Raw genomic sequence first — 72,089 nt, 5'->3', positions numbered from 1 at the left:
AAGTGTGTGCAGTCCATGCATCATGCACTCTCTTGGGTATTATGAAGTAGGTGGGGCTGAGGGGCTGGAGTTGGGACCCAATGCAGTTGGTGTTATGGCTAACTCCAGGAATCTCTACTAGGGTAATCAGAGAAAGACACCTGCTTGAACATTGTGAGCAGACTGCAGACTCAGAACAAAAGCTATAATAGGAATGGACTGTGGAGGTATTATTTTTTCTTCATCAATCAAGTACACAATCTCAACAAGATTGCCAACATATGGAAGCCCCCATGAAAAGGCCCATTCTTCAGTATAGTGGTAAGAACATATTGTCATAGGTATTAAGCTGCTGAGAATTTTCAATTTCCTAATATAAGGTATTATAGACACTGGCAATCACAAAATTAAACAAATAAAGAAAAATAGAATGGTATTATACTTACTTCAAAATAGAACCTCAGCATTTCCTGGAGAACTGACAAAGTATTTCCCAGTAGCTTCAAGGCATGTGTTCAATTATAATGAAAGCTCCTTTTTTTAATAAAACTCTTCATAGTTCCTCATAAAAATGAAAGTTTATTAACACAGCAAAAATTGTTTTGTTTCCAAAACAATTGTTTTTAGAAAATGCTTAAATGATCCATGAACGCTTTAAAAGGCATTTCTTCTTTGGAGAAAAAAAAATAATAACAAGATGTAATGAGAAGTCTTTCATTTTGAATAGATCCAGCTTCAATCTTAATTTTTCTATTCACTACCTTTGAATGCTTGGATATTTTACTTAAACTTCACCTGTAAAACGGGAGAAAATGTGGTATTGGAAGTATTGAATTCAACAATAAATGCATGGAAATCATCTGTTACAGTGTATATACTTACACCAAACAATAGCTCAAGTTCAAATACACACTACAATTCTATCACTCTGCTACATCCACTACAACTCATTAAAAAAAAAGAGAGAGAGATCAATAAAATGGCTAATATCCCTCTTCAGTGTGGTTCTGTTTGTGTCTTATATTCTTACTCTCTGTCAAATGAAACTCATTTTCTTTGCTCATCCTAAATGGACAATGGAGATAAAACAATCTCCGTCCCCATGGCTCAGAATAATTTGGTTCAAAGAGAGATCAAGAAAAGTCATGGTGCATCATACATGAGACCAAATTTCCTTGTTTCTATGTCAGAAAACATTGGGAGTAAAATTGAAAATGAATGATAAAAAATAGGAAAGGGCTCATCTCTGTAAGAAATAAGTCTTTCGTGGATTTGTCAGATTCCTGGCATCGAATTGTGTTGATGAGCACCATATCTATTGAATCATAGAGTCTACAAATAAAGCATCAATTTTTCATTATCTTGACTGGGTACATGTCTTGCTCTTCACTACTCTCAAGAAAATTCTCTCAAATAAGATACCAACAAATTTTATCCAAAAATATACAAATGCAGAAAATACTATTCGATGAGAGATCTAAGCTTCAACATATTCAGGAGGGCTGCTTTTTGTCAGTTTACAGATAGGCTTCTTCTTTCTTTCCTTCATTAACAGACTTCTTACAAAGGCAATTTAAATTTATGACCTCAGCTGTCTCGTGCATTTCTTTCTTAACTTTTAGATGAGGCTTCATTTCCATCCACTATAGAAACTCTTTCTTACAAGGATTTTTGTGCTTTGCCAGTTGTCTAAGCCAGTGATTTCCCAGTTTGACAAGCTCCTTCTGACACTTTCTTTTTCTGGCACTCATGATGTTGTTCTTTTTTGTTCCCTTCATACACTTTAAATTATTCCTTCTCAATCTCTGCCAAACTTGCTTCTTTATTTCCTTGCCCTTTCTCATGGCGTGCTCTCATATTCATTCGCTATACCTTTGTCTCTAAATTTCAACATATCTGAATCCCTCTCTCTCTCTCTCTCTCTCTCTGAATCTTTTCTCTTTAAGAAATAGTAGTTCTGTTAAGTTGGAAAAAGAGACTTTTCTTTCCCTGTTTCTATCTATCTTGTCCAAAGGATTGCAGGGGCCCCCTTTATTAAAAGACATGGGGTTCATAGCTATTAAACTAGAGACCATACCCATAAAAATCACATTCTACTGTTTTGAACCATCTACTTCCTTATTCCTTGTTTGTTCAGTCTTCAAATATTGAATGCCTATTCTTTGCAAGACATTGTATTAGATGTTCAATAAATTGCAATCTCTTAGATTCCAAAAGTCTTAAGTCACTCCCTTATTGTTGTACATATAATAATAATTGTATTGTGTTAAAATTATTTACATAAATGTGTAATTTCTTCTCGATATTCTGCCTTTAGGGTAAGAGTATGCCTTATCTATCTTTATATTCCCTATAACAACTTGTTGCCCATAGTTAATAAAAAATACTTGATGAATAAATTACAAAAATATAATATATATAATATATATAACATAATATATATTATATACATATCTATATATAATAGAATATTGTACTCAGCTGTAAAAAAAGAAGGAAATATTTTCTTTTAGAATAACATGAATGGACTTGGAGGGCAATATGCTAAGTGAAATAAGTCAGACAGAGAAAGACAAATACCATATGATTTCGCTTATATGTGGAATCTAAAACAAACAAACAAGTTCATAGATACAAAGAACAGATTGGTTGTTGCTGGAGGTGGGGGGCAGGGGTGGAATGTATGAAGCTGGTCAAAAGGTACAGACTTTCAGTTACAAAATAAGTCCTGGGGTTGTAATGTACAACATGGTGAGTATAGTTAATTATAATGTTTGTATATTCAGAAGTTGATAATAGATCTTAAAAGTTCTTATTACAAGAAAAATAAGTTGTAACTATGTGTGGTAATGGATGTTAATTTAGACATGTTGTAGTGATCATTTTGCAATATATACAAATATGGAATCATTAAGTTGTACATCTGAAACTAATATAATGTTATATATCAATTATATTTCAATTAAAATTATCACTTTAGATGAACTCAAATGGCTACATTCAAATGTTTATATGAAGGCTAAACAGGTACCCAAGTAACCTATCTTTGACCTGACCTACATAGACCCCAGGTTTAAAAAGGAGAGAGTGTCTTGGTCCTCTAATTAACAACAGAGCCCAATTGCTAAAGTCAGGGGAGCGGAAAATTCACAGGAGATAAAATTCCCCAGTTCAAATCTTGGATCTGAGTCACACTGATTTTTATGGATTGCACTTTTTATTTAACATCCTTGTTCTTCAATGTCATCATTTATAGTATGAGAAAAAAAAAAGCCTGTTTCCTACTTGTTGCTGTTACATGATGTTTACATAGGACAACCTAGATCAAATATCTTTTTAAACTGTAAAACATCAAAAATGTATAATGCCTAAATATAACAGGTTCTAAATATATGTTTAATTAATTAATTAATAATGGAATCAAGAATTGATCTTCTCTGCCTCAAATTCCCCCAACCCCCACCTAGTGAAGCAGCTTTTATGGAACTGCTAACTAGATACAGAGCATGTTGAGAGGGCCTTTATAGTTTTGAGTTTTTTTTAAATAATTAAAATTTTAAAATGTTTGTTGATTAGAATGTTATTCAATATATTTAGCTATATATTCACGGTGGGAAGTGATGTCATACTGAAGAAAAGATGATTTAGAGCTGTAGTAGATGTTGTAAGTTGCCTACCCAATACCTATTTTCATGTCTTATCAAACAACTTCTGGACAGGGTTGATGAGGCCAGCTGCATGATGACACCCAAGCCCCCTTGCAGACAGGGAAGGTCAGTGATGCAGAAGCAGAAAGTTCTTCAAAGGTATTTACTCAACTGGCAAACACTCTGTTCTTCCCAATTCTTCTTTCTTCCTTCTTGAAACATGAATATAAGTCTAGACCTCCAGTGAATATAAAAGTCTGGAGCTCATAAAGAGACCTTAAATATGAAAACCTAGGTGTTAAGGAAAGCAAAGTAGGAAGACAGAGAAATCCGGGTATCTGATACTACCATGTTGGCCATGAACTGACACATCTGACTTTGATATTTTGTGACAGAAAAATAAGGCCTTATTTGGCTTAAGCCACTGTTATTTCAGATCTCTGTTACTAACACCAGAACACACACCCTAACTCCTATAAGAGCCTCTCTTTTTTCAAAGTTTTGTTTGTTAACATTTACAGAAAGAAGAAAGAAATGTCAAATTAATTATTTTGATAATATAATTAATATATTTTAATAAAACATACATCTAGAACACATCGGCAAGTAAAAAGTAAAGAAACAGCAATACAAACTATCGCCATCACAATATTAAGTATAACACTTCCCAAGCTAGAATTTAAATTTTGCTTAAAATATCACAACACTTTTCAAGTTCTATATTTTGTTCATGGCTTCTATAGTTTTAAATACTTAATTTTATAATCATTTACCCCCTCTAACTAGTCAAGATTATCTCTGCATTAATAGCATTGGCTTTCACTAAAGTGTTAGTGAATCTTATATCTAGAAATCTTTAGAAAAAAAATACTTGTCAAAATTCATTGACAGTTATTAAAATATTTAATAATGATGGTCATTAATAATTTGTGGGATAAAGCACCTGACTACCACTACTTTTACTCTAAAGAGGGAAGCTGGCAAAGGACACAGGACTTCTTCTATGATGTATTTGACACTTTTTTTTTAAAGATTTATTTATTTCTTAGAGAGAGAGGGAGAGAGAGCAAGAAGGGACAGGGCAAAGGGAAAGGGAGAGAGAGATTCTTAAGAAGACTCCAAACTGAGCATGGAAACTGACGTGGGACTTGATCTCAGGACCCTGAGATCACAATCTGAGCCAAAACCAAGAGTCTGACTCTCAACCAAGTGACACTTGTATCTGACACTTTTAAGAATTTGTTCTTTGGTCACAGAATGTGTGAACTTAAGAAAAACACTAATTTGGATTATGCTTAGGGAAATTTGTGTTTATTTACACAAGACTGGGGAGAATGCTTACTTGATAAAGCTTTTTCTTCATAGTTATCTCAAAGTAAATCAGTATTGCAATGTTATGGACTTTATTGCTTTCCCCCAAAATTCAATATGTTGATTGAACTTCAATATGTTGAAGCCTTAATCCACAGTATGACTGTATTTGAAAGTAGGGCCTTTAGGAAGGTAATTAAGGTTAAATGAGATCATAAAGGTGGGGCCCTAGTCAACCTAAGGACTGGTGTTCTTCTAAGAAGAAGGATAGATGCTAGAGCTCTCTCTGCCTCTACATGAGCACAGAGGAGAGGCCAGGAGAGAACACAGCAAGAAGGTGGCTATTTACAGTCAAGGAAAATAGCCCTCACCAGAAATCAAATTCACTAGCACCTGGATGTGGATTTCTACCCTCCTGAAATGTGAGAAAATAAATGTCTATTGTTTAAGCCACCTAGGATATAGTATTCTGTTATGACAACCTGAGTAGAAAGATACATATAAAAATAGCATACAGTATACAGGGGAACTTATTGAACTTAGGAGTAAATGCTATTTTTAAAGTCAACATTTATGTATTATTTGTTTATTAATTGTTATTATTTTCTCATTCTAACCAATATGTTCCTTGTAGAAAATCTGGGGAAATAAGAGCTATAAAAAAATAGAGCCAGGCTAGTTTACCTGCCAATAACCTTCTTAAATTCCTAATAAAGTCTTCTAGGCACAGGAGAAAGATGACATGCTGTTTTAAAAACTTACCAACCTGATCTCTGGATCTGAAAGAAAATTCCATCCACTATTTAACCTGTTGAACTGAAGTGTGCAAATGGTGTTCCATCTACTTCTATGGTACCAGTTGCAAAATGTTTCCCTGTTCAGGTGAGACCATTTATCCTGCTCTCCTTCTGTTTGTAAGAGGAACCACCTTCAGAATGTTACCCTCTAAGTTCCCCTTGTTCAGTCCTCCCCATGGGAAATGCAAGCTCTGCTCTTCTAACAGCCTTAGGTCTTATGGAGGTGGCACCAACAGGGGAAGGCTTGAGTTTGTCTTCTCTGCAGGGAACTGGATAGGTATGTCAAAAACAGGGTAAAATAATAGCAAGCCCACGTGGCTGCAAACCAAGTCCAAATTCTCTGCCAATTTCATTACAAAAGAAGTGAGTTTTAATTTCAATATGCTTGGATTCAATGTTAAATTTCCATCAATTTAGAAATCAGACAGGAAAAAAATGTTCCTATGTAACAGTCTCCTTAAAAGAGCTAAGAAGACCTGTCAAAGGTATGGTGTGTTTTGTAACAGTCAGGAAACTGGGTTATTGTCACTGTTCTGTGGTTTCTCACCATGTTTTCCAATTGGCATCTCCCTATTCAGAAAATACAAGGCAAAAACAATGCATCTAGAAATTGGGATAGGATTTGTATGTTGCTGGCAGGCAGTAGATTGCATCTTAGAAGGAGTAATAGGGGAGGAAATGGTTACAATTCATCCAAGAAGATTTTCTGGGTGAAAATCCTTTAGATGCTATTTATAAGACTAAGTAATAAGATAACCTGCTCTTGATCTGAGAAAGGAACATGATTAGCTCCCAACCAGAAGTGGCTGGAACCCAGGGCAGGATGCCCATGATTTATTTTGCCAAATGCTGAGCCTGGGTAGATATCTCTCTTTCAAAAATGAGTGAAATAATTTCTTCAAAAAATTGGGCAATTGTAATAAAATAGAAAATGTGCAGTAATTGGACTAATGATTTAAGGATCATGAAAAAATATACTGCAGAACAAAGTAAAGGAAATACTTTCATCAAGATTTGTGAATAATCTCTGAAAATTACTTACAAAGGGAACTATTTTTATGTTTTTAATTAATTAATTAATTTTGGAATTCAGTGAAGCCAATTTCTACCAGAATACATCCTCTGAAATAAGAACACCAAATCATAAAAGATGAAAAAAGAATATGGTGGAATTAAAGGGTGATGGTTGGCATGTGAAATATTTTATTTCCATGTAAATTAAGACACAGAGAAAATTCTAAGTATGGAAAATAGATAATGGAAATCAACTTAAAATTTGTAGATATTCTTTTGGGAAAAAACAAGATCAGTTAAAAAGAAGAAAAAATCAGTGATACATTTCCTTTCAAGATCCTGAGGTTAAAGGGCCTAAATGTAGAGCTTGAAAATGTTAATATAAAACAAATAAAAGGACACACATCCATCCATATACTGGGGACTACTAGAATTACACAATTAAAGAAAAAAAAAGTCCTACAACTCTTCAGGAAGCAATAGCCACTGACAGAAAGAATTGAGTAGTCTTAGACTTTTTTTCATAATTAAATGTTAGAGGACAAAGGAACAAGTCTTCAAAATTTTGAAGAAAATGTAAGGTTTCTAAAGAATGTTGTGTAAGCCAAGTTGTCATTCATATTGGAAAACAATAGAAACATTTTCAAATAACATGAAAATATTATGCAAAGACTCAAAAATACATGGTAAAAATGACTTTAAAAGTCACTTAATGATTTGCCTGAATTGGTGGAGAGACAAATCAAAATCAGAAATAGCATAATGGTATAGAAACAACCTAAGTATCCACTGGAGGATGGATTTATAAAGAAATGTGTATATATAGAAATATATTTGTATGTTTATATATATTTAAAATATATATTTCATGCACACATGTATATATTTATAAAGAAATGTACATATATAGAAATGTGTATATAGAGAAATATATTTGTATGTTTATATATTTATAATATATATGTCTCTATATACACATATATATACATACACACACACAATAGAGTATTATTCAGCCTTAAAAAGGAAGGAAATCCTGTCATTTGTGACAACATGGATAATCTTGAAGCATATCATGCTAAGTGAAATAAGCCAGACAGAAAAAGACAAATACTGCATGGTATCATTTATATGTGGAATTTTAAAAAAGTAAAAATAAAAAGTTAAACTTATAGAAATAGAGAGTAGAAAGTGGTCGCCAGAATCTGAGGAGTGGGAGAAATGGGGAGAATTTGGTGAAAGGGTACAAATGTTTAGTTATAAAATGAATAAATTCTGGGGTGCCCAGGTGACTCAGTCCATTAAGCATCTGACTCTTGATTTCTGCTCAGGTGGTGATCTCAGGATTGTGGGTTGATCTCCACATCAGAGTCTGCTTGCCCCTCTCCCTCTGCTCCTCCCCCATTCCTGTGCTTTCTCTCTCTCTCTCTCTCTCAAATAAATAAAATCTTCTAAAAAAAGATGTATAAATTCTGAGGATCTAATGCAGAACATAGAGACTATAGTCAAAACACTGAATTATATAATTGAAATGTGCTAAGAGACTATAACTTAAATGTTCTCACCACACACACAAAAAAGGAGGTAAATATGTCAGGTGATGGATGTGTTAATAAACTTTATAGGGGAGAATGTTTTCAAAATATATACATAAATCAGATTATCATATTGTACACTTTAAGTATTTTACAATTTATTTGCCCATTATACCTCAATAAAACTGGAAAGAAAAATAAAACACCATAATGGAAAACTTGTGGTTTTAAAAAACTTGGGGATCTTCCCTTGCTTCATATATACCCCAAATTCTACAATAAATCAAGGTCATATATTTTTTTTGATGAGAAGTACTCCTTTTTTAGTTTTTTATTTTCATAAATTTTCACTTTTACTGAAGTACAGTTGATAAATAAGATTGTACATATTTCAAGTTTACAACATGATGATATATATACATTGTGAAATAATTAACCACAATTCAGTTAATTAGTACATTCATCACCCCACAGTTACCTTTTTTAATGGAGAAAATGCTTAAGATCTACTTTCTTAGCAAATTTCCAGCACATAATACAGAGTACTCTTCTTTTTCGCATTTTTAAAATTTTATTATGCTATGTTAATCACCATACATCACATCATTAGTTTTTGATGTAGTGTTCCATGATTCATTGTTTGCATATAACACCCAGTGCTCCATTGAATCTGTGCCCTCCTTAATACCCATCAACAGGTTAACCCATCCACCCTCCCAACCCTCCCCTCCAGAACCCTCAGTTTGTTTCTCAGAGTCCATAGTCTCTCATGGTTCATCTCCCCCTCCAGGTCCCCCCCTTCATTTTTCCCTTCCTACTATCTTCCTTTTTTTAACATATATATAATTTTTTTTTGTAATTTAAGTTACTGTATTTCCTTACAAGAGGAACGTTTGAACAAATTTTACAGGTAGTCATCAACCCTTGTTCAAATTGGGTACACATCAAATCTAGCATTATGGGAGTTTTGTTTATTTGGAAGTGAACTTTTAACTATCGATATAAATGCCAAGACACTACACAAAACATCCACAGAAAACTTTTTCATCGTTTTTTTGAATTGTTCACAAACATTTCCTACATAATCCAACATGTAACAGAGAAATGGTACATCTTTTTCCTTCAATTTGCATACAATGGAAAAAACAAGAATATATATATATATATATATTACAAAGTTTAACTAATAGATACAAGCAGGCTGACAGTTTGTCTATAGGTGAGAAATCATCTAATAAAAATAATAAGAATTTATTTAGCATCAGTCACTTCCTTTACCAATATTATTCTGATTAATAAAACTTACTGCCATTAAGCTTCTGGCATATACTTATACCATTACTCAATTTGTAGTATTGCTCCCCACCTTGGTTCTCCATTCACAAGTACTAACATATAATATATTATTTGTTTCAGAGGTACAGGTCTGTGATTCAACAGTCTTACACAATTCACAGTGCTCACCATAGCACTCCCTCCCCAATGTCTATCATACACTCCCCAATGTCTATCACCCAACCACCCCATCCCTCCCACACGCCACCACTCCAGCAACCCTCAGTTTGTTTCCTGAGACTAAGAATTCCTCATATCAGTGAGATCATACGATACATGTCTTTCTCTGATTGACTTATTTCCCTCAGTATAATACCCTCCAGTTCCATCCGTGTCATTGCAAATGGAAAGATTTCATATGTTTTGCAGAGTGCTCCTCCCTTGGGGAAAACCTTGGCCCTTTTTGCTTTTGTCTTTCAATGATGTGAGTGACTATTCCTTAATAAACAAGCTTTACCCTTGATGTGCTTCATATCATTTAAAAAATATGGATTTTCCACATGAAGTATCATGTCATCTGTGAAGAGAGAGAGAGTTTGACTTCTTTGCCAATTTGAATACATTTTATTTCTTTTTGTTGTCTGATTGCTGTTGCTAGGACTTCTAGTACTATGTTGAAAAAAGTGGCAAGAGTGGGCATCCTTGAAGTGTTCCTGATCTTAAGGGAAAGGCTCTCAGCTTTTCCCCATTGAGGATGATATTCACTGTGGGTTTTTCATAAATGGATTTTAGGAACTTGAGGAATATTCCCTCTACCCCTATACTATAAAGCGTTTTAATCAGAAAAGATGCTGTATTTTCTCAAATGCTTTTTCTGCATCAATTGTGAGGACCATGTGATTCTTCTCTCTCTTCTTATTAATGTGTTCTATCACATTGTTTGATTTGCGAATGTTGAATCACACTTGCATCCCAGGGATAAATCCCACTTGGTCATGGTGGATGATCCTTTTAATGTATTGTTGGATCCTATTAGTCTAGGACTTCGTTGAGAATTTTGGAATCCATATTCATCAGGGCTATAAGTCTGAAATTCTCCTTTTAGATGGGGTCTTTGCCTGGTTTGGGGATTAAGGTAATGCTGGCCTCATAGGATGAGTCTGGAAGCTTTCCTTCTGTTTCTATTTTTTGAAACAGCTTCAGGAGAGTAGGTATTAATTCTTTGGTAGGTATTTCTTCTCTGAATGTTTGGTAGAATTCCCCAGGGAATCCAACAGGCCTTGGACTCTTGTTTTTTTGGGAGGTTTTTGATTACTGCTTCAATCTCCATACTGGTTATTGGCCTATTCAGGTTGTCGATTCTTCCTGTTTCAGTCTTGGCAGTGTATAGGTTTCCAGGAAGACATCCATTTCTTCCAGATTGCTCAATTTATTGGCATATAGTTGTTGATAATAATTTCTAATAATTGTTTCTATTTCCTTGGTGTTAGTCGTGATCTCTCACCTTTCATTCATAATTTTATTAATTTGGGTCCTTTCTCTTTTCTTTTGGATAAGTCTGGCCAGTGGCTTATCAATCTTATTAATTCTTTCAAAGAACCAGCTTCTAGTTTCATTGATCTGATCTACTGTGTTTCTGGTTTCTAATTCATTGCTCTGCTCTAATCTTAATTATTTATGTTCTAAAGCATGGCTTAGGCATCGTTTGTTGCTTTTCCTCTAGTTCTTTAAGGTGTAATGTTAGTTGGTGAATTTGGGATTTTTCTGTTTTTGAGTGAGCCTTGGATAGCATGTATTTCCCCCTTAGGATAGCCTTTGCAGTATCCCATAGGTTTTGGACAGATGTGGATACTTTATGTGGAAAATCCAAAAGACTCCACCCCCAAATTACTAGAACTCATACAGCAATTCCATGATGTGGCAGGATACAAAATCAATGCACAGAAATCAGTTGCTTGCATATACACTAACAATGCAACAATAGAAAGAGAAAATAGAGAAATGATTCCATTTACAATAGCACCAAAACCATAAGATACCTCAGAATAAACCTAACCAAAGAGGTAAAGATCTATACTCTAGGAGCTAGAGAACACTCATGAAAGAAATTGAAGAAGACACAAAAAGAAGGAAAAACATTCCATGTTCACGGATCAGAAGAATAAACATTGTTAATATGTCTATGCTACCCAGAGCAATCTATACCTTCAACACCAACCTGATCAAAATTCCAATGACAGTTTTCAAAGTGCTGGAACAGACAATCCTAAAATTTGTATGGAATCAGAAAAGACCCCAAATCACCAAGGAAATGTTGAAAAAGAAAAACAAAACTGGGGGCATCACATTGCCTGATTTCAAGCTATATTACAAAGCATTGATCACCAAGACAGCATAGTACTGGCAGAAAAACAAGCATATAGACCAATGGAACAGAATAGAGAGCCCAGATATGGATCTTCGACTCTGCAATCAAATCATCTTTGACAAAGCAGGAAAAAATATGCAATAGAAAAAAGACAATCTCGTCAATAAATGGTGCTGGGAAAATTGGACAGCCACATGCAGAAGAATGAAACTCAACCATTCTCTAACACCATACACAAAGATAAACTCAAAATGGATGGAAGACCTCAATGTGAGGCAGGAATCCATCAAAAGTCCTAGAGGAGAATAGAGGCAGTAACTTCTTCGACATTGGCCACAGTAGCTTCTTTCAAGATACATCTCCAAAGGCTAGTGAAACAAAAGCAAAAATGAACTTTCAGGACTTCATCAAGATAAAAAGCTTCTGCACAGCAAAGGAAACAGTCAACAAAACAAAGAGGTAACCCACAGAATGGGAGAAGATATTTGAAAATGACACTACAGATAAAGGGCTGGTAGCCAAGATCTATAAAGAACTTCTCAAACTCAACACCCCCCCAAAAAATAATCAAGTCAAAAAATGGGCAGAAGGCATGAACAGACACTTCTCCAAAGAAGACATACAAATGGTTAACAGACACATGAAAAAATGTTCATCATCATTAGCCATAGAGAAATTCAAATCAAAACCACATTGAGATACCACCTTGCACCAGTTAGAATGGCAAAAATTGACAAGGCAAGAAACAACAAATTTTGGAGAGGTTGTGGAGAAAGGGGAACCCTCTTACACTGTTGGTGGGAATGCAAGTTGGTACAGCCACTTTGGAAAACAGTGTGGATGTGCCTCAAAAAATTAAAAATAGAGCTACCCTATGGCCCAGCAATTGCACTACTGGGTATTCACCCCAAAGACACAGATGTAGTGAAAAGAAGAGCCATATGCACCCCAATGTTCATAGCAGCAATGTCCGTGGAAAGAGCCAAGACACCCTTCAACAGATGAATGGATAAAGATGTGGCCCATATATACAATGGAATATTACTCAGCCATCAGAAAGGAGGAATACCCAACTTTTACATCAACATGGATGGGACTGGAGGAGATTATGCTAAGTGAAGCAAGTCAAGCAGAGAAAGTCAATTATCATATGGTTTCACTTATTTGTGGAACATCAGGAATAGCAGGGAGGACACTACGAGAAGGAAGGGAAAAAGGAAGGGGGGTAAGTCGGAGGGAGAGATGAACCATGAGAGACTATGGACTATGGGAAACAAACTGAGGGTTCTAGAGGGGAGGAAGGTAGGGGGATGGGTTAGCCTGGTGATGGGTATTAAGGATGGCAGGTACTGCATGGAGCACTGGGTGTTATACAAAAACAATGAATTGTGGATCACTACATCAAAAACTAATGATGTGCTGTATTGTGACTAACATAACAATTAAATAAAATAAAATTAAAAATTATTGATACTGTCTTTTCCATCATTTAATTGTGGCCAAATGTTTGGGAGACAGTGCCAGAAGTGTCTTATTTTTGCTTTTCTCTCTCACTAAAGCAGGTAGCTTTGAGCTACATATGGTCATTTTCATTATCAAGGAAATGGGAAAATAATTTCCTGTGACTATGGAACATATTTGAATTAATTAAGTCATAAAAAAATCTGAAGATAAATAATCCATGCAGGGACAAATTCTCTTATGTCGTTCACTGTTTTACTGTATGGAGCAATAACAGTAGTCTGTTATTATAGAATATTATTGATTATTATTATAGAATATTATTGAATATAATATTGATTGCCTACTGAAAGCCACATATTATTCTCTACTTTAGGTCTACATCTGTGAGCAAAATATGTGTAATATTTGCATGAGGGAGTTTATAGTCCAGTATGTGAGACAGATGATACACTGGCAATTGTAATAAGAGTACAACTTAGGGGTAAGCACAAATGTCTTCAGAGCACCAGTCTTTTATTGCTAATCCTGTGTTGAATTTTTTTCTTTCTCTTAGGGAGCCAGATTTCTGCCATGGAAAATGATGCAAGGAACAGTTATCAGGAACATTGTGAAAGGTGAATGATGGTCATCTCTACATATTAAAATTATGATACATTTTTTTCTCTCTTCTTCCTTTAAATCTGTTTCCCAAAATATTCAAGCTGAAATCAGAAAATCAGAAAGTGATACATATAAACATTTGTCTATCTCATGTTATGAAGATTAAAGAATATTAAATAAGGCAAGGTTAGAGCTGTCATTTCCATCCACCCTTTTTACTTTGATGTCTTTTCCAAGTTCCTGGGTTACGTATGCATTGCTTTAAAATGAGGGGAAATATTTTATTTATTATAGCCTAAGGAAGGAAATTTGAGATGAAAATATTAATATTTTATTTGTAAATTTTTAATGTTTTTTAATTGCAAATACATATGTATGTCTAATTTTTATACTTTCAATACTTTAACATAAGAATTTTCCAATTTTTAGTACGAGCATTGAAATGTCATTTCAAGTTTGTCAAAAGATTTCTCTGTATGGATATGCCATTATTTACTTTACTGTTGCTCCAGACATATGGCTGTGATAGCATTTTCCCTCTTACAAACAGCAGTCCCATGAGCAGTTTGTACCAAATATTTGCCTGGATCTCAGAATATATCTTTATGATGAACTCCGAGACCTAGGTATATGGGATTCATGGACATAAGCTTTTAACCTTTTTGAGATATAGTCAAATAGATGCCTATGAATGTTTTGCATCCTTACAATCCTCGGGCTCATGTGCAGATTCTGCTCTAGACGGGAAATAACTCAACCTCTTCCCATCTCACTTTCTTGCCTATAAGGTCTGGCTAATACCACTGCAGAGTCTCGAGTAAAGAATAAATGAGAGGATGCATTCATGGGATTCCACAGGGCACTCGGCACTGAGCAGATGATTGACAATTATCACTTTCTCTCCCCCTTGCTGGGAAGAGAGCTATGTCTGCCTCATTCCTGCTTTTCTACCCCAGTCCTCTCCAGGATCCACTTTTCATGAGGCAATCAGAATGCCCCTCAAACTCTGTGTTTTGTAGCTCAGTCTTTCCTTTTACATTTCTTATTCCCAGCTACATTGCTTGTGTCCCACCTATATTAGAAGGCGCTTATCTTATTTCTCCATTCTATAAATAACAGACTACTGATAAGAATAATAATGGAAAGTCAGGTTGCAGCAGAGCAGAATCAGGGGGAAATAAAGGTAACATTGAGTGAACTTCAACAGGGAAGAAAGGATGCTTAGTGGATAAATGATTCTATACCCAGAGGTAATGAATTCCAGCAAGCAATAACTACACAAGAAAAAAAAAAAGGTCAGCGTGAATACAGAGGAGTGAAAAGAAATCCTGGAATAGCAAGAGAGCCAAACAGGGTGCAAAAAGACAGGTCTTGAGCTAAGAGAGTAAAAACAAAAACGAATCAGGGCGTACATGCACTAGGGGATCAAAGGTAGAGAGAGCAGGGGTGAGGAAGATGGAGTCCCTTATGAATGCCTTTCAGGCACAAAAGGAAGACCAACTCTGTGAAAGAGCCAGTGACACCAGCAGAGAGCTGTGTTGATAAGGTATTGATGTGTGAGTCTCAGAGAAACCAGATGGGTTTTTAATCGCCTGCAGATGGACACAAAGAACAAGAGCAAGTATTAAAAATCAATATCTAAAAACAACCACAAACTTGTGTGAAGCTGCTGATTGTGTTTAGCACCTAGTGGGAAGGGCTGAACTCTAAGCAAACAACTGTTTAAAAAAAATAGAATTCTAAAAGTGAGTCCAACTTTGAGGTGTGTCCAACCCTGAGTGGTCTGTGGTCCCTAGTTGTCCCCGTGAGTGGTAAATCTAAGTCCATATGGTTGACTTCTTCTCTTCCTTGGAGTGAACTAAAGAAAAAAAAAAATTCAACCAACTAAATTTGAAGATCTAATTGACTTTATTAAGTAAATCATGAACCAAGCAGCATCTCATACAGCAAGTAGAGAGATGCTCTGAGGTGTTGTTGGAAATGAAAGGTTTTTATAGGCAGAAGGGTGGGGCAAGGACATTATTAGCAAGAGAAGAGAAAGGATTGTTTGAGACCAAATCATCTTTTTGAGGGGAAGTCAAGGGCAGAGTTTATAACATGCAGATGACCTCACAAGTGCTGATCAGGAAATTTTAGATTGACATTTAAAAAGTCACATTCTTGGGATAGGTTAATACTGTAATTAAGTCTTAGTCTGTTGTTGTGGGGGCAGGGGACAAATGACTCCATTTGGGGCTTGTAGTTTCTTTTTTAACAAGGTGAAGTCCCTCAAGAATTTTCAGTGTGTTCTTCTCCTTCCAATGGTGGCTACTTAATGGATGTTCTTGAAACATAGCTTGGAGAATATCACCCCCTCATTCCAAAACCTTCAGTGGCTTGCCACTATCTACAGAGCAGAGCCCAATTCCTGGTCTGGCACCAAGATCTCCGCCACACAGCACTAACTGACCTTTCCATCTGAACTGCATATATTCCTAGTAAAGTGTCTTAGACTCTGGAGTCTACAGTCCTTTCAGTTGTATGTAGGCAAATGCCACTGTTTTCTGTCGCTTTAATACATTGAGAAGCAGCATCCAAAGGCCAAGCTGAGGGCTTCACAAGCTTATGTTATAGAGATAAGATGACTTCTCAGGCTTACTTCATGTGAATGATCCATTAAGAGCCATGGCAATGATCCAAATTGTAAGTGCATGCCTGTATTAACTCATATGATTCACCCAGCAACTCCATAAGATAAAAATCGGTTTCCTCATTTTACAGATGAGGTAGAAATCAGTATTCTCATTTTACTACAGAAGAATTAAGTAATGTGCTGAAAGCATGTCCAGTGAATTCTGAGTCATTCATCTTGCAAAGCCTTTCATGACTATGTGTTACTCTGGTCCCCAATCATTTTGTTCTGGAAATGTTCTTGAACCAAAGTGTTAGTTCTCCCCTAGTATTTTATACTGGTACTTTGACCATTTAGGCATGACTTCATTCATGTTGAGTCTTTAAGATCGATATTATCATATTCTGTTTTGAAATACTGAATTCTGTTTTAAAATATCTCATGCAGTTCACTTCATGCTGTAAGGTCCTCTGAACATGTTTTCTCTGAAAAATAGAACTTGGTCAAAGTTTTCTCCTTGGACTTTGGAGTCAGACAGAACCTAACTTCAAACTCAACTGTGCCATTTTCTAGGCTGTATATACTTGAGCAAGTCATGAAAATGATCTGTGCCTTGGTTTCCTTATCTGTAAAAAGAGAATGGCAATATTTTCCCTGTCAACCCCCTGGCGTTGTTGGAAGGATCAAATTAGATGATAAATGGGAGTGTGACTCATAATATATAAAGTGCTACACAAATATTCAGAATGATTATGACTTTATTTTGCCATTGTCATTTTTGTGCCTCATATCCAGGCACATACAAAAATTGTCCATAATCCTTGATTGGCCCTTTGAGCCACTTAGTTATTACTAAAATAACATCAGGTCTTACAATTTTTTTTCCTTTGGATATTGAAAATCATTTCTGAAATGCCTCAATCCTAGGCTGAATTAAAGCTCAGGGATTTCCTTATCTGATCCAAAGGCAAATCATTATTCTAGGACTCACACATGACTTTATATTTTTCTTCACCCTTAGTGTTTCTATCTTTATAAATTTGTGGAAAAGAAGAATGTCAATAAAAAAAGACAAACCAATGCCTTACAAAGTGATTCATTTCCAGATCTAACAGAGCCATCCAGTAATACAGAAAGAATACATTTTCACTAATTTATTGCTTTGCCAATTAAAAAATAAATTGGTCAGATCTCATTATAGCCTCTCCAGAAAGCACAGGAAAAGTTTTAATTTTTTAAAGGCTGACATTGTTGCATTTCATCTCAGAAAATTAGATAACACCAGACTTTTAAAAGTTTTATTAAAGAGTCTCCAGACCAGTTTCAGTCTCTTTTTTCCTCAAAATTCAAGGAAATGGGGGGGGCAGGGAGGGGCAACTTACTTTCTTGACTGATTTATATGGGTCAAGAAGATGACTTGGTTCTCAGGGAGGGATATTAAGAATAAATCTATAATCCAACACTGATAACAACAGTGTTCATTTGTCAGTCCTTTATATGACATGATTTGAATTTATTTTCACATCCACCACTATGAGGTAGATGACATTAATCCCATTCATTCAGGTGAATAAACTGAGGGTCAGAGAGTTGACATGCTGAAGGATCCAGGATTAAAAACCTAAAACCTGAGCAAATACTTCAAATATCAGAGTAAAGCTGTATAATGAAATCCTTTTACACACAGTATCTTACCTCTTTGACAATAGTTTGAGATAAAACCAATGCCTTCCTTTTGAAAATTAAAGACATTGAGGCTGTAAGAATTAGGCAGCTTCCCTTTATTACCCAGCCATTGAGGGTCAAAGCCAGGGGGTAAATTCATGACTAGAATTCTTGAGAAGAGCATGTCAGTGTGGCCAGAGCAGGATATTGTAGCCAGTTCCTTAGAGCCCAGGGCTTTCCTGGGGGCCCCCCAGTGAGGAAGGGACTCACAGTGGCAGCCGAACTCCCCAGGCTGCCTGTTCTGAACACCTTCGACTGAATGCTCCTGAACACAGAGGGGCCATGTGGCAACCCTACAAACCTCAGACAAGTTCATGCACTTCACCCCTGGGAGGTCCTGTGTGCACCCTCTCCGCAAAATGGAAGAGCGTTTTCACATGGAGCAAGATAGGAGTGTAGCCTCAGGGGAGCAGAGCTGGAAGAGCCATTCACAGAAGCCACATGGTGCAGAGGACCATCTTGTTTGGTGCTGAGGAGAGAATAATCACAGGACCCCACCCCTTAGATACTCTTCCCAGAGTTTCAGCTTACCTCCTATCACGGTGTATCCAAGAAATGAACCCACTTCCCCAGGAAGAGCACCTGCTTTGAAGGTGGAGTGTGGCTGGAGGCCAGAGGCCTTCTCTTTGCCACTGGTCTCAGGGACGCTGGGGACCTGGGTCTGCCCTATGTGCCAATTAAATGACAAGAGCCCTGGCTATGGAGGAATCATGGTGCAGTGCTCGGTTCTGGAATAAAATTAGCAAGCTTCATTTTCATGAACTATTTACTTGATTTCTATTTGCCCTTTGGGTTCTGAAGAGGACCTTTTCCACCTAGGTAGCCCCAACTATACACATTACATACATGTGTCCTGAACTCGTCCTCACTCCTCTTCCAGCCTGAGGGCAGAAGGGTTGAACTTTGCAATAACTAACCTGATTATCAGTGTTGTGCAATCACATAGGGGACCATGTTTCTGCTTTCCCCTCAGCCTCTGTCTCTTCCTTTCTCTGTCTCTGTTTCTGTCTCCCAGTCTTCTTTCTTAAACTGCAATGTGTATTGAAAAGTATGGGTACTGGGTTTAGGTTAAGAACAAGCTAATTTTTAAAATTTATATCGGGGGCACCTGGGTGGCTCAGTGGGTTAAGCTCCTGCCTTCAGCTAAGGTCCTGATCTCAGGGGTCCTGCGATTGAGCCTCCCCAGCAGGTTCCCTGCTCAGCAGGGGTCTGCTTCTCCCTCTCCCACTGCCCCTCCCCCTGCTCTTGCTCTCTCTCTCTCAAATAAATAAATAAAATCTTTAAAAAATAATAAAATTTTTATCGATAATGTTTTCACATTTTTCTACAAAATTTGCACATATTATATTAGCTTAATTTCTAGATACTTTATAATTTGTGCTGCTATTGAAAATGGCATTGCTTTCCTAATTAGTTAATTTGGCATATAGGGGCATTGGCTCCAGCAATGTTGTTAAACTCTCCAATTGTGTTTAGTAGATGGTCTATAAATTCTTTTGACTTTCTACATTGGCAACCTACTAGTCTGTTAAAATTGAGATCAAATTCTTGCTCCTGTGTGTGCTGATTTGGGATTTTTATAAATTATTTAATCTGGGGTAGACTCATATTCCTCATTTTTAAAATGTGGTGGCATGAATCTCACAGGTAAACTGTGAAGATTAATGGAGACAATGGACCCCAGGTGCTTGGTTCATTTCAAGACTTTGAAAAAAGGATCTTTTAACACTTTAATTTTTATGTTTCTGGAAAAAAAGTTATACATATACATGCATACGTTTATATATATGGTGTTCAAACAGAATTAAAAAGGATTAATAAAATAATTTTTGAGGATTTTTCTGCTCAGATTTAAATATTATGACTTCAGCCTTAGACTGAAAAAGAAACCAACTGAGTTTAGATGACAAAGCAGGAACCAACAGGTATTAGAGATGGCCTTAAAACCATTAAAGATGGCTCAACCCACCAGGTAGGTTCAAAATGGACAAGTCTTCCCCAAATGCATGGCTGCCTAGCAAATGTACTGATGTCTATGTAATGTGTGACTCAGCACAACACTAATATGTTCTCAAATGCACTGAGTATAGTGCTGGACTCTCTACAAATGCATAATAGTCACCAAACACACATCTATAAACAAATACATGTCTGTCCATTGAATGCATGATTTCCTTGGAAATAGTCAGCCATTCCCAATGTATACAATAGTCAGAATTGTGCAGATTTCTCTGCTTTTACACTCTGCCTAGGAGTGGAGTACATAGACTGGATGCCATGCATAGCATTAAATGATTGGTGAGACATGCTTACTAATCCTTAAACTCTCCTGCATGATTCCCAATTGTCTTCAACTTACAGATGAGGAAAGGAAGGCTCAGAAATGTTTGGAAACTTATCAAAGATCCCCAGGGTAACAGCTGACAATTTTGTCTAGTAAGCCCATGTCTGACTGTAGCTGGCACATCCTGCATTGAGTGCCTGGATGATTACATTCTAGATATGAGAAAGATCAGGACAAAGGCCTTGGTCAGAAGCAGCAGATGTATTGTAGAATCAGAAAGCAGTTCAGCTCAGCAGGCACAGAGGATCCATGAGAAGGAACCAGTGAGGGACACAAATGGAAAAATAGGTTGGGGTTCTTGGAAGTTAGATTAAGGATTTTTGAAGATGAGGAGACCCACACATTTTCTTTTCTCAGGTAGCCAGATCATAGTATCAGAGGTATTTGGGTTCCAGTCCTGACTACTACCCATTCGCTGTGTGTTTCCAAATGAAATTCTTAATTTTTCTGCACCTTAATTTCCTTATCTTAAAATGAGGCTAATAATGGCATCTGTTGATGAGAGGATGAGATAATTAAACACTATTATTACCATTATTATTAGAGAACCTATTTCAATACAGCAACTTTATATATAGGACAGTGCATGGGATATGGATTGAGAAGCATTCAATAAAAGTTATGTCACTTAAATTCTGATTGTGGTTATTCACAGATAACCAATCTCTTTGGCCTCAACCGACCCTTATGTAAGATGGAGGTGAACATAAACCATGTCATGTCTGCTGCACAGGCTTGTCAGGATCAGATAAAATTACAGGGAACAAAAAGTACTTTCTAAGATAGAAGTTTTCACCCTCTGGCATTAATCTTCACATAATGAGTTACCTGGAATTCTTCCTACAGGTGCCAACCTTCCTCATTTTCCTGAAACTGAGGAGTTTCCCTGGACCCAGGGCTTTCATTGCTAAAACTCTGATAGTCCTGAGCAAACTGGGACAGTTGGTCACCTTATTCTTCTCCAAGGATCAGAGGAACTAAAAGGCTATTTAAGAAGGAGTTGCTACTGACAGACCTGTGGGAGGTGTGTCAGTAGAACCTGTGGGAGAAATTGGCTTTACCAAAGCACATATTCACAACTGTGACCTGTTTAATCCTAACCATGGTGTCGTTTAGTTATAGAACCTGGCTAAGATCTGTCTGCACCATCAGCAGACTCTGGACGCCTGAGATCATCAGGAGCTCCTAGGTTCACATGGAGGATTGACAAAGCTTGCCCTGATCAGTGAGTTCCTTGAGGTCTTCTTTCTCTAGAGATCCCTTGATGATCCTACAATTTCTCTTTCTATTTTTTTAAAGATTTTATTTATTTATTTGAGAGAGAGAGAGACAGAGAGTGAGAGAGAGAGAACATGAGCAGGGTGAAGGGCAGGAGGAGAAGCAGACTTCCTGGTGAGAAGGAAGCCCGACTCGGGGCTCGATCCCAGGACTCCAAGACCATGACCTGAGCCAAAGACAGACACTCAACTGACAGAGCCACCCAGGTGCCCCAATTTCTTTTTCTGTGGCTCATGAATGACAGGCCCATAGAGGTGCTTTAAAAAAAGAGTGTGCCAAGGCTAACAGCATCTTCAAAGCCTTGTATATTTGATTCAAGGCACAAATCTCTAATTTTCTGTTTTGTGTCTCATTTTTGCTTCTCTTTGTAGCCTCCACAGCGTGATGGTGTTCTCAATTCTGTACTCCCTCTTCCCTGATCTTCAGCTAGGAGCACTGGACAGCCATTCAGACCCTCCTACATTGTCCCCTACTCAGAACTACCCTTTCAACATGGAGTCTGAATGATCTCAACCTGTTGAATGTCATTTCTTTAAAAAATTACTAAAGCCCAGACATCTGTTTATAAACTTTTGTTTTTATTGCTTCTATGTATTCTAGCTCTGTGGTTCTCAAACTTCAGAGTGCATAAAAAGTGCACAAAGAGTGCATAAGAACTACCCTGCCAGAAGCTGGTACAACCACTCTGGAAAACAGTATGGAGGTTCCTCAAAAAGTTGAAAACAGAGCCAACCTATGACCCACCAATTGCACTACTGGGTATTTACCCCAACGATACAAATGTAGTGATCCGAGGGGGTACCTGCACCCCAATGTTTATAGCAACAATGTCCACAATAGCCAAACGATGGAAAGAGAATAGATGTCCATCAACAGATGAATGGATAAAGAGGATGTGGTATATATGTACAATGGAATATTATGCAACCATCAAAAAAATGAAATCTTCCCATTTACAATGACATGGATGGAACTAGAGGGTATTATGCTAAGTGAAATAAGTCAATCAGAGAAAGACAAATATCATATGATCTCACTGATATGAGGAATTTGAGAAACAAGACAGAGGACCAGAGGGGAAGGGCGGAAAAATGAAACAAGATGAAACTAGAGCGGGGGACAAACCATAAGAGACCCTTAATCTCAGGAAAAAAAACTGAGGGTTTCTGGAGTGGAAGGGGGTGGGAGGGAAGGGATGGCTGGGTGATAGACATTGGGGAGGGTATGTGCTTTGGTGAACACTGTGAATTGTGTAAGACTGATGAATCACAGACCTATAGCCTGAAACGAATAATACATTATATTAATAATAAAAAAAAACTACCCTGCTTGATAAATATACAAAACTATGTACTCAGCTTTAGAAAGGCAATTTAAGGGGTTTTCAGAGGTAATTCTTTTTTTCATTATTATTGTTATGTTATGTTAATCACGATACATCATTAGTTTTTGATGTAGTGTTCCATGATTCATTGTCTGAATATAAAACCCAGTGCTCCAAGCAGAACGTGCCCACTTTAACACCCATCACCAGGCTAATGCATCCTCCCACCCCCCTCCCCTCTAGAACCCTCAGTTTGTTATTCAGAGTCCATCATCTCTCGTGGTTCATCTCCCCCTCCGATTTCTCCCCCTTCATTTTCTCCTCCTGCTATCTTCTTCTTCTTCTTCTTTTTTTTTTTAACATATAATGTATTATTTGTTTCAGAGGTACAGGTCTTTGATTCAACAGTCTTGCACAATTCACAGCACTCACCATAGCACATACCCTCCCAATGTCTATCACCCAACCACCCATCCATCCTAAGCCCCACCACTCCAACAACCCTCAGTTTGTTTCCTGAGATTAAGAATAATTCATATCAGTGAGGTCATATGATACATGTCTTTCTCTGATTGACTTATTTCGCTCAGCATAACAGTCTCCAGTTCCATCCACATCGTTGCAAATGGCAAGATTTCATTCGTTTTGATGGCTGAATAATATTCCATTGTGTGTGTGTGCATATATATATATATATATATATATATATATATATATATATCACATCTTCTTTATCCATTCATCTGTCGATGGACATCGTGGCTCTTTCCACAGTTTGGCTATTGTGGACATTGCTGGAATAAACATGAAGGTGAACATACCCCTTCGGATCTCTACATTTGTATCTTTGGGGTAAATATCCAGTAGTGGAATTGCTGGATCTTAGGGTAGCTCTATTTTCAACTTTTTGAAGAATGTCCATAATGTTTTCCAGAGTGGCTGCACCAGCTTGCATTCCCAACAATAGTGTAGGAGGGTTGCTCTTTCTCTGCATCCCTGCCAACATCTGTCATTTCCTGACTTGTTAATTTTAGCCATTCTGACTGGTGTGAGGTGAAATCTCATTGAGGTTTTGATTTGGACATCCATGATGCCAAGCGATGTTGAGCACTTTTTCATGTCTCTGCTGGCCATTTGGATGTCTTCTTTGGAAAAATGTCTGTTCATGTCTTCTGCCCATTTCTTGACTGGATCATTTGTTCTTTGGGTGTTGATTTTGATAAGTTCTTTATAGATTTTGGATACTAGCCCTTTATCTGATATGTCATTTGCAAATATCTTCTCCCATTCTGTCAGTTGTCTTTTGGTTTTGTGGACTGTTTCTTTTGCTGTGCAAAAGCTTTTTATTTTGATGAAGTCCCAAAAGTTCATTTTTGCCCTTGCTTCCCTTGCCTTTGGTGATGTTTCTAGGAAGAAGTTGCTGTGGCTGAGGTCGAAGAGGTTGCTACCTGTGTTCTCCTTTAGGATTTTGATGGACTCCTGTCTCACGTTTAGGTCTTTCAACTATTTTGAGTTTATTTTTGTGTGTGGTGTACAGAAATGGTCTAGTTTCAGTCTTCTGCATGTGGTTGTCCAATTTTCCCAACACCATTTGTTGAAGAGACTGTCTTTTTTCCATTGGACATTCTTTCCTGCTTTGTCAAAGATTCGTTGACCATAGAGTTGAGGGTCCATTTCTGGGCTCTCGATTCTGTTCCATTGATCTATGTGTCTGTTTTTGTGCCAGTACCATACTGTCTTGATGATGACAGCTTTGTAATAGAGCTGGAAGTCCGGAATTGTGATGCCACCAGCTTGGCTTTTCTTTTTCAATATTCCTCTGGCTATTCGGGGTCTCTTCTGGTTCCATACAAATTTTAGGATTATTTGTTCCATTTCTTTGAAAAAAGTGGATGGTATTTTGATGGGGATTGCATTGAATGTGTAGATTGCTCTAGGTAGCATTGACATCTTCACAATATTTGTTCTTCCAATCCATGAGCATGGAACGTTTTTCCATTTCTTTGTGTCTTCCTCAATTTCTTTCATGAGTATTTTATAGTTTTCTGAGTACAGATTCTTTGCCTCTTTGGATAGATTTATTCCTAGGTATCTTATGGTGTTGGGTGCAATTGTAAATGGGATCAAATCCTTAATTTCTCTTTCTTGTTGTTGGAGTATAGGAATGCCACTGATTTCTGTGCATTGATTTTATATCCTGCCACTTTACTGAATTCTTGTATGAGTTCTAGCAGTTTTGGGGTGGAGTCTTTTGGGTTTTCCACATAAAGTAGCATATCATCTGCAAAGATTGAGAGTTTGACTTCTTCTTTGCTGATTCACATGCCTTTTATTTCTTTTTGTTGTCTGATTGCTGTGGCTAGGACTTCTAATCCTATGTTGAATAGCAGTGATGGATAGTGGACATCCCTGCCTTGGTTCCTGACCTTAGAGGGAAAGCTCTCAGTTTTTCCTCATTAAGAATGATATTTGCTGTGGGTTTTTCATAGATGGCTTTTATTATATTGAGGTATGTACCCTCTAACCCTATACTCTGAGGAATTTTGATCAAGAAAGGATGCTCTACTTTGTCAAATGCTTTTTCTGCATCTATTGAGAGGATCATATGGTTCCTGTTCTTTCTTTTATTGGTGTACTGTATCACATTGATTGATTTGCAGATGTTGAACCAACCTTGCAGCCCAGGGATAAATCCCACTTGGTCATGGTGAATAATCCTTTTAATGTACTGTTGGATCCTATTCGCTAGTATTTTGTTGAGAATTTTTGCATCCATGTTCATCAAGGATATTGGTCTGTAATTCTCCTTTTTAATGGGATCTTTGTCTGGTTTAGGGATCAAGGTAATGGTGTCCTCATAAAACGAATTTGGAGGTTTTCCTTCCATTCTGTTTTTTAGAACAGCTTCAGAAGAATAGGTATTAATTCTTCTTGAAATATTTGGTAGAATTCCCCTGGGAAGCCATCTGGCCCTTGGCTTTTGTTTGTTGGGAGATTTTGATGACTGCTTCAATTTCCTTCGTGGTTATAGGTCTGTTCAGGTTTTTATTTCTTCATGGTTCAATTTTGGTAGTTGATACATCTCTAGGAATGCATCCATTTCTTCCAGGTTATCTAATTTGCTGGCATATAGTTGTTCATAATATGTTCTTATAATTGTATTATTTTGGTGTTGGTTGTGATCTTTCCTCTTTCATTCACGATTTTGTGGATTTGGGTCATTTCTCTTTTCTTTTGATAAGTCTGGCCCGGGGTTTATCAATCTTGTTAATTCTTTCAAAGAACCAGCTCCTAGTTTTGTTGATCTGTTTTACTGTTTTTTTTTTTTTTTTTTTTTTTTTTTTTGGTTTCTAGTTCATTGATTTCTGCTCCGATCTTTATTATTTCTCTTCTCCTGATGGGATTAGGCTTTATTTGCTGTTCTTTCTCCAGCTCCTTTAGGTGTCGGGTTAGGTTGTGTATTTGAGACCTTTCTTGTTTCTTGAGAAAGGCTTGTATTGCTATATATTTTCCTCTTAAGACTGCCTTTGCTGCATCTCAAAGATTTTGAACAGTGTGTTTTCATTTTCATTTGTTTTCATGAATTTTTTTAATTCTTCTTTAATTTCCTGGTTGACCCAATCATTCTTTAGCAGGATGCTCTTTAGCCTCCATGTATTTGAGTTCTTTCTGACTTTCCTCTTGTGATTGAGTTCTAGTTTCAAAGCATTGTGGTCAGAAAATATGCAGGGAATGATTCCAAACTTTTGGTACCAGTTGAGACCGGATTTGTGACCTACGATGTGATCAGTTCTGGAGAATGTTCCATGGGCACTAGAGAAGAATGTGTATTCTGTTGCTTTGGGATGGAATGTCCTGAATATATCTGTGAAGTCCATTTGGTCCAGTGTGTCATTTGAAGTCTTTATTTCCTTGTTGATCTTTTGCTTAGATGATCTGTCCATTTCAGTGAGGGGGGTGTAAAGTCCCCCACTATTGTTGTATTGTTGTCGATGTGTTTTTTTGCTTTTGTTTTTAATTGGCTTATATCATTGGCTGCTCCCATGTTAGGGGCATAGATATTTACAATTGTTAGATCTTCTTGTTGGATAGACCCTTTAAGCATGATATAGTGTCCTTCCTCATCTCTTATTACAGTCTTTGGTTAAAATCTAATTTGTTTGATATAAGGATTGCCATCCCAGCTTTCTTTTCGTGTCCATTAGCATGGTAAATTGTTTTCCACTCCCTCACTTTCAATGTGGGGGTGTCTTTGGGTCTAAAATGAGTCTCTTGCAGACAGCATATCGATGGGTCTTATTTTTTTATCCAATCTGATACCCTGTGTCTTTTGATTGGGGCATTAACCCATTTCCATTCAGGGTAACTATGGAAAGATATGAATTTAGTGCCATTGTATTGCCTGTCAGCTGACTGTTACTGTATATTGTCTGTGTTCCTGTCTGATCTATGTTACTTTTAGGCTCTCTCTTTGCTTAGAGGACACCTTTCAATATTTTTTGTAGGGCTGGTTTTGTGTTTGCAAATTCTTTTAGATTTTTGTCCTCAAGCTTTTTATCTCTCCTTCTATTTTCAATGACAGCCTAGCTGGATATAGTATTCTCGGCTGCATATTTTTCTCATTTTAATGCTCTGAATATGTCATGCCAGTCCTTTCTGGCCTGCCAGATCTCTGTGGATAGGTCTGTTGCCAATCTAATGTTTCTACCATTTTAGGTTACAAATGTCTTGTACTGAGCTCCTTTCAGTATTTTCTCTTTGTCTCTAAGACTTGTAAGTTTTACTATTAGATGTTGGGGTGTTGACGTATTTTTATTAATTTTGAGAGGGGTTCTCTGTGCCTCCTGGATTTTGATGCCTGTTTCCTTCCCCAAATTAGGGAAGTCCTCTGCCATAATTTGCTCCAATATACCTTCTGGCCCTCTCGTTCTTCTTCTTCTGGGATCCCAATTATTCTAATATTGTTTCATCTTATGATATCGCTTATCTCTCGAATTCTGCCTTCGTGATCCAGTAGTTGTTTATCTCTCCTTTTCTCAGCCTCTTTATTTTCTATCATTTGGTCTTCTGTGTCACTAATTTTCTCTTCTGCCTTTTTCCTAGCAGTTAGAGATTCCATTTTTTATTGCACCTCATTAATAACCTTTTTGATTTCGACTTCTTTAGATTTTGCTTTTTTTGTTGCATTTAAGCATTCCCTCTTACTCGACAAAAGCTGATGTCAGTCATGTTTCTCTTTAGGTAACTTTCATCATCTTAGTATCCTCATGTTTTTACATTTCATAGTGCTGCTCCAAATGAGAGTCATTTGCTGTTTTCCTTCATTAGACTTAGTGATTAGTGGCCTCTTTTAACGTGAAATGCCATGTCATTCTGCTCTTGTAAACTATCTTCTGTTATTCCTTGAATAATTTCCTCTCCTCTGTTTTCAGTGATTTCTCATTCTGAAATTCCTTTATTCCTCTATTAATTAAAAAAGTAGGGTGAACACCCAAAGGAGAAGGTATTGAGAGATCCCGAGTCCAGTTCTGTAGGGTACAGATCTAGAAATGGGACTGCTGGATTATATGGTAGTTCTGTTTTTCATTTTTGAGGAAACTCCCTGCTGTTTTCTATAATGGCTGCAGCATTTTACATTCCCAACAACAGCATGCCATTAGTGTTGCAAGTGGAATTTGTCTTTACCTTCTTGCTTCTGCATCAGAGACGTACATGTCTGCCTTATCTGCTTTAACTTGTCTCAAGTCAAAATCACACTGTTTATATATGTTTAGGTACTGCGTATTCATATTTTCTTGACATATCATCATATGTATTTTCCCATGTCATTAGGATTTTTCAAAACATGGTATTTAATAACTGTTCAATTCTACTCATGATTTTTCCTAATATGATAGATTCTTTCCATTTTTCATCCTATTACAAATCTTCATTTTGGGCAGAAAATATGTGTGCAAATATCTGATTTTCAAATAACTTTTAAAATAAAAAAGTGAATACCAATCATTTTATACAACAATGGTTTTGTAATTTTGATTCCTGTACTTGTTCTTGAGAGCACTACTTAATTTTTTTTTTCAAAAATGGGTCAGAGAGTCATCTTCTTATGAGATTGATTTTTTGTGTTTCCTTCATAAAAGACTACTTGTTAAGATAAAGGATTCTTGGGTCATGGTCATTTTCCCTAAAAATTCACCAGCTCTTGGTCTGCTGTTTTCTCTTCTCTATTGTTGAGATGGTAAGTCTGAGACATCGATTTAATTTCTCTGGAAGTAACCTACATTTATTTGCCTTGGAGGGTTATGGAATTTTTCTTGATTTTTTAAATTATTTTTTAATCTGATCAGAAAGTGGTCTCTTCAATGTGTTTCCTTAGAATGTAATGAGCTCTTAGCTTTCTATTCTCAGGTATTATTTCTCCTAGGGAACTTTAATTTCTTTCTGATCTTAAGACAGCTTCTAATGTTTCACTAATATTCTCTTTTTACTCAGGTTTCTATTCTCTTTTCTCCAAACTTCTAATTTTCCTTGCCATGATTTTCATCCTTTTGTCCTTTTGTTTTATTCTGGGAGATCATTTTCAGTTTTTACTGCTCTACAATAATTTGACATTAATGCAATGCCAGTTCTGTTAATTATTATATCCAAGGTAGGATTTAATTTTGCACTGGGTTTTGCCATCACCTTTTAGCTCATACAGATCTCTTTCCACTGTGTTTTATTATCTGTTCTTCTTGCTGTTTTCTTTCAGGGTCCAGCTTTCTCTGATACTCAAAACAGAGAAAGTACCTGAAAAACCACCAAGTCTCCCCTCCTTCACCTCTTTTAACCACAGCTTCTGAAGATGTGTACACAGTAATAACCCTGTGAGCTTCAAAGTCAGAGGAGTACAGACTTTAATTATGTGCAAATTTCATGTGGAGCCACCTTGGGGACTAGATTTCCATTATAATTAGTGATATTTGGGCGATATGAATTCAGATTCAGATCAGCTGCTTAGTCCAAGAGGACTGGTGTTGAGGAAGTTTTGCTAATGATAATGTCTCATATGAGTGTTAAATGAGTTTTATAAGTTGAGCCAAAGAAATGAGAGATTATTAAGCATTAGGGGAAAAAAACAAACAAATAGGATTTAAGAGTTGAGAAGAGAACAGGCAGGTAAACAAATAGAAGAAAAGGAACAGTGTTTGCCAGGCCACTTTGGTGGGGGAAAAAATGAGTAAAACTGTCTCATTGCATTTCTGTCTACTGGCAAGGTGGGAGCTGAGCTTGGCTGGTGACTGAGGAGACAGCTGGTGGCCAGCAAGGCTTTGGTCTTCTCTGGCATGGAATTATCATGTCATTCCTCACCATGAGCACTGATTTACATATGCCCTCTTCCTTTTTCCTTCAGCGATTCATTTAGTTGTTCAAGACATTTTTTTGGCCCAATGATTATTTTAGTATGAAAGAAATATAGTACAGCTTCCCCTCTCTGTCCAAAAAACAGAGCATTCTTGTGAAACCTTTCATAAGCTAAAATTGCATCAAGCAAAGAAACAATTACCACTAATTTATTTTAAAACATTTTTTGAGTGTTCCCAGATACCCCCAAATCACCTCTTATAAGCTTTTCTGATACCTTATGGCATATCTTGCTAATGGATGCACACAACAAATAGAGAGAAAGCTCAGATGCTCACAGACAGCCTCAGAGCTCTGGCAGCTTGATGCTGAGATGCTGAGTGTGTTCCAGGGGAAGGAGCTGAGGTGGGGGACATTCTCTCTGTCCTGTGGGGTGCACACTGCCTCTCTATGGGCTCATTTCACTCTGCAACAAACACCAAACACTATTTTTGCTTCCAAACACCGAACACTATTTTTGCTTCTTGCCTTTTTCATAAAAAAGAAAGTCCTTTGAGTTTCTTTTGCTTAGCAAAAGCAGGTACTAATGTAGGTCTTTCGTAAAAATGAAGTGGCCTAACGCTGACTTTAAAAGTGGAACATACCTGTATTGTCCCAGGGAGAATTGTGATCGATCTTTATCTGAAATATTGATTTTCAGACCATATTGCCAGAGACTGTCCACATGGTTTGATGAATGGATGGTCATTTCATGTGTGTATGTGATAGAAGTGGAGTTTAATATAGAAGGTGATCTAATAAAATCTCTACTGGTTTGAGTCCTTGTCTCTCCAAATATAGTCTATTATTAGTTGCTTTCAAGACATAAAATGGTGCTACTTTAGAGTCTTATTCTCACCTAACCTCACAGCATCACTTGACCTTGTGGACTGTGCCTTTTATATAAAATCTCAGCTCTTATCCTCTGTGGTGTTCTTAGGGATTCCATACAGCCTTTTCTATTTCTTCTGTGCCTTCTTGCTTTGTTTCCTTTCCTCTATTTCACCAGTTGTTTCTCAATATTGTTTTGTGCACACTATTTTGTTCACTCTTAGCAGACTTAGATCCTGCCCACCCCCCCACTTTTAGCTATACTCAAGCAATTCACTAATGTGTATTTCAAAGTGCAGAACCCCCTTCCCAAATCATGACCTTCATATCTAAATGTTTACTTGACATTTCTTTTTGCATTTGTTAAATGTGTCTCGATCGTATGGTCCAAAATGAACTACTTCATTATTTCCCAACAAACGTGGACCTCTTTTATGGTTCTTTATTTCCTTATAAAACTAAACCATCTATTGAATTAAGAAAGCCAGAAATCTAGGAGTTCTCCTGACACCACCTTCTGTCTCTAAGTCTCATAGATAATCCATCACCAGATACTGTCAAATTTTCCTCCTCAGTACTGCACAAAGCACCCCACTAGCCCAAGTTAAATAGATGTTATTACCAACAGCATCCTAACTTGCTTACCACCATCCATCCATCCCTAGAAATCCAGCTGCAACTATGTGACCATTTAAAAACTTAGATATGCTCACATTCCCTGGCTAGGTAGAGACTTTCAGACATCTATCTCCTAAGATAGGAGATAAAGGCAGGTAGAGACTTTCCTAGGAAGACTTTCCTGGCCCCTCAATGAGGCCAACTTCTCCACGCCCATAGCAGTGCTTTGCCCAGGTGAAATTTTATGCTTGTTTATGAAAATATTTCATGTTTTACAACCTGATTCCATGAGTACAAGAACCATTTTGCTCACCCAACATTTGTCCTGGCATGTGGCTCATAAAAGGATCTCAAAAATGCTTATTAGAAGAATAATGAATGAATAATAATATGAGTGAATTACATTTAGCACATACTGCCTCAAATCTTCAGTGCACATTCACATCTGATACTGATTTCCATGTATTAATCCTAAGAGTATCTCAGCTCAAAGTAATTACTCTCACCTTTTGGCTGGTGAAGCTTAGTAGTATATTGCATTGTCATGAAGACTAGTAAAAACATGCTTGGTTTTTCTAGGCCCTGAATCTCTCTCTGTAAAAGGAGGAAGCCTGTGTGTTTCTCTGCACTTCTTGCTAAGGAACTAACATTTCTAAAAATGCCTATCATTTTAGGCACGCTGCTAGACACTTTTATATAGGTTCTATTTTAATGGCTCTATGACCTTTCCAAATAGGTATTATAAGTCTCATTTTATAAATACAGCAATTAAGAGTCAGAAATTTTAAGAGACTGACCAAGGGCACATGACCCTCTTGAGGCGATGTAAAATTATTCTCCATTAACTAGAGCTTTTGATGTTAAGCTATTAGGTACACAGGCTACAACAGGCTCATGTTTATTCTGCAAGATCCTATTTGTCGACTTATAATCTATTTTACCTCCACTGAGATCAACCCTCATAGCCAAGTAGTAATTCCTGTTCCTAAAACCAAAATCACAGCCTTATTTGAGACGAGTTGACAGATTTCTCATTCTGACAGAGGGTCCCTCCTCTTTCCCTCTGCTTTTTCTCAGTTCCTTCAGTATAAAATGGAAAAAGAAAAATAAATCCTTAGGTATTGATTGTGCTGTGATCTAATGTATTTCTCATGCTACCTAGTTTATGAAAATAGACAGAAAACTCAATTGGTATCATTAAAAGACTTCTTAAAAATTGTGATATCTGCCCTAAAAAGGAAAGCACAGAAAACAGTACAGTTGTTTTGACAAGGGAACAAGAATATAATGGAGTTTTACTATAATAATTATGTATATATCAAGATGTTATAGAACCCCATCCATCCAAGATTGGTGCTGGTGGCTATTCCACCACCTCGTGACTTCAGAACAGGTCTCCTCAAATGAGGCACCAAATATTTAAATGACTGGTCTCTTAAACACAGATCTAGGAGGATGAAACTCTACTGCATTATGCCTGCTGGTCATATAGAATCAGAAACATAGAACATAGTAACAAATCCCTTTAGCAAGTGATTTTTTGGGGGGGTCAATTATGTGGTGAATGAGTTTAACCTTTGACATCGAATTGAGCTTATTTTGCCCCCATGACCTCACATGGACAAAGTGTGTGACATTGTTCAGTCATTGGAAATCAAGGGATCATATTCCCCAAATTCTCAGGGATTGGAGGGGTGGCCATCCTAATGTAAAGGGTCTAGTTCTCTCATCCCTTTCCTTGATGTGCAATTAGCTGTCTGTAAAGTCTTAGATAATAATAATAACATTAATGGTATATTGATATTAATGCATTGCTGATAACAGTTACCCTATGTTGTGGGCTGTGCTTTATCTTGTTTAATCTTCAATACAGCCATGAGCCTGACAGCAATATTTCCAGTTTTCAGAAGAGGAAACTGATGTTAGGAAAAGACTGACAGGACCATGGTCATAGACACTGTGTGTGGGAGCCGGGACTTATACCATATCTGATTATAAAGCTTGGGATTTCAATTTCCTCATCTTCAAAATGAGGGTAGATAAGGTAATTTGTGCTTGGGTATTTAAAAATACTTCCAATGTAGGATGAGATGGACTATAGTTCTGCCTCAAATCTATGTAAAGCACTCTGTGGGAAGTTCATTTGTCCCCATTACACACCTCTCTCTGGGGCCTTATGTCTGGGGCAGTAGAAAAAGAACATGGACAGCCAGGAGCTGAGAGGGTCAAGGAAGAACTTCCTTAAGTTCTTATCCAGCAATAAGCAAACTTCTTTCCAGGGATATGTGTCCTGTTTGTTATCCTGAGGTTTGTTTAGAGGCACCCAGACTTATAGCTCTTCCCTCTCCCCACTAAGCATTTATCAGATACTTAGTTCATTAAGCTCCATTTCTACTGAGTAGCTGGGAAGAGAAAAAAGTCCCCTGCAGCCATTTAGCATGCATTTGTAGGAAAAATTCTGTGTGCCCCATGCTACTAGATTATATCACCTGCAATCCAAGAGTTGAGAGCTTAGAATCACAGGAATAGCACATAGTAAGTGCCTTTCCTTTTCCTTATTTGCCTATCATTCTATAAGATTTACTTCCAAACACTCTAGAATTTGAGTATCTTGACCTTCTCAACACAAGTGAACTTTAGTTTCACCTTCCTGTCAAAGACCCACTCCAATGATTACACCTCAAGCTATGTCCCAGAATCACTCCACTTCTGAAATTTCGAACTTAAAATCTTCATTCAGTCTTCATGCCTTACAACTTCCTCACTTTCTTATACCCACCATTTCTGTTCCTTGACTCAAATAGTCTTTTAGACTTTCCATACCTCTACTTTGTTCAGTCTGTAAGGCTCTTCTAAGCTTAGTTTCCTGACCAAGTTGGACTTGTTTTTGGACATCTAAATCAGTCTTTTTTTTTTTTTAAACAATCTCAGTTCCATGACATTCTATCTTCTGCCACACCTACCCAGCAGTATCCCAGGTCTGTGTTTTTTTCCATGTTGTTTCTTCTTAAAATTCAGAGATTAAAAGAAACACTAAGAAAACCAGAGCACATGATGGAGAACTTGACAATGGTCATCATACTCTAACCTAGCCAGCTTCTGTCTCACCAAGCTCTACTCCCAGAGCTTCCAAATCTTCATCATTGTCTAGAATCTTGACTCAATTAATAACCACCCCCCCCATGTAAAATGGTCCTACCCTTAGTTCATTGAGGTTATAAAGCTATAAATGACCTCATTCTCATCCTCATTTACACACTCAGGTACACAATTACCTGCCTTTCTATACATCTTTACTCCCTTCTCTCAGGCTCAAGCATGGATGTCCCTCTGCTGTGCATCACTGACCCCTCTATATTGGCTCTCCCTCTCATTTACCTTTTCTCCTCCAGGATCTTCCTTCATCACTGATGCCTACAGCTAGGCTGTTTGTGTCATCTACTGATTACCTCTAGATAATCTAAGTAATCCTCATAGTCAGAATCTTAATTTCTTCCTGCTCCTCCTAGGTTAGTGCTTTTATTGTCCACAGAATACAGTTTTCTCATCCAGATTCTACACTGGACCCCCAAACTACGAGATAATGTGTCAGATGTCCACAAGAACTTACTCACATATTCTTTTCCACTAGCAAAGCCTTACTTGGTTGATGGGTTTCTTTAGCTCTGCTTGTGTTCAAACAACCAAAGAATAAGATGCCAATATCTCTTTCTTACAGATACATGTGTTGTCAGTTGACTACTGCAGTGTAACAAAAAAACCGACATTTGGTGACTTAATTAAATATTTATTTAGCTCACAATTCTTCAGGTAGCAGTTTTGAATAGACTCAGCTAGGCAGTTCCTCTGGTATTGTCAGAGCTCCCTCATTCATCTGTGGTCACCTATGGACAAGCTAAAGGTTTTGCTGTTTATTTGGGATTTCCCACATCTCACTGAGACAACTGGGTTGACTCAGCCTGCTCTGTATGTCTCATTCTCCAATGGACTAGCTTAAAGTAGCTTAAGGTAATTCACACGATGTCTGGGAAAGCACCAAGTGACAACTTGGAAGAGTGCAAAGCCTTTTGAGACCTGGCGCAATGTCATTCCCTCAGATTATATTGGCCAAAACTAATCACAAAGCCACTCCAGATTCAAACGTCAGGGGATAGCTTTCACTTCTTGTTGGGAGCTGCTGAGTCACTTTTAAAAGGTGCAGCAGAGATAAATCAGGCCATTTTTGCAATAACTGAAGCACATTTCCCAATTTCTACTAGTAGTTTCTTCGAACAATCCTTACTTAGTTTTCATCAGGTAAACACAGTGAGAGGAAAGAAAATGCCACATTGTTCTCAAAGGACAAGTCATGGGTCTAATGCAATCTCCTTACAATCCTACTATTCCTTTCAGATGAGCTGAGGGGGAAGTTGTTGATCTTAGCAAGGTGATTCTACACCTTTCTATAACTTCTCCAGCTTTAGATTTGTCTTCAGCTTTTGATTCCAAAAATGTGTACTGAGCATCTATTATGTGCCAGATGCCCTTCTAGGTACTTGGGTTATGTGAGTGAATAAAACATATCAATCTACTGCTCCTATGGAGATTCCCCCATTCCATTTGGTGGGGGGGGTGGAGGCTAAAGAGTGAAAAATACATGTGATAAATAAGCAAATTATAGTTTGCTTAAAAGTGATAAATATTACAGAGGAAAGGAAAAACTAGAGCAAGCTAAGGGGCATGGTAAAATGAATCAGGGGAATCGGAGGAGGAGACAAACCATGAGAGACTATGGACTCTGAGAAACAAACTGAGGGTTCTAGAGGGGAGGGGGTAGGGGGATGGTTTAGCCTGGTGATGGGTATTAAAGAGGGCACGTACTGCATGGAGCACTGGGTGTTATACGCAAACAATGAATCATGGAACACTACATCAAAAACTAATGTTGTAATGTATGGTGATTAACATAACATAATAAAATAAAATTAAAAGCATGGGAAAATAATTTAGACTTCCCCAGTAAGAATGATGTTGACTAAATGTTTTTCTGCATATGTTTTTTTATCAGTTTTAGAAAGTTCCCTACTACTCCTTGTGGCTCAGAGGTTTTTTGTTGGTTGTTTTTCAATGGATAGGTGTTGAATTTATTAAATAATGTTTTTCTGAATTTATAACAATGGTTATATAGTATTTCTTCTTTATGTTGTCAGTATTATGAATTCCATAACTTGATTTTCAAATGTTACATAAACTTCACATTCTTTGAATAAAACTGCTTGCTTATTATATATTATTTTTTCTATGTCAAAATTAGATTTGCTAGTATTTTGTTAGGTATCCATCTTTGTTCATGATTGTTATTAATCTGTGCTTTTCATTTTTATAATATGTTTGTAAGGTTTTCATATTAAAGTTATATTGCCCTCAAAAGCATTATGCCAATAAATTAGATGACTAAAAAAAAAAGAAAACATATCAACCCACTGCTCCTATGGAGATTCCCCCCATTCCATTTGGGGGTGTGGAGGCTAAAGAGTGAAAAATACATGTGATAAATAAGCAAATTATAGTTTGCTTAAAAGTGATAAATATTACAGAGAAAAGGAAAACTAGAGCAAGGTAAGGGGCATGGTAGTGGGACAGAAGAAGTCTAGATTAGGTTCACTGAGATGGCAAGATTTGTCCAAAATTGGAGGAAGTGAGAGAGTGAGTCATGGAGATACTTGGGTATCTGGAGTATTCTATGAAGACAGAAGTCTGGGGGTCAGAGCAGCAGGAGATTGCATGGCGTGTTTGAGGGACAACAAAATGTCTTGTGTGGTTGGAATGCAGTAAGGAAGAGAAAGAGTCATAAGAAATGAAGTCAGGAACAGGAATGAAAAAAACGGGGGCTAGATCTTATAAGACAGAGATTAGCAAACTATGGCCCGTGGGCCCAATCAGGCCCACCTCCTGCTTTTGTAAGTAAAATTGTATTCGAATCCAGCCACATCTATTTGTTTGCATACTGTCTATGGTGCATTCATACTACAATGGGAGAGTTGAGTAGTTGGGATAGAGACCACATGGCCCACATTATAGCCCTTACAGAAAGAATGTCAATCCCTGATATATGGCCTTCTAAGCCATTAAGTAGCTTTGCCTTTTACTTTGATAGAAATCGAAAGCCATTGCAAGGGAATTATAATCTGAATTGGATTTTTCTAAAGATCACCCTAGTTTCTAGTCAGAATGGACTCTAGGCAAGTAAGATCAAATAGTGAGATGCCATTGAGGAGCTATCATCACAATCCAGGTAAATGATCATGATTTGGATCAGGGTGGAAACAATGATAAAGTGAAAAGGAGTCAGAATTTGGATATATTTGACACGTATAGTAGCCTACAGGTTTTCTAGACAGGGAGAGCTAAAATTTTGCAAAAGCAAGAATAGAATAGGAGCACATCTGTAAGGTCTGAGCTGTACACTGGGACAAATACTGGGACCCAGGAAAAGGGGCTCACCCAAGCTCCCTTGGATGCACTGGAACAAACAAGGAGCAGTCCTGTGATTTCTAGCCCAGCTGTCCATTTACCCACTAGTCCCAACATACTTTCTTGGCCTTTTCTCTTTCCCCACATCTGTTTGGCATCTCGAACATAGGACCACTGGCTGTTCTTCCTCCAGAGCCTTTGGTTCCTTTACATCAGATTCAACTCTGTGTTCCATTAACTCAGGGCCTTGCTTTCTGCCTATAGAAATTTACTATCTGGAACAAAACATGCATATGCCATCAGGAGACCTGGCTATAATTCCTGGGTTCTATGACTTTGGCAAAGCTATTTAAACTCTTTGCACCTCAATTTTCTAACCAATAAAGCAGGGTCCTAATTGTATCTATTCCACTCTGTTGTTGTGATAATTAGCCATAATCCTTTCTATTTAGTGATGTCATAGCAATTAGTATCTGGCACATAGTAGAATCATTACAAATCCATGGATGATTTTCCCAAAATCATTTTTCTTTTCCAGGGGATGTATTCTCCAATCTGTATGGGGAGGGTGTTTTTCTGTTCTCTACAGCCATCCTGGTGTCAGGGATGTCCTCAGTTCACCCTGGCTGGTGGATTATTTCTTGCAAATTCCAAACTTTTGCAGATGTGCTATGCAAAAGGATCAAGTAATATCACAGGCCTGGCTGGGAGACTGCAGGGAGGACATCCTGACTCGAGTTATTCATGAAGTGCTGCATAATCAGGGTCTGCAGACAGAGATACCAAGCCCTGAGAGCTGGTTCAATTAAAGAGCCATGCAGTGAGACAGGCCCACTGGGGAGGGCTGGAGAAGATGAGCAGTTTCCGGAAGTAGATTCTTGGGGGGCTGGAGTCACTACTGACGGGTTGGATTGGAAGTTGTGGCAGGAGCAGAAAGTTTTTAATGGGAGGGAAAATGACTTGCTGAGTTCTCTTTGATTGAAAATGAAATCTTTTCCAAGCTTTCCAATGGCACAGCCTAGACAGTAAAACAAACTGTGGTGTGAGCCTAATTGCATAGCCCTGCTTTTCCCTTGTCTCCTTCAAGAAGCTCTGGAGATGTGAACGGGTCAGTAGAGTGTGACTTTAATTTTTATGACTTTACCACTATATGCTTTTCCTGTTTTCAAGGCAGTGCATGCTCGGAGAAAATTCAGAATCAGAGAAGTAAAAAAAGATTCTCTTTCCATCTCCCGACCCATATATCTCCACTGTTAGCATTTTGGTGCTCTTACTCCAGTTTATTTCAGACAGATAATAAGTAGACACCAAATTTGTACTTAAAGTTCCTGAGGTTTTCCACAATCACATTTCTGCCAAAAGTCACATATGTCACAGAATTCTTCTCCTAAGAAATTTAGCCACCTGTTACCTTTTATTGGGTTTTTTGCACCTCCCCAGTGATGACTTTTTTTTTGTTTTCCAAAGAAATAAAGTCATTACTTTTCAAAAGTTGCTGCCTTGCCCAATAAGTTAACAAAAGCAAAACTTTGTGATCAGGAATGTTAGCTAAGTTTAATAAACTCTGCAAAACAGATGATTCTAAGTCATTCTTCAGTAACATCGCATATTAACATGGATGTGATCTTGGGGTTCACATATCCACAAATATCTACTATCATTTATACACATTTTTAAACACACATGCACAGGTATGCATAAATAAAATTGGTAATAGATACATACTTTTATATCTTTTTTCCCATTTGCCACCACAGCAGAACAATTTTCTTGATAAAATTAAGTTTTATCAAGTTTAAAAACTAAAGTTTTTAAAACTGCATAATGGTAATCGTGTCATTAGGCCATTACTCATTTACACAACAATGCATTGTTAGATATTTTGAACACTTCAGATTTGGACTACTGTAAATAGCGTTAGAATGCACATTGCTGCAAATAAATGTTCATTGTATCTTTCATATTTCCTTAGGATAGATTCCTAGCAATGAGATTAATAGCTCAAAAGGTACAAATATTTTAAAACATTTTCCCTCTCTCCATGTATGTGTGTTGTGTATACACATATATGTACATACATTCCTCTCTCTATATATATTTATAAATATATAAAATATATGTTTATCTGTTTATCCATCCAGGAAACAAATTACTTCCCAGAAGTATTGTACAAATATCCCTCCTCTATCCTGGAGCCCACTCTGGGCATGTTCTTGGTCCCCTTCTCCATCAACATTAGTAGAGGACAATAGGCTTTTAAAACAGTTACAAAGGGGCGCCTGGGTGACTCAGTCATTAAGCGTCTGCCTTCAGCTGGGGTCATGATCCCGGGGTCCCTGCTCTGCGGGAAGCCGGCTTCTCCCTCTCCCACTCCCCCTGCTTGTGTTCCCTCTCTCACTGTGTCTTTCTCTGTCAAATAAATAAAAAATCTTAAAAAAAAAAAAGCTACAAAAACAAACAAAAAAACAGCTATGACAATTTAACATAGAAACCTCTTTTTCATATTTCTTCAGTTTTCATTTGTGTTACACTGGTAAAGTTTAATACGATCCTTCTATATATTAGCTATTTTTTTCTTCTGTAGTGTTCTGTTCAAGTTCTTCGGACATTGATTTTCTTGAGGTTAAGTGCTTTTCTAATTGATTTTTATGGGCTGTTTGGACACTAATGATATTTTCTTTTTGCACTTTTATGGCAAATACTTTATGAGGTTGTTTTGTTTTAATTTTGCACACAGCATCTTTGACATTTAAAGTATGCATTTATTCAAATCCTTTATGTCTCCTTAGTAATTTTCTTGAGGGTTCCTAAGACTCTCATTCCCAGATCACTTAAATTCTTACCTGTATGTGAAAATACTTTCTTGCTGTATTTGGCCATATGGTGATGAGTTGAAGGGCTAAGGTGGGGGAGGCTAGAATGGTAGGCAGGAGCCTACGCAGGAGAAGATATTGAAAAATTATGAAAGAAGTACAAATGGCCAAGACGTTTCACTTCTTTGAGTCACTAGTAAGAGATTCTACATTTTGTTTTGTTTTAAGTAACAATCATTGCTTTAAACTAGCTCTTTATCATTTCACTCTTGAATTATTGCAATGGCCCCCAATTTTGCCTCCTCACTTCCAGTCTTTTCCAACACCAATCCCAACTTCTAAAATACAAATCTGATGTTTTCACTTTCCAGTTGAACTCCCTCCCATCAGCGTTCATGTACAGTCTCCTAGCAGGTCATCCTGCACCCTCTGCCTCCCACTCCAGCCTCCCCTCTGCCTCTCTGTCCTTCACATTTGGCACTGACCTATCACTGTGGTCCATTAGACTTGCTGTCTCTGCTCATGGTGTTCCCTCTACTTGAAATCCTTTCCTTTATTCTCTTATATTCAAGCCACGTAGCATCTCCCCCCAAAAAGCAGCTCCTTGTATCTACACTCTGCTGTATAATCCTCTTCTTTCTGTTTGTGGCATCCTAGGCTGAACAGTATCATAAATGTAAACAAAAACAATTCAGGACAAGAGATTAAGAAGGAAAGGACAAAGTAAGAGCCTGAGTCATTCCCTCTGGGTTCTGTCAAAACAAAAACAAAAACAAAACAACAGAAACAAAAAACAAAAAGAAAACAACACAAAAACAACACAAACCTTGGCAATGAAGATGAAGGTTGAGCAGATTTTTAAATATTAACATTTATTTTAGGAGGCACAGGGCAGAAAGGCATTTACATGTATGTCTTGCCCCTACCAGAATGTGAGTTCCTGGAGGGCTGTGACAGTATCAAATACCCATTGTGGTCCTGACATCTACATGAGGCTTGGCACATCAAAGTCCTCAACCAGTGTTTTGATTCATTGCTCTGATTTCCAAACGGTGGCAGGTTTCCCATTTATCCAGCAAACCACTCTGCAGCAATTCCAGGCCACTATAAAGGGTAATGTGATCATCTCTGATCATCTTTTACACTCAGGTTATTATTGACCAATTCATGAAAATGTGCTGATTAACAAGCCACCAAACTGAAAGAGATAGCTCTTCATAAGACACTTTTTAAAGAGTGGGTTTTATAGCCTAGTAGCCTAGAAGCATGTGCCTGGAATATCTGAGAGAGATAGTCTTTTGAAAGTGTGGATGATGGAACAACAAGGGGGAGAAAAATGATTTTTTGTTTTGTTTTGTTTTGTTTTGTTTGTGTGTGTAGGTTTTTTTTTTTTTAATAGAAGAGTGTTGGAAGAACATGAACAGAGTCACAGCAAGTGAGGCAATTACAGAGGTAGATGGTGACCAGAGGGTGGAAGAAGTCTTATATCTCACAAGGAGGATAGTGGACTCCATCCTGTTGATGAGAGGGACCTGCTGGCTGAAGGCTTTTGAGTTTGGGAATGTTACACATTTTCTTTATAAAGAAATGACTCTGGCATAGCATAGGCAGGAGAAAAAAACCTGTGAAGGCCAGAGGTAAGAAGAGTCATGGTAGGCTTAAATGTCAGTGAGGCGATCTGCAGGTGACAATTCTTGAATGATGTGTAGAACACCAGATGAGGAAGATGACGTGTGTGAAGATTGAACACACAAGTTGTGCTTCCAAGTCAGGTAGTCATTAAGCAAAACAATTGACAGTGGGATTTTAGATCAATCACTTGTTCACTCAATAACTATTTGTTGAGTGTGGATTATATACAAGGTACTCTTCTGGCCTGAAAAGAGTAGAAGAACTAAGGTATTGCCTTTATTCTGGAGGAAATTTTGGTTAGTTATGAAGATAAATAAAAGCTCAGCTAACAGTGACCATTTAGCCACAGTGTACTGTGTGTTGTGTTTTTTAATGAATTTTCATTAGTTCTTGCAACATCCCCATGAACTGGTGATGTTATTTCTCTCTGGGCTTCATGCCTCCACACTAGTAAAGTGGGGGTAATAATAGCACCAATTCATAGAGATGATGTGATCCTCAGGAAGTAAGAGTGGGTCTGCTCAATACCATATTCCAAACTCTCACTCATTTCCCAATACTGCCTCCCAGGCAATTGTGGCACCAAGAGATGGAAGTGTTAAAGAGCTACATAAATCAAGTACATTGGGAACTTAAAGAGAAAACAAGGCAAAAATATGACCAGGATCTTAGAGGTTGGGTTTTAGAAGGACTCCAATGCCTGAGAGAAGGTAGAGTACTTTCTGAGCCTGAAAAAAAATGAACTGGCACAAAATGTCAATTCAAAACAAGTATCCTATCCTCAAACCAGAGTGTTTGCCTTCAAATCTTCAAAAACCAGGATGAAAGAAAGTAGTTAGGAATTTTCAAGGCAATTGCCTTGGACATTGAGAAAGCAGTCATATTTTGACCTTCAACTGTGAGATAAGACGGAAAGTAAAGTCTTTGATTTAAAATATTTAGGAAAAACCAAAATCAGCACCATCACCAAAACAAAACAAAACAAAACAAAAACCAAAAACAATTAAAAAAAAAAAAAAAAAAAAAACGCTGACTCTTAAAGGCACCAGGCATCAAATCACAAGTCTATAAACTTCACACAGTGGAATTTTCCAGTAATGAATTCCATAAACTCTTAAATTGGTGAGACTTCTCCCTCTTCTTCTCCACCCACCTTATTAAACACAAGGTTGGAGTTTTACGGGCTTTGCAGTAAATGTGAGTCCTCACAGCACTCATGGTATTGGCAAAAACGTTTCAGTTGTCATTATTTCACATTTAATAGATGAAAGTGAGCAGGAGAGGGGAAGCTAGGGAAGGATTTGATTTACGGTTGTCCTTGTACCAAAGTGTCCTTGACAATCTGTTTTAGGATGCTCCTCAAATCGTCACAGAAACATCTGCCAAATGCTCTACTGCAGGGCAAAAACTCAGTGGGTTTTATGTGCTGCCGGATCAATGGCCTATTTCTTCAAACTCTAACGTAGGTTCAGAGTTTTCTGGAAACTTAAGAAAGAAAAAATAAGAAGCTCATTTGATGGCTGGTTGCATAAAAGTCAACACCTGCTACTTAGATTTTTTTTTTTTTAATGCCTGGTTAAGGGAAAATGTCAAGGGCTTTCCAAATTTGCATCAATTTGAATAAAACCATTGTTATACAGCTTGCAAAAAGTCAAAACACTTTGGGAGAAGTTAGAACAATTTTTTTTTTCTTGCAGAGATTGGCATAAAAGCAAAACCTCAAAGATCTTAATCTGAAGTAATCTTGCAAGAATTGCTCAGGCCCATATTTACCAATTAAACTTATGTTCCAGAAGATAAAGCTTTTGCTGAATTAGAGTATATAATTTGATAGATAAGGGAATCTCTTCCCTGCATAAATATTTTATCAGGAAGTAAAAATATACAAGTTGATACTCCCAGTAAAGCCATGAATATCAAGGAAAAGTGATCTTCTAACTTGTGTTTCAAGGGAAATAATTTTGATTGAGAATCCAAGTTCCATGATATGTTTTTTCTAGTAAAGAGAATGCTATATATATACAAACAAAAACATTTTTTAGATTAACAAAATAATTGCAGATGGATTTTGTGTGCCAAGTTAAAAAATAAATGTGACATGCATTTTTCCTCTAAAACATAAAAAATTGAACCTGAAAATAATTCTCAAGTATATCTAATTGCCATTAGCTTGATAATTAGGGCTCAAGCGGATTTATGTGGTCTTGGGTACTCAGAGATAAGTATCATGGTGTGTGGGAAAGGTTTCCATAAGTAGACTTCACACTCTTGTTTTTTATGAAGTGTTGGATAATGTAGAGAGCATTAAATGAGTACTTACATTGATAACGATGATTAGTAAGCAGTAATGAGATTTTTCCAAGATGTACATGAGTCATTTAGGCAAGATCTAACTGAGAAAACTGAATTTCAACTTTCTCATCTTGGGTCATTAAATTTGCCTACAAATCAATCCTGCTACTTAATATATGAGAGCTATTAATATGAATGAGTTGACTCTTAAATTAAGTTCCTCATCAAAATGAGTAAGAGATTAAAATGGTTTCCAAACTTTTTGGTGGACTACTTGGTTATCCATCCTTAAGGAGATAAGACTTTAATAAAATCTTCTGAAACCATGTCTGAGCCACAGTGCTTGGCTGTGGAACTCCCACCTGTAACACTAGAGAAGCTAAATGCTCAATCTTGGGGCCACAGAACCTTCTTTGGAAGGAAGATGATAAGAATGGAAGAAATTACTTCATTCCTTCCACCTTGATTTTTTTCTTCTTTCTTGCCTGTGCAATAATTCAGGCTTGGGAGTCTTTCTCACCCTTTGAATAGCAGAACCAAACAAAGTTCTAATGAAGAATGATCAGCAGCCAAGGACCACTCTGTTCTAGCCCCTTTTCCATCCTGAACTGCTTTATCTTCTAGCAGTAAAACATTATTGAGTTCTTGCAATGTGCCAGGCACTCTCGGTTGGCTACGTTCTTTCCCTGAGAAGAACCCTATGAAGTAGGCATGATCACTGTCTCCATTAAAAATGAGAAAAATGAAGCATAGAGTATTTAAGCAATTTTTTTCCTGGTTTGTGAAAGAGCTAGAATGTTAACACAGGCAGCATGAACTTCACAGCCTTCACTTTTAATCACCACACCTTATTGACTTTCAAATTTATATTATGATGCAGCTGATGTTTGGAATAGCATCCCTGAAGGCCAGAGCCAAGAGTGTCATATTATGTTTGTCCCTATTTTCTGTTTTCAAAAACTTTAATCTATTTTCATTAGATGCAGCATTCACAAATATGTGGAATATTAGATTAACCAGAACACACAGTATCTAATCTGTCTTCCATGACATAACAATTACTGAATATCAGAAAGAGCCATCCCTTTGCATCTTTAGCTTTAGTTCTGGTCCTGAAACAAAGTCACCTCTTTCAGACCTGGTCTCCCTGCTCATCCACAGAGTGTGCCTTTGCCTCTTCCCCTGCCTCCTGATACACTAACTATAAGCTTGTCTATCATCCACCTGACTTTGGAAGACTGAGACCACATCTTATTACTCTCTTCATTTATCCCCAGCATCCAATACAATGCCTGCCCAGTGAATATTGACTGAATTAAAGCATGAAGAGCTTCAGTTCTGACTTCTGTTTATGGGATGATAATATTTGCATTGACTGAAACTTGGGAGAGATGATGAATAGGAAACTGTGCAGAATGAAAACTTGGTATAAAACAAAAGACTCTTTCTTTGAGGATTCTTTGTAATCATTTTATCTGTAGGTAAACTTGACTTGTCTGAGGGTCACACCCAAAGGAAATTATTATTGGGCAAATTTTCCAAAGCTATTTCAAAAACTAAATCACTTCATTTTTCACTCCAATAAATCCTGGTCTTTGTAATGAAAGGAAGAATTAAGAAACTTTTGGTTGCAGAGGTTCTGGATAAGGCTTTATAGAACCAGAAGAAATAAAACCTCAAAGCTGTCATTTTCAAGGAAGATTCTCTAGCTACAACTCAGAGTGGGGAATATGGGGCATCTACTCTGCACAGGCTCCATATTAGGCACTTTTATGTAAAATTTCACCAAGCCCCATAATTGTTATGTGAGAAAAAACAACCCAATTTTATAAGTTGAGGAAATAGAGGCTGAGAAAGGTTTACAACGCATCCAAGGTCATATATTTAAGAGGTAGGAGCATTAGGATTGAATCCATATGTGTATGACTCAAAAAGTTTAGCACATATCAAAAGCAATGGCAATAAAAGCAAAAATAAACAAGAGGGATGACATCAAACTAAAGACTTCTGCACAGCAAAGGAAACCATTAACAAAGTGAAAAGGCAACCTACAGGATGGGAAAATTATTTTTAAATCATATATCTGATAGGGGATTAGTATCCAAAATATATAAAGAACTTCGACTACTCAATAGCAAAAAAAAAAAAAAAAAAAAAAAAAAAAAAAAAACCATCCAATTAAAAATGGGCATAGGAACTTAATGGCCATTTTTCTACCCAAAAAAGATACAGATGGCAACAGATACATGAAAAGGTGCTCAATGTGCTAATCATCAAGGAAAAGCAAATCAAAACCACAATGAGATATCACTTCACACCTGTTAAAGTGGTTATCACCAGAAAGACAATAGAGAACAGGTGTTGGTAAGGATGTGGAGAAAAGGTAGCCCTTTTGCACTGTTGATGGGAATGTAAATTGTATAGCCACTATGAAAAATGGCATGAATAATCCTCAAAAAATTGAAAATAGAAATGTTATATGATTCAGCAATCCCACCTCTGGGCATATAGCCAAAGGAAATGATATCACAGTTTTGAAGAGGTATCTGCACTCCTATGTTCATTAAAACATTATTTACAACAGTCAAGATATGGGAATAATCTAGGTGTCCATCAATAGATAATTCAAGAAAATACTTGAATATTACTCAGCCATGTGAAAGACGGAATTCTTGCCATTTGCTTAAAATAGATGGACCTTGAGGATATTATGCTAAGTAAAATAAGTTAGAGAAAGACAAACACAGTATGATCTGAATTATATATGGAATTTAAGAAAAATAGACTAATAGACACAGAGAACAGATTGGTGGTTGGCAGGGCTAGTGGATGGGAGGTGAGGCAAATGGGTGAAGGCAGTCAGAAGAACAAACTTCCAGTTATAAGATAAATAAGTTCTGGTGGCGGAGCAAGATGGCGGAGGAGAAGGAGACCTGGATTTCATCTGGTCTCAGGAATTCAGCTGAATAGGGATCAAACCATTCTGAACACCTACGAACTCAACAGGAGATCGAAGAAAAGAATAGCAACAACTCTCTGAACAGAAAAGCGACCACTTACTGGAAGGTAGGACGTGCAGAGAAGTGAATCCGAGGCGATATTCGGGAGGATAGATGGTGGGGGAGGGGGCCTCCGTCAGCCGCTTCTGGCAAGTGCTAGAGCTGCAGAGCACAAAATCAGAACTTTTAGAAGTCAGCTCCTCTGAGGGACGTCGCTCCAGTGGCTAAGTGGGGGGTGGAATCCTCACGGGACAGTGTGGTCTCAGGACCCTTGGGGTCACAGAAAGACCGGGGGTGCCTGAGTGCAGCAGAGCTCCCAGGTATCGGAGCGGGGAAGCCAGCTGCAGAGACGGAGCCAAGGCACAGGCTCTCAGCCCAGGGTGGCCATAAACTGTGATCCGCGGCCCAGTCGGGCCACTGCTCCTCCAGCAGGGACCCAACAAGTGGCAGAGCTGGGGAGACTCCCCTTCCTCCCCCAGGAGGAGAGGCACGGGAGTGCACCGCAAGGATCTGCTGGGTTTGGAGACTCCACATGGGGTCGGGTGCCAGAGATAGAAACACTCGGTCACAGGCCGGGGGAGCACGGAGAGCAGCCGGAGACTGGGGAGACGGGAGTGACTGCTTTTCCCTGGGGGTGCACTGAGGAGCGGGGCCCTGAGTTCTCAGTTCTCCGGGCGGAGATTGGGAGGCCACCATTTTCACCCTGGTCCTCCAAAGCTGTGTTGAGAGCTTTCAGGGAACAAAAGCTCCTGAGAGCAAACCCGAGCAGATTCCTTAGTTCGGACCGACAAGGGTGGGGCAATTCCGCCTCCGGCAAAGACATTTGGGAACCACGGCAACAGGCCCCTCCCCCAGAAGATCAGCATGAACAGCCAGCAAGCCAAGACCAAGTTTACTGATCAAGGAGAACAGGAGAACTCCAGCGCTAGGGGAATACTGCACATAGAATTCATGGCTTTTTTACCATGATTCATTAGTTTTTCAAAGTGAACTTTTTTTAACTGTTTTTTTTTTTAATTTTTCTTTTTCCCTTTTTCAAACAACATCTTATCAATCTCTTTTTAAAAAAAACATTTTTTATTTTTCACTTTTAGAGTCATATTTTATCCCTTCATAGTAGTTACCCTTATTTTTGGCATATATATGTAAGTTGTTCTCTCTTTAAAATTTTGAGATACAGTTTCTTCTAACAGATCAAAATATACCCTAAATCACTAGTGTATGGCTTTGTTCTAGTCTCCTGTCTGATCACATTCTCTTCCTTTTATAAAATCTTTTATAATTTTCATTTTACAGTCATCTTCTATCCCTTCATTGTATCAACCCTTATTTTGTACATGTATAAGTCTTTCTTCCTTTACAATTTTAGGAGGCGCTTTCTTCTAACAGACCAAAATATGCCCAAAATCTAGTGTGTGGCACTGATCTATGCACTAGCCTGATCATATTTGATCATATTCTGCTCTTTTTGGTTTTGTTCTGTTTTTGTTTGTTTTTATCTTTTTCTTTTTTTCTCTTTCTTTTTTCTTTCTTTCCTTTCTTTTCCCCTGGTTTCAGGTCTTTTCTGATTTGTATACAGTATATTTGCTGGGGACGTTGTTAACCTGTTGGCATTTTGATCTCTCATTCATCTATTCTCCTCTGAGCAAAATGACAAGACGAAAAAAATCACCTCAGTAAAAAGAACAAGAGGTAGTACTGTCTGCCAGGGACCTACTCAATACGGACATTAGTGTGATGTCGGGCCTAGAGTTCAGAATCATGAGTTTAAAGATACTAGCTGGACTTGAAAAAAGCGTGGAAGTTATTAGAAAACCCCTTCTGGAGAAATAAATGAACTAAAATCTAACCAAGTCGAAATCAAAAAGGCTATTAATGAGGTGCAATAAAAAATGGGGGCAGTAACTGCTAGGATAAATGAGGCAGAAGAGAAAATCAGCGATATAGATGACCAAATGATGGAAAATAAAGAGGCTGAGAAAAAGAGAGAGAAACAACTACAGGATCACGAGGGCAGAATCCAAGAGATAAGCGATATAAGATGAAAAAACATTAGAATAATTGGGATTCCAGAAAAAGAAGAGAGAGAGAGGGGCAGAAGGCATATTGGAGCAAATTATAGCAGAGAACTTCCCTAATGTGGGGAAGGAAACTGGCATCAAAATCCAGGAGGCAAAGAGAACCCCTCTCAAAATCATTAAAAATAGGTCAACACCCCATCTAATAGTAAAACTTACAAGTCTCAGAGACAAAGAGAAAATCCTGAAAGCAGCTCGGGAGAAGAGATATGTAACCTACAATGGTAGAAATATTAGATTGGCAACAGACCTATCCACAGAGACCTGACAGGCCAGAAAGGACTGGCATGATATCTTCAGAGCACTAAACGAGAAAAATATGCAGCCAAGAATACTATATCCAGCTACGCTGTCATTGAAAATAGAGGGAGAGATAAAAAAACTTCCAGGACAAACAAAAACTAAAGGAATTTGCAAACACGAAACCAGCCCTCCAAGAAATATTGAAAGGGTCCTCTAAGCAAAGAGAGAGCCTAAAAGCAGCATAGATCAGAAAGGAACACAGACAATATACAGTCACAGTCACCTTACAGGCAATACAATGGCACTAAATTCATATCTTTCCATAGTTACTCTGAATGTAAATGGGCTAAATGCCCCAATCAAAAGACACAGGCTATCAGATTGGATTAAAAAACAGGACCCATCGATATGCTGTCTGCAAGAGACTCATTTTAGACCCAAAGACACCCCCAGATTGAAAGTGAGGGGGTGGAAAACCATTTACCAGGCTAATGGACACCAAAAGAAAGCTGGGGTGGCAATCCTTATATCAGACAAATTAGATTTTAAAACAAAGACTGTAATAAGAGATGAAGAAGGACACTATATCCTGCTTAAAGGGTCTATCCAACAAGAAGATCTAACAATTGTAAATATCTATGCCCCTAACATGGGAGCAGCCAATTACATAAGGCAATAATAACAAAAGCAAAGAAACACATTGACAACAATACAATAATAATGGGGGACTTTAACACCCCCTGACTGAAATGGACAGATCATCTAAGCAAAAGATCAACAAGGAAATAAAGACTTTAAATGACACACTGGACCAAATGGACTTCACAGACATATTCAGAACATTCCATCCCAAAGCAACGGAATACACATTCTTCTCTAGTGCCCATGGAACATTCTCCAGAACTGATCTCATCCTAGGTCACAAATCAGGTCTCAACCGGTACCAAAAGATTGGGATTATTCCCTGCATATTTTCAGACCACAGTGCTTTGAAACTAGAAGTCAATCACAAGAGGAAAGTCGGAAAGAACTCAAATACATGGAGGCTAAAGAGCATCCTACTAAAGAATGAATGGGTCAACCAGAAAATTAAGAAGAATTAAAAAAAAATCATGGACACCAATGAAAATGAAAACACAACTGTTCAAAATCTTTGGGATACAGCAAAGTAGGTCCTGAAAGGAAAGTATATAGCAATACAAGCCTTTCTCAAGAAACAAGAAAGGTCTCAAATACACAATCTAACCCTACACCTAAAGGAGCTAGAGAAAAAACAGCAAATAAAGCCTAAACCCAGCAGGAGAAGAGAAATAATAAAGATCAGAGCAGAAATCAATGAAATAGAAACCAAAAGAACAGTAGAACAAATCAACGAAACTAGGAGCTGGTTCTTTGAGAGAATTAACAAGATTGATAAACCCCTGGCCAGACTTAGCAAAAAGAAAAGAGAAATGACCCAATTCAACAAAGTCATGAAAGAAAGAGGAGAGATCACAACCAACACCAAAGAAATACAAACAATTACAAGAACATATTATGAGCAGCTCTATGCCAGCAAATTAGATAACCTGGAAGAAATGGGTGCATTCCTAGAGATGTATCAACTACCAAAACTGAACCAGGAAGAAATAGAAAACCTGAACAGACCTATAGCCACTAAGGAAATTGAAGCAGTCATCAAAAATCTCCCAACAAACAAAACCTCAGGGCCAGATGGCTTCCTAGGGGAATTCTACCAAACATTTAAAGAAGAATTAATACCTATTCTCCTGAAACTGTTCCAAAAAATAGAAATGGAAGGAAAATTTCCGAACTCATTTTATGAGGCCACCATTACCTTGATCCCAAAACCAGACAAAGACCCCATCAAAAAGGAGAATTACAGACCAATATCCTTGATGAACATGGATGCAAAAATTCTCAACAAAATACTAGCTAATAGGATCCAACAATACATTAAAAGGATTATTCACCATGACCAAGTGGGATTTATCCCTGGGCTGCAAGGTTGGTTCAACATCTGCAAATTAATCAACGTGATACAATACATCAACAAAAGAAAGAACAAGAATCATATGATCCTCTCAATAGATGCAGAAAAAGCATTTAACAAAGTACAGCATCCTTTCTTGATCAAAACTCTTCAGAGTATAGGGATAGAGGGTACTTACCTCAATATCATAAAAGCGATCTATGAAAAACCTACAGCGAATATCATTCTCAATGGGGAAAAGCTGAGAGCTTTTCCCCTAAGGTCAGGAACGCGGCAGGGATGTCCATTATCACCACTGCTATTCATCATAGTATTAGAAGTCCTATCCACAGCAATCGGACAACAAAAAGAAATCAAAGGCATCCAAATCAGCAAAGAAGAAGTCAAACTCTCACTCTTTGAAGATGATATGATACTATATGTGGAAAATCCAAAAGACTCCACCCCAAAACTGCTAGAACTCATACAGGAATTCAGTAAAGTAGCAGGATATAAAATCAATGCACAGAAATCAGTGGCATTCCTATACACCAACAACAAGACAGAAGAGAGACAAATCAAGGAGTCGATCCCATTTACAATTGCACCCAAAACCATAAGATACCTAGGAATAAATTTAACCAAAGAGGCAAAGGATCTGTACTCAGAAAACTATAAAATATTCATGAAAGAAATCGAAGAAGACACAAAGAAATGGAAAAACATTCCATGCTCATGGATTGGAAGAACAAACACTGTGAAGATGTCAATGCTACCTAGAGCTATCTACACATTCAGTGCAATCCCCATCAAAATACCATCCACTTTTTTCAAAGAAATGGGCAAATAATCCTAAAATTTGTATGGAACCAGAAGAGACCCCGAATAGCCAGAGGAATATTGAAAAAGAAAAGCCAAGCTGGCGGCATCACAATTCCGGACTTCCAGTTCTATTACAAAGCTGTCATCATCAAGACAGTATGGTACTGGCACAAAAACAGACACATAGATCAGTGGAACAGAATCGAGAGCCCAGAAATGGACCCTCAACTCTATGGTCAACTTATCTTTGACAAAGCAGGAAAGAATGTCCAATGGAGAAAAGACAGTCTCTTCAACAAATGGTGTTGGGAAAATTGGACAGCTGCATGCAGAAGAATGAAACTGGACCATTTCCTTACACCACACACAAAAATAGACTCCAAATGGTTGAAAGACCTAAACGTGAGACGGGAGTCCATCAAAATCCCAAAGGAGAACACAGGTAGCAACTTCTTCGACCTCAGCTGCAGCAACTTCTTCCTAGAATCATCGCCAAAGGCAAGGGAAGCAAGGGCAAAAATGAACTATTGGGATTTCATCAAGATAAAAAGCTTTTGCACAGCAAAAGAAACAGTTCACGAAACCAAAAGACAACCGACAGAATGGGAGAAAATATTTGCAAATGACATATCAGATAAAGGGCTAGTATCCAAAATCTATAAAGAACTCATGAAACTCAACACCCAAAGAACAAAGAATCCAATCCAGAAATGGGCAGAATACATGAACAGACATTTTTCCAAAGAAGACATCCTAATGGCCAACAGACCCATGGAAAAGTGCTCAACATCGTGCAGCATCAGGGAAATCCAAATCAAAACGTCAATGTGATACCACCTCACACCAGTCAGAATAGCTAAAATTAACAAGTCAGGAAACGAGAGATGTTGGCATGGATGTGGAGAAAGGGAAACCCTCCTACACTGTTGGTGGGAAGGCAAGCTGGTGCAACTATTCTGAAAATAGTATGGAGGTTCCTCAAACAGTTGAAAATAGAGCTACCATACGATCCAGCAATTGCACTACTGGGTATTTACCACAAAGATACAAATGTAGGGATCCGAAGGGGTACATGCACCCCGATGTTTATAGCAACAATGTCCACAATAGCCAAACTGTGGAAAGAGCCAAGATGTCCATCGACAGATGAATGGATAAAGAAGAAGTGGTATATATACACAATGGAATATTATGCAGCCATCAAAAGGAATGAGATCTTGCCATTTGCAACGATGTGATGGAACCGGAAGGTGTTATGCTGAGTGAAATAAGTCAATCAGAGAAAGACATGTATCATATGACCTCACTGACATGAGGAATTCTTAATCTCAGGAAACAGAGTGTTGCTGGAGTGGTGGGGTGTGGGAGGGATCGGGTGGCTGGGTGATAGACATTGGGTAGGGTATGTGCTATGGTGAGTGCTGTGAATTGTGCAAGACTGTTGAATCACAGATCTGTACTTCTGAAACAAATAATGCAATATATGTTAAGAAAAAAAAAAGAAGAAGTTAGCAGGAGGGGAAGAATGAAGGAGAGTAAGTCGGAGGGGGAGATGAACCATGGGAGACGATGGACTCTGAAAAACAAACAGGGTTCTGGAGGGGAGAGGTGTGGGGGGGGGAATGGGTTAGCCTGGTGATGGGTATTAAGGAGGGCACATTCTGCGTGGAGCACTGGGTGTTATGCACAAACAATTAATCATGGAACACTACATCAAAAACTAATGATGTAATGTATGGCGATTAACATAACAATAGAAAATTTAAAAAGATAAATAAGTTCTGGGGATATAATGTAAAACATGGCAACTATAATTAAAAGTACTATTTTGTATATTTTAATGTTACTGATAGAGTAGATCTTAAAAGTTCTTTTTTTCATTTTGAAAGATATTTTTCTATGTTATGTTAGTCACTACACAGTACTTCATTAGATTTTCATGTAGTGTTTGTTCCTTGATTCATTATTTGTGTATAACAACCCTGTCCTCATTGCAATATGTGCCCCCCTTAATACCCATCACCAGGCTAACCCATCCCCCCCCGCCGAAACCCTGAGTTTGTTTCCTGGAGTCCATAGTCTCTCATGGTTCATCTCCCTCTCTGATTTTCCTTCCTTCATTTTTCCCTTCCTTCTCCTAATGTCCTCCATACTATTCTTTATGTTCCACATGTAAATGAAACCATATGATAATTGTCTTTCTCTGCTTGACTTATCTCATTTAACATAATCACCTTCAGTTCCATCCATGTCGATGCAAATGGTGGGTATTCATCCTTTCTGAGGGCCGAGTAATAAAGAAATGTTACTATGTGAGGTGATGGTTGTTAGCTAAACTTATATGGTGATCATATAGGTACATATATCCAATCATTATGTTGTACACTTGAAACTATTACAGCATCCTAAATCCCTATTATATCTCAATAAAACAGAAATTTAGGACTTTCTACTTTATCATATACCTTAGTAACAACAAAAGTACTCACCCCTTCCTATGCTAGTCTTGCCTCCCGATTCTTCTTTGGCAAAGCCTAAAGGTGGTGTTGTTAGGCTCAGGAAGCAAGCAAGAATTTGTGTTTATTACTGTGTTTATCCATGAATTAGGGTTATTATACCTGTAAGTAATAAAAACCCAACTCCAATGACCTTATGAATAACAGGGAAATTATCCATGGATATGGTCATACCCTGTAGTACAGTTAAGCTGTCAAAAGGACAAGGGAGCAGGTAGACCTAAGAAACATCTAGAATTGAGAATTTAAATGCCATTAGAGCTACTTCTTTGGTTCCTAAGCCTGCTTCTTATTCTCCGTGCTACCTTTCTTCTGCCCTACTACAGACAGGACCATAGACAGCTCCCATGCATCAAAAGCTTCATTATCCAATCAGAGAACACTGTGAATCCGAGTCTCAGGTTCAAAATTGGTGGAAAAGACTCTAATTGGTCAGCAAGACATCATGTCTCCCTTGCACCAGCAAACCAAGGCCAAGGACACAAGGCAGAGTAGATCACTCCACAGTACTGGAGGAGGGTTCACATAGATCATTGGACACATGTTCTCCTCCACAGGACCCCAGTGTATTGGGATTGAATCAGTCCAGGAGAGAATACGAGGCATATTTGGAGGAAAACATTGCCTAGATTCAGAACATGCTGAAGTCCCACATGTCTCAAGACTCATTGTTTTTCCCTATAGATATTTTTTTCTACCAAAAATTTTGGCTCTTGACAACCCAACTTCACTAGTATTTTTGCTTGGCAAGTAATACAAAGTTTCAGAGAAGTATTTCTACTTACTGTTTATAAAATTGTCATTTAATCAAGGGTAGCCTGGTTTGGGCTCACCCAGAAAAAGTTAAAAGTGCAATAACAGAGTAAGACACAAATAGAATTGTCAGAATCATAAGGTTGCCATGTTTTATTGAAAACAAGGGATTTCTGGATTTATGACATCTCATTTAGCTATAGAAAACAATTCTATGTAAAAGGCATCCCCAGTGATATCTCAAAATGGTATTTGCAACATGTATTCTTTGCAATTCTTATGTTAATCACACCGAGTTTCTTGTTAAAGATGCAGAGTTCAACTTCTTATTTGCCAATTTGAATACATTTTATTTCTTTATGTTGTCTGATTACTGTTGCTAGGATTTCTAGTACTATGTTGAACAATAGTGGTGAGAATGGGCATCCTTGTCATGTTCCTGATCTTAAGGGAAAGGTTCTCAGCTTTTCCCCATTGAGGATGATATTCGCTGTGGGTTTTTCATAGATGGATTTTATGAACTTGAGGAATGTTCCCTCTATCACTATACTCTGAAGAGTTTTAATCAGGAAAGGATGCTGTATTTAGTCAAATGCTTTTTCTGTATCAATTGAGAGGACCATATGGTTCTTCTCTCTCCTCTTATTAAAGTGTTCCATCACGTTGATTGATTTGTGAATGTTGAACCACACTTGTATCCTGGGGATAAATCCCACTTGGCCGTGGTGGATGATCCTTTTAATGTATTGTTGGGTCCTATTAGCTAGGATTTTGTTGAGGATTTTGGAATCCATATTCATCAGGGAAAGCAGTCTGAAATTCTCCTTTTTGATGGGGTCTTTGCCTGGTTTGGGGATTAAGATAATGCTGGCCTCATTGGATGAGTCTGGAAACTTCCCTTCTGTTTCTATTTTTTGAAACAGCTTCAGGAAAGTAGGTATTATTTCTTCTTTGAATGTTTGGTAGAATTCCCCAGGGAATCCATCAGGCCCTGGACTCTTGTTTTTTGGGAGGTTTTTTTTTTTTTTTTTTAAAGATTTTATTTATTTATTTCAGAGAGAGAGAGAATGAGAGATAGAAAGCACGAGAGGGAAGAGGGTCAGAGGGAGAAGCAGACTCCCCGCTGAGCAGAGAGCCCGATGTGGGACTCGATCCCGGGACTCCAGGATCATGACCTGAGCCGAAGGCAGTCGCTTAACCAACTGAGCCACCCAGGCGCCCTTTTGGGAGGTTTTTGATCACTGCTTCAATTTCCTGGTACTGGTTATTGGCCTATTCACCTTGTCAATTTCTTCCTGTTTCAGTCTTGGCAGTTTATAGGCTTCTAGGAAGGCATTCATTTCTTCCAGGTTGCTTAATTTATTGGCATATAGTTGCTGATAATAATTTCTAATAATTGTTTCTATTTCCTTGGTGTTAGTCATGATCACTCCCCTTTCATTCATAATTTTATTAATTTGGGTCCTTTCTCTTTTCTTTTGGATAAGTCTGGCCAGTGGTTTATCAATCTTCTTAATTCTTTCAAAGAATCAGCTTCTCGTTTTGTTGATCTGATCTACTGTGTTTCTGGTTTCTAATTCATCGATCTCTGCTCTAATCTTAATTGTCTTCTAATGCGTGGCTTAGGCATCATTTGTTGCTTTTTCTCCAGTTCTTTAAGGTGTAAAGTTAGTTGGTGAATTCGGGATTTTTCTATTTTTTTTTTTTTTTTTTAATGAGGCTTGGCTAGCTATGTATTTCCCCCTTAGGACCACCCTTGCAGTGTCCCATAGGTTTTGGACAGTTGTGTTTTCATTCTCATTGGTTTCCATGAATTGTTTAAGTTCTTCTTTGATTTCCTAGTTGACCCAAACATTCTTGAGCAGTGTGGTCTTTAGCTACCAAGTGTTTGAATTTCTTCCAAATTTTTTCTTGTGATTGAGTTCCAGTTTTAAAGCATTATGATCTGAGAATATGCAGGAAATAATCTCAGTCTTTTGGTATTGGTTGATACCTGATTTGTGACCCAATGTGTGGTCTATTCTGGAGAAAGTTCCATGTGTGCTCGAGAAGAATGAGTATTCTGTTGTTTTAGGGTGGAATGTTCTGTATATACCTATGAGGTCCATCTGGTCCAGTGTGTCATTCAAAGTTCTTGTTTCTTTGTTGATTTTCTGCTTAGATGATCTGTCTATTGCTGAGAGTGGAGTATTGAGGTCTCCTACAATTAACGTATTATTATCAATATGACTTTATTTTGGTTAACAGTTGGCTTATGTAGATGGTTGCTCCCACATTGGGGGCATAGACATTTACAATTGTTAGATATTCTTGTTGGATAGACCCTTTAAGAATGATATAGTGTCCTTCTGAGTCTGTAACTACAGTCTTCTTTAACTTAAAATCTAATTTGTCTGATATAAGAATTGCTACTCCAGTTTTCTTTTGAGGTCCGTTGGCATGGAAAACGGATCTCCATCCCTTCACTTTCAGTCTGGATGTATCTTTAGGTTCAAGATGAGTCTCTTGCAGACAGCATATGGATGGGTCCTGTCTTTTTATCCAATCTGTAATCCTGTGCCATTTTATGGGAGCATTTAGGTCATTCACATTGAGAGTGATTATTGAAAGATATGAATTAATTGCCATCATGGTGCCTGTGAAGTCCTTGTTTCTATAGACTGTCTCTGTAAATTTCTGTTCTATATCACTCTTGGGGTTTTTCTCCTTTTATAGAACCCCCCCTCCTTAATATTTCTTGCAGGGATGGCTTAGTGGTCACAGATTCTTTCAGTTTCTGCCGGTCTTGGAAGCTCTGCATCTCTCCATCCATTCTAAATGACAGCCTTGCCGGATAAAGTATTCTTGGCTGCATGTTCTTCTCATTTAGCACCCTGACTATGTCTTGCCAGTCCTTTCTGGCTTGCCAGGTCTCTGTGGATAGGTCTGATGTTATTCTGATGTTCCTCCCTCTGTACGTAAAGATTCTCTTCCCCTAACTGCCCTTAAGATGGTTTCCTTGGTTCTAAGATTTGCGAGTTTTAGTATTACATGCTGGGATGTTGGCCTCTCTTCCTTGATCTTGGTAGGGGTCCTCTCTGCCTCTAAGACATGAATGTTTGTTTCATTCCCCAGATTAGGGAAGTTCTTAGCTACGATTTGCTCAAATATATCTTCTAGTCCTCTCTCTCTCTCCACCCCTTCAGTGACCCCAATAATTTTGACATTGGAATGTTTCATGGTGTCAGTTATTTCTCTGATTCTGTTTTCATAGATTTTGAACTGTTTCTCCCTGGCCTCCTCTTTATCCTTCTTTTCTATCAGTTGGTCTTCTAGATCACTAATTCGTTCTTCTGCCTCGTTTACCCTAACTGTTAGATTACCTAGATTAGACCGGATTTCATTGATAGCATTTTTAAGTTCTGCCAGTGCAGCTTTCATTTCTGCCCTTAGAGACTCTATGTTGCCATTAGTCAATTTCTCCATTCTAGCTATTGTCTTCACAACTGCTACTCTGAATTCCATTTCTGACATCTTGGTTATATCTGTATCCATTTGTAAATCTGTGGCAGAAGTCACAGTCTCTGAGTCTTTCCTATTTTGGGGGTTCTTCCTCCTAGTCATTCAGTTGAGGGGTGGTCGAAGGAATGTACAGAATCCAAATTATTGACCACAACCCAAGCAAGATGCACCTGTTTTATAGGGACCTTAGGGTTGTTGGCCTCTTGTTCTGCCAGGCTGTCTTCTGGGGGAGGGGCCTGCCGTGTTGTTACTCAGGCAACCCTGTTTGGGCAGAGTTGCCCTGCCCCCTGTGGGGAAGAGGATGGGCTTAGTGAAAACTGGTTTTGGGGGGCTTTGTTCTCTGGCAACTTTCCCTGGCAGTTTCTGTGTCTCTTCCGAGAGTCAGAGCAGAAGAGATTGTTTCCAACCCTCTGCCTCAGAACAGAGAGATCACAGTCTGTTCTTCAGTGAGCTCTCCAGATCACACTATCTCCATTTCTGTCTGTGCTGCTATAAACTGCAGTGTCCTAGCAGTAATGTTTGCAATAGCCAAACTGTGGAAAGAGCTGAGATGCCCTTCAACAGATGAATGGATAAAGAAGATGTGGTCCATATATACAATGGAATGTTACTCAGCCATCAGAAAGGATGAATACCCAACTCTTACAACAACATGGATGGGACTGGAGGAGATTATGCTAAGTGAAATAAGTCAAGCAGAGAAAGTCAATGATCATATGGCTTCACTTATTTGTGGAACATAAGGAACAGCATGGAGGACATTAGGAGAAGGAAGGGGAAAATGAAGGGGGGGAATTGGAGGAGGAGATGAACCATGAGAGACTATGGACTCTGAGAAACAAACTGAGGGTTTTAGAGGGGGAGGCGATGGGGGGATGGGTTAGCCCAGTGATGGGTATTAAGGAGGGCATGTACTGCATGGAGCACTGGGTGTTATACGCAAACAATGAATAATGTAACACTACATCGAAAACTAATTATGTACTGTATGTTGACTAACATAACATAATAAAATAAAATATTTTTTTTTTAAAAGATGCAGAGTTCAGACCTACTAGATCAGGATATTTATGAATGGCATCTGGAACCTGGAGTTTAACAAGTTGCTCATATGATTTTTACAAACAACAAAGTTTAGCAGCATCTGGTCTTAGTCATTAACTGCTACCAACATGAGCTTGGGACTTTCATTCTTTCCTGGTGATGGATTGTCTTGGCACAACCTTTCTTGAAAGCAACTTTACAACATGTGTCAAGATCCTTAATATGTTCATAATTTTTATTGTTAGTAATTTTATTGTGGCGATCTTCCTCTTTTTAAGATTTATTTATTTATTTTAGAGAGAGGGAGAGAGAGAGTGCACAAGCGGGAGGGGCAGAGGAAGAGGGAAAGAATCTCAAGCAGATTCCCCATTGAACTTGGAGCCTCATGAGGGGCTCGACCTCATGACAATGAGACATGACCTGAGCTGAAAACAAGAGTCAGACACTTAACCGACTGAGCCACCCATGCGCCCCTGTGGTGATCTTTCTTGAGAAACTATTGTGAAATATGGAAAACATAAAGCATTAAGTAGAGAGACTAGTCATTACCTTATATTATGAGGGGAAAAAGAGAGCCATAAGATGAGGATAGTTATATCAATTTTGGCTAATCTACCTCAATGTAATACTACTCGAGACATTAAAATGGATGTTTGTAAAAAGTGTGTAGTAATTTAACAAATTGCTTAAATTATGATGTTAAGTGAGGGGGGAAAGTACAATTATAGTTATGCATACCAAAGTTACAAAATAACATTATATCTGGAAAACATCTGAAGGAAAGACATTGAAATAATAATAGTGGTTCATTGGATTATGAACAATTTTTTCCTTCTCTCTGCTTTTGTTTTCAAAATGTTCTACAATAAATTGTTGCTACTCTTATAATAAAAAAAGTAAGAACTCTTTTTATTGAGTAAAAGAAAATTTTTAACACTCTTAAACTTTAGAAAAGGAAATCCCACTTCCTGCCTGCCTCTGGGTATATGGATGCTATGCAACCACAACCGCATTAACTGGCTCCTGTGGTGAGCCCTTCCTTACCTTCTACTTTGCGTTCTGTGCCTGGGTGTCTCTAGATATAATCTTCGAGGTTATTTTTACTCTTCATTCTCCTTCATACCCCTTATCATATTTCTTATTTAATACAGAAACCCTCAATTCAGTTAGTTTTCATCACATTCCTTCTTATATCCCACAAATGTGTGTTTTTAAACTTCATGTTGCACTAGGTTGAGTCTATCATACTCCTTAATTTATCATCAGTTCCTACAAGGCACCTGTCTAGTTGTATGTATGTATGTATGTATTTATTACATTGTATACCCATCACCCACAGAATGCAGAACAACAACGGGGAATTAAGAGAATATATCCTCAGAGAGACTTTAGACCAGCTTGAGAAATGGAGCAGAAAGAAGAAACATGAAGACGTGTCAACTTTATTAACAATAATATTACTGAAACAGCCACCCAGGGGCAATCTGGACACCTGTCCTTGGTATTACTCCTCTTTCTCAAGATGACAATCCTGCCTCAGTACCTTGAAAGATAAAGCTGAGAATTCTCAATGGCTTGTCCCACAAGTTAGTAGCAGTGCCCTCTTGCATCCTTGTAGCTCTGCCCATGCAGGTGACAACTTTCTTCTATCTTAGTTTTACAGGTCTGCTTAGAATGATATGGATATTCATGTGGCTCATTGCAATGCAGAACAAAACTGGGGAATTAAGAGAAGAACTTGAAATGAACATTACTAGTTATTTTTCTTTTTATACATCTCTCTAGATATAATCTTTGAGGTTATTTTTACTCTTCATTCTCCTTCACACCCCTTATCATATTTCTTATTTAATACAGAAACCCTCAATTCAGTTAGTTTTCATCACATTCCTTCTTATATCCCACAAATGTGTGTTTTTAAACTTCATGTTGCACTAGGTTGAGTCTATCATACTCCTTAATTTATCATCAGTTCCTACAAGGCACCGGTCTAGTTGTATGTGTGTATGTATTTATTACATTGTATACCCATCACCCACTCTTATTCCCCTCCTCTTCCAAAAATGACCATTCTAGTGTTTTGTTTCGTTTTGTTTTTACTTCTCTGCTTTTACTTATATATATCCTTGTAGAATATGGATATTTCTGCTGTGAATATTTGATTTATGTTATATGATATTTGCTATAAGACCTTATTTTGTTTCTTTTCTTTGCCCATTTAACATTAAGTTTTGGAGGTGTAATCATGCTATGGATACACCTGGCTTGTAGCTCCTTTAATACAGTATTCTATGGTACACAGCCTACACGTTTTAACTACCATTCCCCCAGTCATCAACACCTACATTGACTCCAACCTCAACAACTATTTGCTTTAAAAAATACCCATGATAAGATACCTATGGTGCTATTATTTTCTTTAACTTTAGTAGGAATAGAAGCTGGCAACTTTTGTCCCTAAAAATAGTAAGCAGTTTCTGTCCTGTAATTGGAGAAAAATTAAGTTGAACTTTGGAACAAATCTTTGGAAGAAAGGAAAAGAAAGTTTTCCTTTGGGTTATGAAAAAAATTGGAAAATTCTCACTCTTTTGGGTGACTAGAAGACAGATACTGGGGACAAAATTAACCTGATTATCCTAGAATCAGAGGGTGTGTCCTTACTGGTCATATAAATTGGATATTTTTTTTTAGAAGAATATAGACTTTGAAAATAAGGGTTTTTTTTTGGACCAAAATGTAATTCTTTTTCAGTGTGATTTTAAGATTAATCTAAGTTTATAATTTTTTTCTTGTGAATTGCCTTTGTTCTTTCTCTTTGAGGAATTGCTTGGAGTCAATGTACAGCTGAGATTATAAAAATAGACATAAGGATCTGTAGGCATGGACTTTGTTCATTCATTCAACATAAATTTATTGAGATTTACTATATTCCATGCACTGGCATAAGCAATGATCTATCGCAGGTAATAAAACAGCCCAGCCTTCATGAATCTTGTAGTTTTCATTTTATCCTAGAAGAATGACTAGGAAAAAAATCTTGCCTTCTCTTGGTGCTCCTTAAAAATACAAGGCCATTGGTTTTCCATATCTGATATTATTATTTATAAACCATTAATTATGAATATGCTAATTGTTTGGGGGGAGTTATTTTACATAAACACATCAATATAAATAATTATATTTGAGGAAAATGTCTTAAACAAAGAAATTATATACATGAATACATGAATATATATATGAATGGCAGTTGGGATAATTAAAAATCTGTTTCTACCTCCCTCTGTGGAAACCCATCCAAATGATTTTAGAAAGAGTAAAAAAATGAACATGATATCCCAGCTCTAATAACACAAGGGGTAAGTAGCCATTACAAGTCACAGTATATAAAGAATGTCTGAAATGAGGTATTTTAAAATGGGGGACAATGATAGCCTCTTCAAATTTATGTATAGATGTATATTTCTCTAAAATAACTGTCACAGTGTTTCAAGACCCCTCTGACAAACTTTTACTGGATGAAGGTATATAAGAAGATTGGGTAGATAGAAGAGAATATATCCTCAGAGAGACTTTAGACCAGCTTGAGAAATGGAGCAGAAAGAAGAAACATGAAGACGTGTCAACCTTATTAGCAATAATATTACTGAAACAGCCACCTAGGGGCAATCTGGAAAGAGGAAAAAAAGCAGATAGAAGCACACAGCACCTAAGATTTTCAGAAGTTCCTGTTAGCCCTAAAGCCTTTTGAATACCAGGGAAATATGGGTCCTCAAGCCAGAGGACATTGATTTAAGAAAGATTGAAACCATTAATCAAAATATAAGGTGTTGACTTTCTCAACCCTGTGTCTTCAGCCAGCTCTCCCATTGCTGGGAGCAAATAGCTAACTCAGAAGTAACAGTTCTCTTCAAGCTTCAGACATATGTAACAGAAAAAAAGTGGCTCAGAACTTATGCACAAACTCTGTAATTAAAATGGTAATAATGTTGCTGAAAAAGATCCACGAAAATAAAATACCTAAACTTTATCAGAATTACTCTAGAAAATGATAAAGAATCAGACATCACAGGCAATTGAAAAGTTTCTCTGAAAAGAAATAAAGCTCAAAGGATAGATCTTAGAGATAAAAGGAAAAGAAACTGATAATGCTGTAGAAGGAAGTTAAAAAGTAAGAATAGATCAGAAAAAGAAAAAGGAAGAGAAAAAACCACCGTGGGGTTGAGAGTCATATTTAAAATAACAACTGTCAACAGTTGCCAATTTGTTCTTTATACACTCAGAACTCCTAACAGGAAAACATATGAAAAACATACCAGGCATGAACAAAATTAAATAAACATGACTGAAAACATGGTCAAAGACAGTGGATAGGCTTGGCTAAATCACATATAAAAAATAGAAAAAAAATGTAAAATTATTTGCCAGAAGATAATATCAAAATATAAAATAAATTTCAGAGCATGTTTCTCATTGACATTATCTTTTAATTAAAGAATATTTCAGAATGACCTATGAATTTTACTATGATTGCATTGCTGGAGCCAAAGAACAAGACCAATGAAGATGGATAGGGTTTATCAGGAAGGAAATGGACATTTATCCTGGGAAACTTCACATCCTGAGTAAATAAGTCAGAACTGGAGAAGATGATCTTAGAATAACAATGGACATTACAACTTCCCTTCTCCTACGAGGCCTCATGGACTTGGGTCAGAGCCAGACTTCCACTGGAGTGGACCTGCTACCGGATGCATTCACTGGGAAAGATGAGATGACGATGGGCTTCAAGAAACCTGAGGAATCAGCTTTCAAGGGCTCCCGAATGTGACCTGAGGATGTTAAACCTGGTCACAGCAGGCTGTAGTCTTAAGTCATTTTTTATATTCTCTTTCTTTATTTCTCTTTATTTTAAATTTCAGTTTCCATGGAAGTCTTATTGTAAAGTCATCTCCAGAGGTTCATGGTAGGAATGTAAGACAAAAGCATGTATTATAATTGTTAAGGGATGAACTGTGCCCTACCCACCCCCTAATTCATATATAGAAGTCCTAACCCACAGGAACTAAGAATGTGACCATATTTGGAGATTGGCAATTAAAAAGGTATTAAGTTAAAATGAGATCATATGGGTGGTCTCTAATCCAATACTGCTGTTCTTAAAGAAGAGGAGATTAGGACACAGATACATTAGTTTCCAGAACTAAATTACTGTTGTTTTAGCCACCAGTCTATGATATTTTGTTATGACAACCCTAGAAAACTGATATAATAACTAAAAAAAAAAAATGAACTGCAATAGTCATAGAAATGTAGCAGAAATATTTACTACATTCCAAATAATGTTCTAAGCACATACATCTCTGCATTCACTTAATCTTTACCACAACTCTAAGGGAAGGATTAACACTTGCAAAATGCTTAGAAAAATACCTGCATAAAATGAGTGTTCAATAAATGTAACCGATTAATGTTCTCTATGTTTTAGAAGTGAGGATACAAAGACTCAGAAAGGTTGGACAATTTCTGTACATTTTCCTAAGTGGACATGTTAGCACTCTAATCCGCTCCTCCAGGGCCAGATTGATATAAAACAGTGATCAACAGGGCAGTGATTACCAGCTGTGTTCAACAGGACGGAAATCCCACAATGGGCATCAGCAGTGGGCACTGCAAGGTGATAAGATGATGGTGGACCCACAGAGAAAACTGCAAGGTGTCATTCCATCTTAGTGAAGGATGGGGGTGAGGGGGCACTGAAGATACATACACATGAAACCCATCCACACAAACACATAGCATTTCTCAGTTGACCCCAAAGTTTTGAATAACCTATTTACCTTCTTTACGATCTTAATAAACAGATGGGTCACTTTATTCCACATTTAACTCAATAGCAGTATTAGCCCAGAATCCATGAGCTGGTAACATTCTTCAGCTATCTGGTAAACACCCTTTAAGCTAGCCTTCCAGGGAGAGAGAAAGATGAAGGATTCCAAAAAGACCATTTTTTTTGTTTGTTTGTTTTGTTGTTGCTGTTGCTTTAATATCAATCAAGAGCACAGCCATCTGCTGAAGTCAAGGGGATCCCAGCCTTGCTTTCAATGGAACCACCTTCTTTGGCTTGTCTGAGCTTCCCAGGCTATTAGCTTCAGGAGGTGACATATCATCTGGCATTTCTTTTCTTTCTTTCTTTTTTTTAAAAGATTTTATTTATTTATTTGACAGAGAGACACAGCGAGAGAGGGAACACAAGCACAGGAAGTGGGAGAAGCAGGCTTCCCGCCGTGCAGAGAGCCCAATGAGGGGCTCGATCCCAGGACCCTGAGATCATGACCTGAGCTGAAGGCAGATGCTTAATGACTGAGCCACCAGGCGCCCCTGGCATTTCTTTTCCTATCTCAGAAATGCGTACTCATAGAACAGGCCAGCCCACATCTCTTTTCTAATGCTGGCGTACTCATAATATGGGAAAATACAAGAACAGAGAGAGATTGAAGTAAGAAGACAATGCCTGTTTAACATGTCATGGCTAACACCACATTCAGCCCATTCTTTTTGGGTTGTATTCAGCATCTGAATCTCATGCACTCTGACAAGAAGATAGGAAGTAGAAGCCCAAGCATGTGTGGGGTTGGGGGGTGTTTCTTAATTCTAGGAGCATCTTCATGGCCCCTGTGAGCCACCACCTGTTTCTAGCAGATGCCACCATCATTAATCCATCAACACTTGCCAATTTATTCTTTATACACTCAGCACTCCTAACAGGAAAACAATATGGCTTCTCTTATGACGACTTTTCTTGCTGCCTGATGCAACTGTCATTTTGAAGTTTTCCTTGAACCACCAATCTGTCTTCCTCCCCTCATTGTTTGGATAGTTAGTTATCTATGACTCACTAGCAGGGCACGGCCCCTGAGCAGGAGAGACAGTGTAGAGTGGGACAGTGTGGATATTGGTGGGAGACCCAGACTTCTCCATCAGGCCATCAATTATCTATTTTATTTTCAGGAAAAAATATGGGTCTGTGTGTGTGCATGAGTGTGTGCATGTGTGTGAATGAGAAATAGCTTGGAAAAAGACACAGAAATGCAGAGCAGTGCTTGTTCCCTTATAGACGGAGGATATGCAGAAAGAAGCTGAAGGGGTCATTTAGACCTTCTGATGCTCAGAGATGTTCCTCCCCATGGACAGGTTGCTCTTGAGTGTATGTGAGACTCCCCACTGACTACTGGAGGAATCACCTGGTTTAGTTTGTGTGCAGAGTGCTGGGGCAGAAAGAAGGATGACTTTCTATAGTCAGTCTATAATATCAGTATGCAAGGATAGGTAGTCATACGGTGTCCTTTATACTCCACCAGCTATGATGCCCTGAGCATCCAAGCTAGATGGGATTATCTGTGTTGTCTTGGTTGTTGACAGTGGGTTTTTGTGTGTATGTTTGTTTTATTTGGAGTATGTGTATATTTGCATGTATGTCTAGACACTGCAATGCCTGTCCCACTAGTGAAAAGACTGGGTTGAGGTAGTTCGCATGTTTCTGTGTTTTCTGAAAGTACCTGTTGAGTACATAAAATGCGCACCACTTGGATTAGAGGCATTTCTGAAACAATGGGTCCTGCATTGCTTTAGTCTCCTAGTTAGAGGAAGAAGGGATGGTGGGGGGATTTTTTTTTTTGAACAGTAAGATTTATTTAATGCTTTATACATGCTAGGCACGTGAAAAACATACCAGGGATGCAATAACTTATTTAAAACTCACTATGACCCTGGGATAAGGTCATTGTTATTGCAATTCCTATTTTACAAGTGAGGAAGCCAAAGTACAGAGAAGCAACATAGCTAGCAGAGCTCAAATGTGAAGCAAAGCAGTCTTGCTCTAAAGTGTTCCCAGTTACGAAGCTGGTGCTTCCCCGCCTTGATCTTGGCATGCACATAAAATGTGATGCACATTTGTAAGGCACACAGCAAGAAACAGAGGAGTTTGCTCTTGGTTACAGGCAATCATCCTGGGACTTCAGCTGACCTGGACCCTGTCAAGTGGCCTTGATGGTTAAAGGATTCAGTGGCTCTGCTTACTTATAACTCATTTTGGATACATCAATTGGAAAACAGCACAAAACTTTACTTCTTCTTTAAGAAGAATACGCATATTACTTCCCCTGAGTCCACACCTAGCACCCTGCTCATCCACCCACTCTCCTTCCTCGTTCTTCTGCACGTAAAGATTCTTAGAAAGATGTTGTAACAGATGTTTAAACAGCCAAACCCTGCATCTCCAGCACATTCTTCTGTAGACCAAGAACACAATGATCACAAGCTGCAGATAATGAGGTGGACCACACAGACTTCCTTCTCTCTCCCTATCATGTAGCCACAATATGAAGTTTGGGGAACTGACTCTAGAACTGAGTGGGGTGGGGGCAGATGTTTCTGGTAACCCAAGTTATATCTGCTAAACACACCATTCTTTTTTATTGTTGATTGATGAATAAACATGTGACCAAATTCTGACCAATGCGTCACCAGGAGAGGTTGCTAGAAATTTTAACATTTTCCCTTACTTGTAAAAGAGAACAACAGGAAAAGGGTTGGTGTTTCTGACTCCTACTAGATGTAAACAAAGAGTAACCAGTAGCCCTGTGACTGCAGCCAAGTCATGAACTCAAGGGAACCATCTTACCATCAAGCTCACACTGTGGATGGCAGAGTGGAGACACTAATAGAAGCTGGGCTACTCATGTCATTTGTGAGCTAATGAATCAACCCACCCCCTAGTTATGGATTTAAAGTTATCTGAGATAATATGTACCTCTGTGGCTAAATCAGAGTCCAGTTTTCTGCTCTTGCAGCCAAAAGCATCTGAACTATTCTGTTCTGCTTCTAGAAGTCCCTGTGAGCATCTCGCTAGGTCTCCAGTAGTTACTATAGCAAGGGGTCTTCACCTTTTTATGTCATAGATCTCTAGATCCCTATGTTCATAGATAATGGTTTATTTTTTGGACTCTTTTCACAAGTAATATTTTTACTACATTAGATGTAATACAAAGAATCACAAGTGAAACCAATTACTGAATTCTAGTTAGCAAAACACTGAACATAACGAACCCTGATATAGTAATATATGTGTGTCTTTATTAATACATTAAGTAACACAACCTACTGGTGGATTTAATAACTCCTGTAATATAATAGTGGTGGTATTGTACACTTTCAATTTGAAACGACTGTAATGTAATGAGAAGATCTGAGATTTTCATTAGTGACTTAACCACAGCTTCTCCTATTGCTGTTGTGGTTTGTAGTCTGTGGAGTTTCTTGGACATTGGGTTAAGGCCCTTGAGCTAAGGAGAAGGTAGGGATGTTCAAGTACACAGAATCCCAAGGGCCTGGAGCCAACTTCTGCTCCAGAAATCCTTTGCCTTTAATCCTCCTCTAAGGTGGCTCCAGCGGCTTTTCTTACCTTACCCTCTTTTATTTTGTTTCCCCTGAATCTTCCTGCAGATAAACATTCCCTCCCTTATCCCTGAGGCCCAATGTGATTTTTTTTTTTACTATGTTCTCTTGAAGTCCCAGAAATCAATCACGCTCTCTCTCTCTCTCTCTCTCTCTCTCTCTCTCTCTCACACACACACACACGCGCACACACACACACACACACACACACACACACACACACACACACATTGTCTGTTCTCCAGTGTACCCAGGATCTCTTTGTCCTGGCCCTCTGTTCTGGACCACTGAGTTTATACCTGGAGAAGCACTGTTGAGACACTTGAGCTGGAAGCCTTGGAGCCCTGCTCTTGTTTGTTTGGAAACACTCTGAGGAGGGAGGACATATATTCTTCCCTTTGCAGTTCCCTCCTTTAATATTCAGACCATGGACTCAAACATAAGCATCAGTTATGTTTGCCTAAAAGTGAGGAGCTGTGTGTTTACCCCACATCCCTTCTCTGACTTCCCACTCCCTAACTTCTCTCAGCTGGTTTCCAGAGTCTCCAGAACAGGCCAGTAGAGGGCTTTTCAACCTGAAATCCAAGCCAGATCAAAACAAAACCTGCGGAGATTATGGAAGGGAACAAAGAAGGCTGTTAACAAGCAAGATCTGTATGGAGTGGGATAAAGGGGGGCTTTTGTTTTCTTCTCAAGTTTTTTCTTGTGTTTTAAATACAGCACCATATTTTCATAAAATATGAAAAAAAATGTTTTAAAGCAAAATATATGAGACCCCCCAAAATTATGTAACTCAAATAAGAAGGATGGGCATCCCTACAACCTAGGAAAATTCCCTTTGACTTTGTTCTTGAGGGTCATTTCACATGGATAATGAGGCCTTCCCAGTTTACCAAGTACCATCACAGCAATTGCCTCATTTGGTACTCAATAATTCAATGAGATTCACATGCCTGGTTGGTTTATTTCATTCCCATTTTACAGATAGGAAACCTAGAATCAGAGGAGTTTAAATGACTTAATTTCTGTCAAAGATTACAATCCAGAGTGGAGAGGTCAAAACAAGGTGTCACAGGCACACAGATGAAGCACAGGAGAGGACACAGAAGGAGGCTCTGGGTATACTAGCAGGCAGGGAGGGCAGGAAAGGGAGGTAGCAACATTCCCTTCCTCCTGGATACCCCTGATGCACCATCCCTCCCACAAATTCTTCCCACAACTGCACCATCTCCATAAGCTGTTTTTCCATTTTTCCTTTTTAAATGTATTAATTGAAATATATGTGATATATGACATTGTGTAAATTTAAGGTATATAACACATTGATTTGAAACATTTAATATTCTAATATGATTGCCTTTGTAGATAGCACCTGTATGACCTCATGTAGTAACCATTTCTTGGGGGCTGAGGA

This window comes from Zalophus californianus, chromosome 2, assembly GCF_009762305.2.
Source record: "Zalophus californianus isolate mZalCal1 chromosome 2, mZalCal1.pri.v2, whole genome shotgun sequence".
Taxonomy (NCBI): domain Eukaryota; kingdom Metazoa; phylum Chordata; class Mammalia; order Carnivora; family Otariidae; genus Zalophus; species Zalophus californianus.
The sequence above is the reverse complement of the archived record's forward strand: the minus strand, read 5'-3'. Positions refer to the sequence as shown.